This window comes from Salmo trutta, chromosome 20 (genome assembly GCF_901001165.1).
Source record: "Salmo trutta chromosome 20, fSalTru1.1, whole genome shotgun sequence".
Lineage (NCBI taxonomy): Eukaryota > Metazoa > Chordata > Actinopteri > Salmoniformes > Salmonidae > Salmo > Salmo trutta.
The window spans coordinates 17,645,392-17,717,480 of NC_042976.1; the positions used below are offsets into that span (position 1 = coordinate 17,645,392).

Below are 72,089 nucleotides of genomic sequence, written 5' to 3' on the forward strand. Positions count from 1 at the left end.
TCAATCAGATTCCAAACTCTCCACCATGGCCAAGACCAAAGAGCTCTCCAAGGATGTCAGGGGCAAGATTGTAGACCTACACAAGGCTGGAATGGGCTACAAGACCATCGCCAAGCAGCTTGGTGAGAAGGTGACAACAGTTGGTGCGATTATTCACAAATGGAAGAAACAAAAAAGAACTGTCAATCTCCCTCGGCCTTGGGCTCCATGCAAGAAGTCACCTCGTGGAGTTGCAATGATCATGAGAACGGTGAGGAATCAGCCCAGAACTACACGGGAGGATCTTGTCAATGATCTCAAGGCAGCTGGGACCATAGTCACCAAGAAAACAATTGGTAACACACTACGCCGTGAAAGACTGAAATCCTGCAGCGCCCGCAAGATCCCCCTGCTCAAGAAAGCACATATACATGCCCGTCTGAAGTTTGCCAATGAACATCTGAATGATTCAGAGGACAACTGGGTGAAAGTGTTGTGGTCAGATGAGACCAAAATGGAGCTCTTTGGCATCAACTCAACTCGCCATGTTTGGAGGAGGAGGAATGCTGCCTATGACCTCAAGAATACCATCCCCACCGTCAAACATGGAGGTGGAAACATTATGCTTTGGGGGTGTTTTTCTGCTAAGGGGACAGGACAACTTCACCGCATCAAAGGGACGATGGACGGGGGGGTCATGTACCGTCAAACCTTGGGTGAGAACCGCCTTCCCTCAGTCAGGGCATTGAAAATGGGTCGTGGATGGGTATTCCAGCAATGACCCAAAACACATGGCCAAGGCAACAAAGGAGTGGCTCAAGAAGAAGCACATTAAGGTCCTGGAGTGGCCTAGCCAGTCTCCAGACCTTAATCCCATAGAAAATTTGTGGATGGAGCTGAAGGTTCGAGTTCCCAAACGTCATAATCGAAACCTTAATGACTTGGAGAAGATCTGCAAAGAGTAGTGGTACAAAATCCCTCCTGAGATGTGTGCAAACCTGGTGGCCAACTACAAGAAACGTCTGACCTCTGTGATTGCCAACAAGGGTTTTGCCACCAAGTACTAAGTCATGTTTTGCAGAGGGGTCAAATACTTATTTCCCTCATTAAAATGCAAATCAATTTATAACATTGTTGACATGCGTTTTTCTGGATTTTTTGTTGTTGTTATTCTCTCACTGTTCAAATAAACCTACCATTAAAATTATAGACTGATCATTTCTTTGTCAGTGGGCAAACGTACAAAATCAGCAGGGTATCAAATAATTTTCTCCCTCACTGTAACAATAAAATAAATCACTTACCTTTGAAGATCTTCCTCTGGTGGCAATGCCAAGTTTCCTAGCTACACAGTGAATGTTCATTGTGTTTGATAAAATCCATTTTTATAGCCTAACACGAAACATTTGTAAACCGCTTGCGTCGTGATTTCCGTCTCATTCAACTTTGGACGAAACATTTGTGGTAATTACACACACTAAACAAATGTTTATCAAGTCTTGGTTGGTTTGATTGCAATCCTCTGGGTGTTAATAACACAACCAAATGTCATGGTTTTTTTCCCAGGACGTATTGACCGAAACAAACCGATTTGAAGACACCAATCAATGACCTCATTGAGCACCAATGGTAGGACTGGTCTATCGTTGATTCACTGTATTTTTGCCCAATGACCACTGATCATCTTGAAATCTAGCTTGAAAGATAGCCAATGAGTTGAGGTAAACGGCAATATGTAATGGTTATACGTTCGAAGACCAGCCTTTGTTGTAAACTCTGGCGTAAAAGAGGTTAATTCGCCATTGCAAATCCTACTTGACGGAGCCACGAGTGTTACGCATAGCAGTACATAGTCAAGAGCATTTTCAGCAATTTTATATATTTAAATTATGGCGAATAAATCAGGAAAAGCTAAAACAAAGTCTAGGTATACAGATTTAACCCAAATTATAGAGGAAATTGATAGAGAAAGTGAGACCGAGTTGCTTCAGGAAGATGAATCTTTCAGCGAGAGTAGTTTTGACTCACAGGCGGAAGACATGTTTCTCCACGGAGAGGATGCTATTTTGGACTGATAAGAGTTATTCTCATGTTAATGTCGTTGTTTGAAATTAATATCATCAAATATTTTTGTTGTTGTTGAGATTTTCTTATTTTATTTGCAATATATACAAATATCATCAGTAATGAAATGTGTAAAGTACACATTGGCTAGACATTGTGGATGTGTGTGTGTGTGTGTGTGTTTTATATAAACATGGAATGGAACAGCACTTCACCATAGTGATTATGTTTCCTGTACTCTATATATAATACATATCTGTTTATTTTACGTGTTGATACAGGGCTCATACGTGAAAGTATTCTCACTGATTTTTTTCTTTCTTTCACAGTGGCAGTGACTCTGATTACGAGCCCCCAATGTCTAGGTGTCCATCCCCCTCTGAAGCTGGTTCATCCAGCCGGACACCTGCTGTCTCCGGCTCCACACCTACCCGGCCATCTAGAGGTGTGAAGACTGTGACCAAGAAGCGGAGGTGGGGAAGAGAGAAACCTGCAGACAGAGGGGCAGAGGGTTGTTGGCACTCTGTGCTCGAAGATGATGTGGAACCAATTCCACCAGTATTTAGACCAAAAAGGCAGCCAGGACCTCAACTAGACATGACTGCAAAGTACAGCCCCCTTCAACTTTTTCAACTGTTTTTCAGCTTGTCTGTTATTGATTCCCTGGTGTCTAACACGAATAAGTATGGTGCTAAGAAGCAGGCAGGAAAGAAAGAGGTATGGAAGACCGTTTCCATGTCAGACCTTTTCTGCTACCTTTCACTGGTCATTTACATGGGGCTGGTGAAGTTGAAAACTGAGGGACTACTGGAAAACGTCAGCTCTCTATCAACTGCCTTTCCCCATCACTGTCATGTCTTGTAAAATATTTCTGGCTATCTCACGGGCGCTTCACATCAGTGACCCAGAAGTTGATGGGGAGAATGACAAGAAGAGAGGCACACCAAGTTTTGATAGGCTCTGCAAAATCAAACCTCTCTACACCAACATCGTTGAGGCCCGCAAGACCTATTTTCAGCCTGCCCAGAACATGTCCATAGATGAGAGGATGGTAGCCTCAAAGGCCAGAATTAGCCTCAAACAATACATGCGTAACAAACCAACAAAATGGGGTTACAAACTGTTTGTTTTGGCTGATTCTGTGTGTGCCTACACTTGCAATTTTTTTGTTTATGCGGGGAAGAACAGTTTTGCTACCGGTAATGGACTTAGTTATGATTCCGTTATGGAGTTATTGGATTTTCAAGTGTTAGAGAAGGGCTACAAACTGTTTGTGGACAACTTCTACACAAGCCCTACCCTGTTCACAGACCTGAGGAAGCGGGATGTGTGGGCTTGTGGCACCATTCGGACCAACAGAGTGGGCTTTCCAAAAACAAAGGTGAACGACATGCCTAAGCGAGCTGAGCGGGGTACCATGCGATGGATTCGTGAAGATGGCCTGCTCTTTGTAAAGTGGATGGATACCAGAGAGGTGGTCATGTGCACAACTATCCACAAGTCCTTCAGTGGCAATCACATCGGCAGGCGTGTGAAGGACGGTACCGAGGCATGGACCACAAAAAATGTCCCCATTCCAGCTGCTGTAAAGGACTACAACAAGGGCATGGGAGGTGTGGACCTGTCAGACACACTGATAGGATACTACAATGTTCTCCACAAGACAATTAAATGGTACAAGACATTTTTCTATCATTTCATCGACATTGCTGTGGTGAATTCCTTCATCCTCCAGAAGGAAATGGATAAGAGCTGTGGACAGCCCCCCATGTCACAGCTTGCCTTCAGGGAGCTGCTCATCCAGGAGCTTGCTAGCTACAGCAAGTCCACTGCATCACCTTCTGTCCCCTCTACCTCTGTCCCTTCTGCTCTTTCAACCAGTGGTGTTCACCTGCCCAAAGTCATCTCTGCAAGCATGAATGTGCCTCAGGGCAAAAAGGGCACAGTAGGGAGGCGTCGTTGTGCACTTTGTCACAGGAAATGCCCCATCACCTGCACCATTTGTTCAGTAACCCTCTGCTTTACAGCAGAAAGAGACTGCTATGGGCCGTGGCATTAGCAGCACAATTTTGTGTAGAGGACTGAGGGTCTTCACAATATTGTAAATAGAAAGTGTGTAAATAGTTACCCTTGTTATTTTTTTAATTTATATATATATATATATATATATATATATATATATATATATATATATATATACTGTATATATATATATATACTGTATATACTGTATATATATATATTTTTTTGTTTTTTTTTGGGGGGGGGTGTGTTAGAATAGCATTTATGTATTTTGTGTATAGTTATTTGCTTCAAAATGCATCACTGTACAAATTCAGCCACTTGGGTACACCTGGATGACTTCATGCTCAATGTCATGTAGCGCGCTCATTCTTGAAGTTATCTGTCTGAAACTTGCTCAACTATTGTTACCCTCTTATGTTCTTCATTCAAATTGTCCCCAGCATCCTATCTGAATGTTTGGCTGTTCTTGTTCATTTGAAAGATGATGCAACAACAATAAAAAACAGAAAACGTATGTTTTTTTCTTGTATTATCTTCTACCAGATCTATTGTGTTATATTCTCCTACATTCAATTCACATTTCCACAAAATTCAGCATGTTTCCTTTCAAATGATGCCAAGAATATACATATCCTAGCTTCTGGGCCTGAGTAACAGGCAGTTTACTTTGGGCAAGCTTTTCATCCGGAGGTGAAAATAGTGCCCCCCCCCATAGAGGTTAAACAAATCAATATATATTTTATATTTGAGATTATTCTAAGTAGCCACCCTTTGCCTTGATGACACCTTTGCACACGCTTGGCATTCTCTCAACCAGCTTCATGAGGTAGTCACCTGGAATGCATTTCAATTAACAGGTGTGCCTTGTTAAAAGTTAATTTGTGGAATTAATTTCCAAGACCAAGTCCATATTATGGCAAGAATACGGTAGCTCAAATAAGCAAAGAGAAACGACAGTCCGTCATTACTTTAAGACATGAAGACCAGTCAATTTTTAAAATTTTGAACGTTTCTTCAAGTGCCATCGCAAAAACCATCAAGCGGTATGATGAAACTGGCTGTCATGAGGACTGCCACAGGAAAGGAAGACCCAGTTACCTCTGCAGGCTTTGTAAGGGCTATTTGACCAAGAAGGAGAGTGAGGGAGTGCTGCATCAGATGACCTGGCCTCCACAACCACCTGGCCTCAACAAAATTGAGTTGGTTGGGGATGAGTTGGACTGCAGAGTGAAGGAAAAGAAACAAACAAGTGCTCAGCATATGTGGGAACTTCTTCAAGAAAAGCATTCCAGGTGAAGCTGGTTGAGAGAATGCCAAGAGTGTGCAAAGATGTCATCAAGGCAAAGGGTGTCTACTTTGAAGAATCTAAAATCTAAAATAAATTTTGATTAGTTTAACACTTTTTTCATTACTACATGATTCCATGTGTTATTTCATATTTTTGATGTCTTTACTATTATTTTACAATGTAGAAAATAATCAAAATAAAGAAAAACCCTTGATTGAGTAGATGTGTCCAAACTTTTGACTGGTACTGTATATTAGATAAAACTGGCCTCCAATCTCTCCATGCAGAGAAGAGCACCTCGAAGACAGTCTCATCAAGAATATTGTGTGTAGTAAAAACAGTAACTGAGGGGATTGTTTGTGGCCATGCATCTTTTGTCAGCCCAGATGAGTGTAACTAACAGCACATCAGAATGCTGACATTTTATGTCAATAATTAATTTCATTGACCCCAACACCAGGAGTGAACTCTGGCTGTTGACTCATAGAAGGATTGTACATTTAGTGAGAAGCCAACAGCTGTGAGTGATATTTTTAGGTGACCATTGTATTTCCCATAGCGAAGCGGTGTGGTGAAGACATCTCAAAGAGAGAGAGAGCTACAGCAAGCAGATGACAGAACACTACTGACCATGTTTAACAGTGCTAATGGTTAGGTGGAAATGACTTCATGAAATATAGAAACATTATGTTTATAAGCAGCATAAGCAATAAGTAGTTATCAGAAAATATAAATAGACAGTCAAAACAGAAGACGAAAAAATAGTCTCAAGAAAAGTTCCTCCTGCTCTCTCCGCTCCTCTGTGGTTAAAGTTGTGGTAGTGGTGGTGTGTAGGTACTGTGTATGAGAGCTTTTCATTTCAGCTTGTTATGCAGTCTCCTAGTCAATGTTGCCAAGGAATTGTGCTCCTCTCCTGTCCATCATATCAATCATACAAGATGAGCGTTTTGTTTGTTTGTTTGCCTTTGCAGCAGGTAGGACCGCTCCCTGGCTGCACATCACCGACATCGTCCCCACCGGGGTTTCTATGACAACGTCTGGCTGTTGAGGCACTCCCGGCGCAGGCACTGTGCTGGCTTCCACCAGTCCCCATTGTGACAGCGGCAAATGGTGCAGTCATCCACCTTCACTTCAATGCCGGCTGGGATGATCGTCGTTCCGGCAAAGCAATTTGGACCTGCCTCATGGGAGTAGAGGAAGAGAGTGAAGAGAGATAGAGAGAAAGAAGGAGAGTGACAGAGAGGGAAGGAGGGAGGGGAGAGAGAAGGAGAAATGAGTGTGGTGGTAGTTTTCTCGGGAGGCTCTGTAAGAAGAGGATGGCAGAGTGATGCCTGCTTGGGGAGTTTCGAAGTCAGAACAGACACACAGATCCTTTCACGGGCATGCACAGATGGGCTTGTTTTTGCAACATTAAAGCGCTTTTCTTAGCCTGGCTCTCCCTCGACATAGAACGCTTTGCATTCCAATGTGCCGCAAGCAGAGAGGAGGAGAGAAGAGGAAGGAGAGGGCTTGACAGCACAGAGAGGGCTGGAGTACAAACACACACGCAAATGCACACATGTACACATGTACTCCCGCACACACAAAACAAATGCACACCGACACACAGAGAGAGAGAGAGAGAAAGAGAAAGTCACTCCTAGATTCCTAATCTGCATGGAAAGGCCTCCTCAGCCTCTGTGGAAGTTTATTTGGTAGATCATTGCGCTAGCAACGGGCAAGATAGAGGGTTCGATTCCCATGACCACCCATACGTAAAATGCACACATGACAGTAAGTCGCTTTGAATAATGTTATAATGTATTACATTATCTTCCTACAAGACTTAACAATGAATGTTTCCTAGCATGCACGTGCGATTTGGTTCTGGGTGCTGAGATTAGGAAAGCCTAGCAGCCTATTTAATTTCTTTGGAAAAGATAATCATGTCAAGATTGTGTCCCTGCTCCCTGGCTGCATATGATCTTGATTCAAAAGTAATGTAAAGTAAGTAGCTAGCCTTGTCTGAACTGGAATGGCCTATAGGGCAGGAGCCTATCTCCTGTTTTTGAAGTGTGAGGTAGCTTGCTGTACAAGTACACCGCCTGGACAGGACACAAGTCTATTGCAGGGCCTAAATTATACATCAGTAAAAAGTCAAAGTAAATGCTCTACATCAAACAGGCAAAGCGTCAATACAGGATCAATAATGAATCCTACTACACCAGCTCTGATGCTTGTAGAATGTGGCAGGTTTGCAAACTATCACAAATTACAAAGGGAAAACCAGCCACGAGCTTTCCAGTGACGCAAGCCTACCAAACAAGATAAATACCTTCTATGCGCTCTTCGAGTCTAGCAACACTGATCTATGCATGAGAGCATCAGCTGTTCTGGACGACTGTGTGATCACGCTCTCCATAGCCGATGTGAGTAAGACCTTTTAAATAGGTTAACATTCACAAGGCGGATTACCATAAAGCGTACTGAGAGCATACGTTGACCAGCTGGTAAGTGTCTTCACTGACATTTTCAACCTCTCCCTGACCCAGTCTGTAATACCTAAATGTTTCAAGCAGACCACCATAGTCCCTGTGCCTATGAATGCCAAGGTAACCTGTCTAACTGACTACCGCATCGTAGCACTAATATCTGTAGCCATGAAATGCTTTGAAAGGTTGGTCATGGCTCACATCAACACCATCATCAGACACCCTGGACCCACTCCAATTTGCATACCGCCCCAAAATATTCACAGATGACGCAATCTATATTGCATTCTACACTGCCCTTTCCCACCTGGACAAAAGGAACACCTATGCGAGAATGCTGTTCATTGACTACAGCTCAGTGTTCAACACCATTGTGCCCTCCAAGCTCATCACTAAGCTAAGGACCCTGGGATTAAACACCTCCCGCTGTAACTGGATCCTGGACTTGGTGACGGTTCGTCCCCAGGTGATGAGAGTAGGCAACAACACATCTTCCATGCTGACCCTCAACATACAGTAGGGGCCCCTTAGTGGTGCGTGCTTAGTCCCCTCCTGTGCTCCCTGTTCACCCACGACTGCGCGGCCCTGCACAACTCCAACAAGATCATTAAGTTTGCTAATGACACAACGGTGGTAGGACTGATCACCGACGATGATAAGACAGCCTACAGCAGGGGTGTCAAACTCATTCCACGGAGGGCCTAGTGTCTGCATGTTTTTGGTTTTCTCTTTCAATTAAGCCCTGGACAACCAGCTGAGGGGAGTTCCTTAGTAATTAGTGACCTTAATTCATCAATAATGTACAAAAACCAGCAGACACTTGGCCCTCCGTGGAACGAGTTTGACACCTGTGGCCCTCTGTGGAATGAGTCGGGTCAGAGACCTGGCAGTGTGGTACCAAGACAACATCCCCTCCCTCAACGTCAGCAAGACAAAGGAGCTGATTGTGGATTACAGGAAATGCGGGTCGAACACGCCCCAATCCACATCAACAGGGCTGTTGTGGAACAGGTCGAGAGCTTCAAGTTCCTCTGTGTCCACATCACTAACGAACTATCATGGTTCACACACATCAGCAAGTTGTGAAAAGGGCACGACAACACCTCTTCCCCCTCAGGAGGCTGAAAAGATTTGGCATGGGCCCTCAGATCCTCAAAAAGTTCTACAGCTGCACCATTGAGAGCATCTTGACTGGCTGCATCACTGCTTGGTTATTTTTACATTTCTAAAAATGTTCCTCTCTGGATTGTTGTGAAGGGCCCGTAAGTAAGCATTTCACTGTTAGTCTACACCTGTTGTTTATGAAACATGTGACAAATAACATTTGATTTATATTAAGAAAATCAGACGGCATGATTTTCTTGTGTTTATTTTATTTACGGACTGACAGGGGCCCACTCCAACACTCAGACATAATTTACAAACACAGTACTTGTGTTTAGTAAGTGCTTCAGATCAGAGGCATTAGGGATGACAACACGGTTGTAAGGTTCTGTATTTATTTTCTTAGTCAACCTTGTGTTCTGTTTCGTTGTGTTCTTGAACGTAGCTCTGTCTTTCATTTTTGTTCATTGATTTGTCCTGTGTTAGTTACTCACCTGGTCTCATCAGCTCCTTATTTAGTTCAGTTCATTCTGGTTGTGCCTTTGTGAAGTATGGTTCGTTTTGACTCCTAAGCCTTTTTCTAGCTCGTTTGTGAGAACCAGTTATAGCCTTCAGCGCTAGTTTTGATTCACCTGCCTGTTTGCCTACCTGTGTATGACCATTGCCTGCCTGTGACCACGATTCCTGTCTTCTACGAAGGCGAAATAAACACCTGCCACGCTCTGCGCATGAATCTGTCAGAGAAAATGTATGGGAGTAAAAGTACATATTTTCTTTAGGATTGTAGTCAAAACTATGTAGGGAATAGGGTGCCATTTCAGACGCTTATTTAACTCAACCTTGTCTGTTTAACCCACATAGGGGAAATACATGTCAGGAATAATCATATGTAAAAACATCTCTAACTATAGTAATAATAGACCACTAGCTACACCTCATAATAATAAGACACTGTCCACATCCCCACATGGGGAATATAACCCAGCAGAATCTAAAATATGCAATCACTATCAGTTTTCTCTTTCTGATTTTGAATGCATTAAAATAGCTTGTCTCAAGGCCTACTGTAAGCAGTCCTCAATGATCTGCAATACTGTCTCTTACTCAAAGTATACTACTGACTCCATCCAGGAGTTTAGTGTTTTAACAGATACCCAGGCATTTGGAAACACCCTTCAGCTGCTCTGGAACAAACTTCGGTTTCCGGATTTCTTGCGTAATAGCTGAGTGAACACACTCGACTTGGTAGTGTAGCAGTGCAAGACTGCTCTGAACCAAATCAGAACCCGTGTCTGATGGACCAAACAGATCTAATGGTATCAAATATACTGTATAATACATCAAACACTATCTAGCCTAGCACTACCTCCTTCCGGCACCTTAGGCTACCCATACCCCTCTCTTCCGTGCCCGGGTCGATTCTCCTCTAAGTAGTCTACTAAGATATGATAAATGCCCATCAATCAACCTGTACCTCAATGGAGACATCGTGAGCGGCCTGATGCCAAGTCCTAATTCTCATTGATCCACCACCCACCTTCAGTACAGCTGGCACAAGTCATAGACAAACTGGGCAGAGGTTGATAAGAGAAGTGGGCATCAAGCAGCCCTGCCAAGCGTGGGTGTTTACGATGGGAAATGGCACTTCTGAGTCACATCAGGAGGAAGGCACAATATGGGTCCCAAATGGCACCCTATTCCCTTTGCAGTGCAGTACCCTTTCTCCCCAATTTCGATCTTGTCTCATCACTGCAACTCCCCAACGGGCTCGGGAGGCGAAGGTCGAGTCATGCGTCCTCCGAAACATGACCCGCCAAACCGCACTTCTTAACACCCGCCCACTTAACCCAGACGCCAGCCACTCCAATGTGTCGGAGGAAACACCATTCAACTGACGACCGAGTCATGCGTCCTCCGAAACATGACCCGCCAAACCGCACTTCTTAACACCAGCCCGCTTAACTGAGATGCCAGCCACTCCAATGTGTCAGAGGAAACACAATTCAACTGCCACAAGGATTCGCTAGAGCGCGATGAGCCGAGTAAAGCCCTCCCTGGCCAAACCGCCCCCTAACCCGGACTACGCTGGGCCAATTGTGCGTCGCCCTATTGAGCTCCCGATAACGGCACTGTAAAGAGAATACGGTGCCATTTGGGATGCAGTCACATGCAAGGACACAGTATCCACTGCCTGTCACCACTGCCTGTCACTACTGCCTGTCACTGCAGATTATGGAAAAGACAAGGCTCTGAGACCTTGGGACATTGCTCCATTCAAAGCCAGTGCTTGTCTGTTAGTACTGTCAACAGGGATACATGTTACCTGTGTCTCTGTGTTGTCACATGACTGTCGATCAGGAATACAGTGACTGACAGGTCAGATGAAAAGGAATAGATAGACGCTGAAAAGACTAGTTCCCATGTGTATTTTCCCTGCAAAACTGTAAAATAACTTTATGTAAGCTACATTTACTTGTGAATAATTTAAATGTATCTTACATAAAGTAAATTCATATTTAAATCAAATTCATAAGTTAATTTATATCCCTTTAGGATAGAGCTAGGTTGTTCAAGGCAAAACATAGCTACATTTGCATAGTCCTTAGGGATTCTCAGCTTAATATGCCTAAGGAAACCTTGAAGAAAGCCTGATGAAGCCCTCTACAAGTCAGAGTACTTTAGTCAAAGTATGTGTCTGCTGATGCAATGTGAGTGTCCCATATGTCACCCGATGGGCCCTGCAATGTTAGCCGTTTTTGTCATTTTATTAGTAATATACTGTATTAATCAACAGTAGGATACTGTGTAAACTGAATATAGTAAATTACCGTACGATGCACAGTAAAATACTGTACATTTATTTTACAGTACACCGTTATTTCAACAGTAAAACACTGTGAAATGCAGAGCAAAATAACATAAATGTGTTTTACTGTATTAATTATGGTGCATTTTGGGAAAATTGTGTGGGCAGGGAAAGAGTCTCTGACTTATTAACATATTTTAAGGTATGGCTTGTAAGTGTCAGAGTTGCAAAGAAAAAGCCATATCTCTCTCCAGTGTCTGTGTTCTTTTGCCCATCTTAATCTTTTCTTTTTATTGGCCAGTCTGAGATATGGGTTTTTCTTTGCAACTCTGCCTAGAAGGCTGGCATCCCGGAGTTGCCTCTTCACTGTTGACGATGAGACTGGTGTTTTGCGTGTACTATTTAATGAAGCTACCAGTTGAGGACTTGTGAGGCGTCTGTTTCTCAAACTAGACACTCTAATGTACTTGTCCTCTTGCTCAGTTGTGCACCCGGGCCCCCCACTCCTCTTTCTATTCTGTTTAGAGCCAGTTTGCGCTGTTCTGTGAAGGGAGTAGTACACAGCGTGGTAGGCTTGATTACCAACAACGACGAGACGGCCTACAGGGAGGAGGTGAGGGCCCTTGGAGTGTGGTGTCAGGAAAATAACCTCACACTCAACGTCAACAAAACAAAGGAGATGATCGTGGACTTCAGGAAACAGCAGAGGGAGCACCCCCCATCCACATCGATGGGACAGTAGTGGAGAGGGTAGAAAGTTTTAAGTTCCTCGGTGTACACATCACGGACAAACTAAAATGGTCCAACCACACAGACAGCGTGGTGAAGAAGGCGCAGCAGCGCCTCTTCAACCTCAGGAAACTGAAGAAATTCGGCTTGTCACCAAAAACACTCACAAACTTTTACAGATGCACAATCGAGAGCATCCTGTCGGGCTGTATCACCGGCTGGTACGGCAACTGCTCCGCCCATATCCGTAAGGCTCTCCAGAGGGTAGTGAGGTCTGCACAACGCATCACCGGGGGCAAACTACCTGCCCTCCAGGACACCTACACCACCCGATGTCACAGGAAGGCCAATAAGATCATCAAGGACAACAACCACCCGAGCCACTGCCTGTTCACCCCGCTATCATCCAGAAGCTGTGGTAAGTACAGGTGCATCAAAGCAGGGACCGAGAGACTGAAAAAAAAAAATCAGACTGTTAAACAGCCACCACTAACATTGAGAGGCTGCTGCCAACATACTGACTCAACTCCAGCCACTTTAATAATGAAAAAAATGTATTAATAAATGTAGCACTAGCCACTTTAAACAATGCCACTTCATATAATGTTTACATACCCTACATTACTCATCTCATATGTATATACTGTACTCTATACTATCTACTGCATCTTGCCATCTTGATGTAATGTATCACTAGCCACTTTAAACAATGACACTTTTATATGTTTACATATCCTACATTACTCATCTCATATGTATACACTGTACTCTATACCATCCACTGCATCTTGCCTATGCCGTTCTATAGCATCACACATTCATATATATATATATATATATATATATATATATATATATATATATATATATATATATATATATATAAAATGTATGTACATATTCTTATTCATTCCTTTACACTTGTGTGTATAAGGTAATTGTGAAATTGTTAGGTTAGATTACTCGTTGGATATTACTGCATTGTCGGAACTAGAAGCACAAGCATTTCGCTACACTCGCATTAACATCTGCTAACCATGTGTATGTGACAAATAAAATCTGATTGGATGATTTGTACGAGATCTTCAGTTTCTTAGCAATTTCTCACATGGAATAGCCTTAATTCCTCAGAACAAGAATAGACTGACGAGTTTCAGAAGAAAGTTCTTTGTTTCTGGCCATTTTGAGCCAGTAATCAAACCCACAAATGCTGATGCTCCAGATACTCAACTAAATGTGTAAATGAAAACTTGCAAACGACGCTGGGATATAATGTCGCTGCATGGGTAATTCTAATAATATACTGTAAATTTGGTACTGTAAAATGGATTAACATAAAATGGATTACATTAGCTGTATTGTAAAATAAATTACAGTAACTTACTGGCCAATTGCTTTCAGTAAGTTACTGTAAATTTCACAGGAAATGTTTACAGTGTCGTCAGAAATAGTCCACCAGGGAATAGGGTGTCATTTGGGATGCATACTATCTGCTCAATGCTTCCAGGCATGAAGCTCTGCCTATCATCTCAAGAGCAGGTGAAGTGAAAAAGCATATCTCCTGCAGGTTGGAACAGGCTACAAGAATGGATCTCTCCTCTATCCTCTATCCTCCCACAGACATACACTAGGAATGAGCATTACAGTAAACACTCCTCCTGCACACACACAATGCATGCACGCTTGTGGGTGCACACACATGCACACACAAAATCAAACGCACACACGCGTGCACACACACACACACACGCGCACACACACACACACGCACGCACGCACGCACGCACGCACGCACACACACACACACACACACACACACACACACACACACACACACACACACACACACACACACACTCTCTCTCTCTACAACAGAGATGAATCTTGCCAGAGCTGACTTTGGTTCCCTATGGGGCTGGAGATGGCAGGCAGGCTCCCTGAAATGCCACCACCACGAGGGTGTCACTGTATCCTGTCTGTGTGGATTAGTGCTTCCTCCAGCTGCAGGCCCAATGTGTGCGTGCGCGCGCGCGCACCTGTGGGAGTGTATGTCTGTGTGTACAAGCATCTTCCTTGTACACCTTACAGCTCCAGTACCCTCTGTCAGAGAGCTTAGCCTATATAGGACAAACTGCGCTACAAACGAAGATACAGTCATTTTAGTGAACATAGGAATTTGATTGAAGTCTAAATTGGGACATTTGTTTATTCTTTATATATACTGCTATGAGCCCATATCCCAAGTGAAAGCTCTTGTGTGGAATTCCTTTTCCTTAAGGATGCACCGAAATGTTCTTTCCTGTCTCTTGCATGTGAGAAGCCTTTCATTAGTTTGTTCTTCATTGTTTACGTGGAGCTAGTTTAATCAACTGTCAGTTTAGTCCCTTTTGCATTTTCCTTTGAGAGAGTTAGCCTATACAATGGCAAAATCATCATCATGACGTCTGACCAGCAAGACTATACCCTCATATTGGCTTTTTGGCTCAGGTAACAAAATGCCCTATCTGGATGCCCTGTAATCAATGGGACAATCTAAGCTACACGGCAAATTATTCAGTGTAAAAAAATGTATATATTAAACACTGAAAATGTTGAGTCTGTGGACCAATATATACACATGAACCATGTTAAATTAACACAGGACTTAGTAGAGTTACCACCCATGACTGTATTTGTTAGTGACAGAGACAATGTTGTTGTATTCATCCATTTTCGGTCATATGGTCTTCACCATGTGAGATCTTCAGTGAATATGTTATAAATAAAATGTTTTATTATTTAACACAATACCATTAGTGATGGGAAAACTGAGCTTCCTGAAGCATTGATGTTTCCTAGCCAATTGCATCAAAAATAGGTTCATTACTTCAAGCTTTGATCAACACAGCGTACATTGGTGGCCCCTGCTGGTCAAAATAATTTAGAGCTGCCAAATTATTATAGACGACGTCCCACACCCCATATCGCGTTTGCAATGTAGCCTTTTTGTTTCCTACCAAACCAATACCAAACCAATCAGGTGGTTGTTTGACAAAACAAAGCTTCAGACGTCATTGATCATGTGCTTCTGAAAAAGTGATAGACATAGACACACTGCTTCGAAGTACACTGCTTAGCGATTTCGACACATGCCTTGGAGCTCCTGTATCAAACGTAACATCACTAAATATCATACATATTTCATTAAGCCTTGTTTTGAGGGCCTAGTTTTACAGTAATACAGGGCCTGAGACTCATACACATTTGATGTGTTAATTCTGCTTAGTGTGTTGTATTTAATTAAAGCAGTTGGTAGTGTCTTCATTAGCGCTCGGGCAACCCCCCAAAATAACAATTGAATATACAGTAAAACATAAAAGATGCACGTCCTCGATTAAAGAGACTGAAGACTCGATTCATGAAAATATAGAAGTAGAGAAAGAGATAATCGTTTGGTTGGTTTCAACGTGATAAAAGTGTAATTATTCTGTAGTGTGTTTGTGTGTGTGTGTGGGTTGAGGTTCAAACAGTTACGTTTCAAGTTTATTTGTGTAATGAATGTGTAATGACTACTTTAGAAATGTAACTCTCCAGTGTGCTCACTATAAAAACACAAGATCAGCAAGAAATATACAAACACACCAGCCTGGTTAACCAGACAAATAGCTATGTTCATCATTCTGTTTTGAGAAACAATGGTGAGCACAGCGTCAGTCTGGCTTACCAGCGTACATGTACACAACAACTAGCAATGCAATCGTAAGGTTGATATACATCAAGTATTTCAGTAAAACGTATGTGCGTTCGTGTCAGAAACACACGACAGTAAGTGCCCTTACCGTTTTTACAGATGGGACAGCACTGTTCTGGCTCGTAGACTGGGTTGACACACTCTGGGACGGCACAGTCAGAGACCACACAGTGCACCTCGTTATTTGGTTCGCAGCGACACCACTCACAAGGCGAAGGCTGGAGGGAGAGAGGGGGGAGGGAGAAAATGGAGAGAGAGAGAGGGAGGAGAAAGAGAGACAGAGGGGAGGGATGGAGGGAGGGAGAAAGAGAGGCAGAGGGAAGGGGGAAAGATTTGAATTGCATTTGAATACCAATCATATAACTATTGTAACAACATGGTGGCAAGATTACTGTTAATATCAAGTTATAAGCCTCGAAAAAATACAAGGTTTATTTGACTGAACATTTAAAAGATCAACCCATGTTCACAGTAGGATGTCTGTACACTATTAGAAAAAAGGTTCCAAAAGAGTTCTTTGGCTGTCCCCATAGGATAACCTTTTTTGGTTCCACGTAGAAACCTTTTGGGTTTAAGGTAGAACCCCATGTGGAAAGGGTTCTACATTGAATCAAAAAAGGTTATATCTGAAACCAAAGGGTTCTGCTATGGAGACAGCCGAATAACCCTTTTAGGTTCTAGATAACACATTTTTTCTAAGAGTGTAGGGTTACTTTTTACAAATCTACTGAAACTCCACTTGTAAACGGACAACTATGATATGATCTAGCAGTGTTCCTAAGCAACAGTGCTTAGCCTACTCAACCTTGGGGGCCATGCTGGAAACAGAGTGATTGAATTGGAACATCTCAATCAAGCCACATCAACCTGGGTATGCTTCCATTTGTCCCTCTCTACCGACTGAGATCCAACTGGTACCTAATGTCATGGCCGGTCTCCTATTGGAAAAAAGTTACTGTATCTCCATGGGACTTAAAGTAAGTCCAAGGTAAAATAAAAGAGAAAAATGTCTGTCTGTAGCAAAAGGTAAATATTAAGCTCACGTAAAGAATATACTCCGTGGGAGAACTCAACTCAATTGAAACAGAATGAACTCCAACAGTAGTTATCATGCCATGTCTGCATAAGCAGAAACCTTTAGTTTTCCCACTGACCACATTTCGATTATAGTTTGTACACTCTTAAAAAAAGGGTTCCAAAAGAGTTATTTGGCTGTCCCCATAGGAAAACCCTTTTTGGAGAACCCTTTTTGGTTCCAGGCAGAACCCTCTGTAGAAAGGTTTCTACCTGGAACCAAAAGGGTTCAACCAGCAACCAAAAAGGATTATTCAAAGCGTTATCCTTTGGGGACCGCCAAAGAACCCTTTAAGGTTCTAGATAGCACTTATTTTTCCTTAGAGTGTACTACATGCCTTTTGTAGTATAGAATGTATGCCATCATGTTGTAAGCTACATTGAAAGCAATTCACTGGCTCTAGAGAATGACAAAACCACTATCTTTCATTTTCACATTCAACCACTGCAAAGGGTATCCTTTTAGCAATGTTAAAAGTCCCTGCAGCCCCAATGGCCTTTTCTCTGCCCCAACTTAACAGAGAGTGTGTACTAAATGTCACCCTATTTCCTATATAGTGTACTACTTTTGACCAAAGGCCTATGGGCCCCGGTCAAAAATAGCGCACTATAAAGGGAGTGGGGAGCCATTTGAGACGAAGCCAGAGAGATGTTGACTCATACATTTGGAGCGGTGCCTCCGCCTGGCTGGCGGAGCGTGTGTGTGTGTGTGTGTGTGTGTGTGTGTGTGTGTGTGTGTGTGTGTGTGTGTGTGTGTGTGTGTGTGTGTGTGTGTGTGTGTGTGTGTGTGTGTGTGTGTGTGTGTGTGTGGGAGTCAATAGGGTGATGAGAGACAGAGGAGAAGCCTGAGCCCTCTCAGTAGCCAGGGTGTTTAAACTTTGTACATAGGTAATTGCCAAACTGAGACTGTCCCACACACTAATGATCCCCTGTCTATGCCTTCAGTAACACTGTTTGGCCTCAGAGCCAAGGGCTCTTATCCATGGAAACACTCCCTAATTGTACTGAGCTCAATGGTAAACAAGAACAAACAAACAAGTTTGTGCCTGAGGATGAAATGGCAGTCTTTTCGACTGAAACTGCATGACTTTTACTGTGAAACCTCACTGTTAGTGATACAGTTGAAGTCGGAAGTTTACATACACTTAGGTTGGAGTCATTAAAACTCGTTTTTCAACCACTCCACAAATGTCTTGTTAACAAACTATAGTTTTGGCAAGTTGGTTAGGACATCTACTTTGTGGATGACACAAGTAATTTTTCAACAATTGTTTACAGACAGATTATTTCAATAATAATTCACTGTATCACAATTCCAGTGGGTCAGAAGTTTACATACACTAAGTTGACTGTGCCTTTAAACAGCTTGGAAAATTCCAGAAAATGATGTCATGGCTTTAGAAGCTTCTGATAGGCTATTTGACATAATTTGAGTCAATTGGAGGTGCACCTGTGGATGTATTTCAAGGCCCACCTTCTAACTCAGTGCCTCTTTGCTTGACTTCATGGGAAAATTTAAAGAAATCAGCCAAGACCTCAGAAAAACAATTGTAGACCTCCACAAGTCTGGTTCATCGTTGAGAGCAATTTCCAAACGCCTGAAGGTACCACGTTCATCTGTACAAACAAAAGTACGCAAGTATAAACACCATGGGACCACGCGGCCGTCATACCGCTCAGGAAGAAGAAGCATTCTGTCTCCTAGAGATGGACATACTTTGGTGCGAAAAGTGCAAATCAATCCCAGAACAACAGCAAATGACCTTGTGAAGATGCTGGAGGAAACAGGTACAAAAGTATCTATATCCACAGTAAAACGAGTCCTATATCGACATAACCTGAAAGGACGCTCAGCAAGGAAGAAGCCACTGCTCCAAAACCGCCATAAAAAAGCCAGACTACGGTTTGCAACTGCACATGGGGACAAAGATCGTACTTTTTGGAGAAATGTCCTCTGGTCTGATGAAACAAAAATAGAACTGTTTGGCCATAATGATCATCGTTATGTTTGGAGGAAAAAGGAGGACGCTTGCAAGCCGAGGAACACCATCCCAAACGTGAAGCACTGGGGTGGCAGCATGTTGTGGGGGTGCTTTGCTGCAGGAGGGACTGGTGCACTTCACAAAGTAGATGGCATTATGAGGAAGGAAAGTTATGTGGATATATTGAGTCAACATCTCAAGACATCAGTCAGGAAGTTAAAGCTTGGTCGCAAATGGGTCTTCCAAATGGACAATGACCCCAAGCATACTTCCAAAGTTGTGGCAAAATGGATTAAGGACAACAAGGTCAAGGTATTGGAGTGGCCATCACAGAGTCCTGACCTCAATTCCTATAATTACACCAGCTCTGTCAGGAGGAATGGGTCAAAATTTACCCAACTTATTGTGGGAAGCTTGTGGAAGGCTACCCGAAAACATTTGACCCAAGTTAAAACCTCTCTGGGGTAGCTAGCGTCCCACCTGCGGGACACACTATTCAACAGTCAGTGAAATAGCAGAGCGCCAAATTCAAAACAACAAAAGTCTCATAATTTAAATTTCTCAAACATAGAACTATTATACACCATTTTAAAGATAAAATTATCCTTAATCTAATCACAGTGTCCGATTTCAAAAAGGCTTTACGGCAAAAGCATAATATTAGATTATGTTAGGACAGCACGCAAACAAGAAAAACCACACAGCCATTTTCCAAGCAAGGAGAGGCATCACAAAAAAACAGAAATACAGCTAAAATGAATCACTAACTTTGATGATCTTCATCATATGGCACTCATAGGACTTCATGTTACACAATACATGTATGTTTTGCTCGATAAAGTTCATATTTATATCCAAAAACCCTATTTTACATTGACGTGTAATGTTCAGAAATGTTTTGCCTCCCAAAACTTCCGGTGAATGAGAACATCAATTTACAGAAATACTCATCATAAACGTTGATAAAATATAGAACAGTTATTGAAAGAATTATAGATACACCTCTCCTTAATGCAACTGCTGTGTCAGATGTCAAAAAAGCTTAATGGAGAAAGCACACTTTGCAATAATCTGAGTACGGCGCTCAGAAAACAGCACCACCATTATAGAAAGCCGCCATGTTGGAGTCAAGAAAAGTCAGAAATAGTGTTATAAATATTCACTTACCTTTGATGATCTTCGTCGGAATGCACTCCCAGGAATCCCAGTTTCACAATAAATGTTCATTTTGTTTCGATAATGTCCATATTAATATCCAAATACCTCAGTTTTTTTCGCGTGTTCAGACGAGTTATCCAGATGCGCCATGCTCGCGCATTTTGTTGAGACGAAAAGTCCAAAAAGTTATACTACAGTTTGTAGAAACATGTCAAACGATGTATAGCATCAATCTTTAGGATGTTTTCATCATACATCTTCGATTATATTCCAACCGGACAAATCTTTTTTCTTCAGAAAGGAAAAAGAAAGCACCTTGTGCTGACAGCCACGCGCATGAAATATCTAATGGCATTCAGCCAGACACCTGATACAAATGTATCTCATTCCCTTCCAGGTCACAGTAGAAGCCTGTAACAATGTTCTAAAGACTGTTGACATCTAGTGGAAGCCTTAGGAACTGCAAAATGACACCCAAGTCACTGTAGTTTGAATAGAGAATTAATTTAAAAAACTACAAGCCTCAGATTTTCAACTTCCTGGTTGGATTTTTCTCAGGGTTTTGCCTGCCATATGAGTTCTGTTATACTCACAGACATCATTCAAACAGTTTTAGAACGTTTAGAGTGTTTTCTATCCAAATGCACTAATAATATGCATATCCTACCTTCTGGGTCTGGGTAGCAGGCAGTTTACTACGGGCACACTTTTCATCCGGATGTCAAAATACTGCCCCCTACCCTAGATTAAACAATTTAAGGCAATGCTACCAAATACTAATTGAGTGTATGTAAACTTCTGACCCACTGGGAATGTGATTAAAGAAATAAAAGCTGGAATAAATATTTCTCTCTACTATTATTCTGACATTTCACATTCTTAAAATAAAGACCTAAGACAGGGAATTTTTACTCTGATTAAATGTCAGGAACTGTGAAAAACTGAGTTTAAATGTATTTGGCTAAGGTGTACGTAAACTTCCGACTTCAACTGTACATACTCAGAAAAAAAGGTTTATAAACAGGTTCTTTGTAAGGCAAAGGGTTCTACCTAGAACGTTAACGTCTTAAGAACTGTTTTTGGAAGAAAGGGTTATTTGATTATTCTATGGAAGGCAAGAATGACTCTTTGGAAGACAAGAAGGATTCTTTGGAAGGCAAGAAGGGTTCTACATAGAACAATATCTAATATTTCCGAGCATGTCTGTTATTTTGCGTGTGCATTATTTGGTTGATTCATTTTATGCTACACAAAAATAAAGAACATACAGTTTTCGAAACTAATCCTATATCTATTGGATGTATTGCACCCATTACTGAGATGGTTGTTCCAGTTTAAATGACTGACATAGTTTCAGTATTCAAGTTGCCTTACTCTGGCAGTCAGTCTGAATGCAGGTGATTAACAATGCCATTTGTTGCATATCTTAACTCTGGCTTGATTCCAATAGGAGTTGCATGTCACTTTGTAAGCCAGCATGTGACTTGCAGGCTTGATGTGACTTGTAAACCAGGAGATTCTTAACCCTGTGTTAGGGTATAATTAGTGATGGTGAAACAAAGCTCTATGAAGCATTGTGGTTTTCCAATAGTCTTGAAAACAGGTTCATTAATCGAGGCATTGATTAACACAGTGTACATTAGTGGCACCTGCTGGTCAAAAGAATTTAGAGCTGCCAAATTATTATAGATAACGTCCCATACCCCGTTTCGCGTGCGCAACATAGCCTTTTTGTCTTCTACCAAACGAATTCCAAACCAATCAGGTGGTTGTTCGATGAAACTAAACTTCTGACGTCATTGATCACATGCTTCTTATAAAGTGATACAGGCATCAGCACACTGCTTTGAAGTATATTGCTTAGAGATTTTGATGCATGCCTCAGAGCTCCAATATCAAACATCACTAGACATAACTAGGCCCCCAAAGAAATGCCTTATCATATATGTAATTTATTGTCATAAATAATACAAAAAAACACTTTATATACACAGACTGGCAGCAACATTTTTATGAAGGCATTTAAAGGTCTATGGAATCATTATAAAACTGCAGCTCTGGGATAATGCTCTTATAGAACCTTTAGTAAACATGAGCTGTCAGACTCAAGCATCTTCAGTTTGTAACTAGTAACATGCAATTTCATGATACAGACTTTCATGAAACCTGTCATATTCAGAGCTTCCTCTGTTTTTCAGACAACACCAGACTCCTCAAACTATGATATCTATCTATCTATCTATCTATCTATCTATCTATCTATCTATCTATCTATCTATCTATCTATCTATCTATCTATCTATCTATCTATCTATCTATCTATCTATCTAATTTACATATTTTCCTGCAGCTGATCTTTCCACATACCTGTAACTTTCTCTATCCCCTTTCCTTTGGAATATTTTTACCAGCATTAAAATACCGTAATTTGTAAGAGACCTTGAACATATATTTTCAGCACTAGATGTACAGTAAAATGCCTCCAGTTTTCTTGAACATGTAAATGTACGGATAGATCTCGCTGAATTTGCTTGATCTGGTGCGACTGCCAAATCTATGGGGGAGGTGATGAAGTAAAAACACTGACAAGCCTTTACTGCACTCTATATTTACCATCATATAACAAACATTTGCTTCTTCATGGCATAGATAGAAGATGAAACAAAATAAGAAATTGCACACTACTCATCGAGGGATACATTAGATATGGATGGTTGAATTCAACTGTAGCTATTATTTATTTCCTTTGTATAAGTTGTTACTTCCCTATGGTACATGTTCATGTGCTGTCACAGTGTCTCTTACAAAGACTGTAAGATTAATTTATTCGACATGATCACCCGGAATAATTACATATTTCTCTGTAATCATGACAAGAAAAACACATTGAATAAAATTTCTTGACTGGATGCACTGTTATACATTTGATACATCTGAAATTAAATTATATTTAAAATTAACAGGAAGTATACACTGTATACTGTACTTCCTGCATCTCAATAATACATTGCAGGCCAGTGCACGCGTCCATCTATGTATTTACTGAAACAGTGCTAGAGTGCTTTGAATGCAACCTTTTGTGTGAGATTTACTGTACGGTGAAGTCGATTAATCATGCCACGGTCTGTAAGTTCGACAGTAACTCACAAAAAAAAGAAAAACACCAAGACCATGTTTTGCCATGCCGAGGGGTGTGTTAGTGTGTTTGTGGATCAAACTATATGGTGATTTGTGAGCCCATTCAGGTTCACATAAGAGTGAACTGACTGTCGAAGCTGCATTAGAGACTGTAGTGGTTGTACTCTGAGGCTATTCTATGGGATCAGGGAGATGAGCAAGAAGTCCCTGGGGTGTAGATTAGGATGTAGTTTGGGGAGAGGGGACAAAGGAGAGGAGAGGTGGAGTGGAGTGTAGATGGGAGATGAAGAGATGGAAGAGGAGAGGTGGAGTGGAAATGGGAGATGAAGGAATGGTAGAGGAGAGGTGGATTGGAGATGAAGGAATGGGAGAGGAGAAGTGGATTGGAGATGGGAGATGAAGGGATGAGAGAGGAAGGGATGAGAGAGGACAGGTGGAGATGAAAATGAGAGAGGAGAGATGGAGATGGGAGATGAAAGAATGGGAGAGGAGAGGTGGAGATGGGAGTTGGATGGAGAGGAGAGGTGGAGATGAGAGTTGGATGGGAGAGGTGAGGTAGAGATGAAAGATGGGAGATGGGAGATGAAGGGATGAGAGATGAAGGAATGGGAGAGGAGAGGTGGAGATGGGAGATGAACAGATGGGAGAGGAGAGGTGGAGATGGGAGATGAGCAGATGGGAGATGAGAGTTGGAGATGGGAGATGAAGGAATGGGAGATGAGAGGTGGAGATGGGAGATGAACAGATGGGAGAGGAGAGTTGGAGATGGGAGATGAAGGGATGGGAGAGGAGAGGTAGAGATAGGAGATGGGACATGAAGGGATGGGAGAGGAGAGGAGAGGTGGAGATGGGAGATGAAGCGATGGGGTGTATAAGGGGTATCCAAAGTCAGATAAAGACACAAGGCAACCTTTTTTAGCTTTCATTTACCTCACTCAGTTAACTCATTTAAAGTAAGTTATGCGGGGAACTAGCTCAAACTAGTTCAATGCTCCAGTTATCTCTGGCCTACTTGTTTGCTTCTCTTAATCAGCTTTTCAAATTAAAACAATGCTTTTTTCTTTAGGCAAATTGGATAGCAAAATCAATTTGAGCAACTCATTTTAAATGCTTTTCATAGGTTTCCTTTCATAGGTGTCAGTGCTGAAGAGCACAGTAACTAATTAGTGTAGGATGTGTAGTGTGGGCTTGTGAAGTTCTTTTATGTGTGTATGTGTGTGCACACGCGTGTGTAAGAGCATGTGCTCTGTCCTTCATTCTATAATTTTCTGCTGTGCAAAGGGTGATATATTGGTTCATTACTTTGTAAATTGGTTTTCCTGTAATATTTGTGATCGTGATCTTGAAAGGCACTGCATTTTGTTGCAGAACTTTTACTGCAGTCAGACACTACTCTTATGAGCCTGATCAGTGTTTAAAAAGCTGTTGCAATGTCATTAGACTGGGCAGTTGAGATAACTGAGAGTTATAAAACCCTCAGAATGTAACCTTAACCTTGCCATTTTGTCCAAAAGTGTCATTAGTAAATAACTGCATTTTATTTAGAAACTTCCACTGCAGTCACTTCTGTTATGATTCTGATGAGTCCAAATCCAAGATGGTCCGAATCCAAGATGGCGTAGCAGTCAGACGTCTTTGTCTTTGTCCTGTCGTGTCCCTTGCATATATCTTTTTCTTCACATATCTTTTGAAAATATTTTACAAAACCTCAACTTATAAATACCCTCCTGCAACCCGCCTCACCCAATGTGGCATGGATCTGTTATTTTTTTTTCTAAAGAATTTCTATTTACTTCGGATCTGGAATCCCTCAACTGAAGCTAGCCAGCTAACTACCTACCAGCTATCAGTCAGCAAACCATTGCTAGCGGGTCATCAGCTAACCTGTAGCTCGGAAAGCTCTCGCCAGTTCGAACAACGTGACTCAAACCAGAGCATAACGGACCTATTATTATTATTTTTTTCTCCCCATATCCCCGGATTCCTACCGCAAACTCTGAACATTTTCATCTGGATCTTCGCAACTAGCTAAACACAATCTCGGGTGACTACTCCTGGCTAGCGTTTCCATCCCGGAGCAAGCACCAATTAGCCTGAAGCTAGCCTGGCCAGGGCTCCTGTGCTACCACCGAAGCCCACTCCTGGGCTACAATATCCGGACCCCTTCTACTGCCGGTATGGGGCACGGAACCCCGCCGATCCTCTACGACTGAAATACCGACAAAATATGCCAGAGGATTCCAACAGGCCCTGTAGGCGCGACGTCCGCTGAAGGCCCATTCTGATAACCGCGGCCTACTAGCTACCTAGAGCTACTTGGAACCCTACTAATTCCCCGACTGGTCTATCGACGTCACCGCATGAAGAGGCAAAAACAGACTTACCCCCATCGCGATGTCCCCCAAAGGCTAACTTGCTAGCTCCGGTCTGTTAACTGCTAGCTTGCTTGCCCCGGTCTGCTAACTGCTAGCTTGCCTGCCCCGGTCTGCTAACTGCTAGCTTGTTTAGCCCCGGCCTACTAACTGTTAGGTTGTTAGCATCGGCCTGCTAACTGTCTGAATCACCGTGTCCCCAGTCAGCCCAACCACTTACTGGACCCATATGTTCACTTGCCTACGCATGCTTCTCTCTAATATCAATATGCCTCATCCATTACTGTCCTGGTTAGTGATTACTGTCAAATTTCACTGTAGAGCCTCTAGCCCTACTCAATATGCCTTAACCAACCATGTTGTTCCACCTCCTACATATGCGATGACATCACCCGGTTTAAATGTCTCTAGAGACTATATCTCTCTCATCATTACTCAATGCCTAGGTTTACCTCCAATGTACTCACATCCTACCTTACTTTTGTCTGTACACTATGCCTTGAATCCATGCTATCGTGCCCAGAAACCTGCTCCTTTTACTCTCTGTTCCGAACGTGCTAGACGGCCAGTTCGTATAGCCTTTAGCCGTACCCTTATCCTACTTCTCCTCTGTTCCTCTGGTGATGTGGAGGTTAATCCAGGTCCTGCAGTGCCTAGCTCCAGTCCCACTCCCCAGGTGCTCTCGTTTGTTGACTTCTGTAACCGTAAAAGCCTTGATTTCATGCATGTTAACATTAGAAGCCTACTCCCTAAGTTTGTTTTACTCACTGCTTTAGCACACTCTGCCAACCCGGATGTCTTAGCCGTGTCTGAATCCTGGCTTAGGAAAACCACCAAAAACCCTGACATCTCCATCGCTAACTATAACATTTTCTGCCAAGATAGAACTGCCAAAGGGGGCGGTGTTGCAATCTACTGCAAAGATAGCCTGCAGAGTTCTGTATTACAAGCCAAGTCTGTACCCAAACAATTCGAGCTTCTACTTCTAAAAATTCACCTTTCCAGAAACAAGTCTCTCACTGTTGTCACTTGCTATAGACCTCGCGCTGTGCCCTCGATACCATATGTGAATTGATAGCACCCATCTATCTTCTGAGCTCGTGCTACTAGGTGACCTAAACTGGGACATGCTTAACACCCCGGCCATCCTACAAGCTAAGCTTGATGCCCTCAATCGCACACAAATTATTAATGAACCTACCAGGTACAACCCCAAATCCGTAAACACGGGCACCCTCATAGATGTCATCCTAACTAACTCGCCCTCCAAATACACCTCTGCTGTTTTCAATCAAGATCTCAACGATCACTGCCTCAATGCCTGCATCCGTAATTGTTCTGTGACCAAACGACCACCCCTCATCACTGTCAAATGCTCCCTAAAACACTTCTGCGAGCAGGCCTTTCTAATCAACCTGGCCGGGGTATCCTGGAATGACATTGACCTCATCCCGTCAGTAGACAATGCCTGGCTATTCTTTAAAAGTGCTTTCCTCACCATCTTAAATAAGCATAACCCACTCCAATTTTTTTTAACTAGGAATAGATATAGTCCTTGGTTCACTCCAGACCTGTCTGCCCTTGACCAGCACAAAAACATCCTGTGGCGTTCTGCACTAGCATCGAATAGCCCCCGTGATATGCAACTTTTCAGGGAAGTTAGGAACAAAGATACACAGGCAGTTAGAAAAGCTAAGGCTAGCTTGTTCAAACAGAAATTTGCATCTTGTAGTACTGACTCAAAAAAGTTCTGGGACACTGTAAAGTCCATGGAGAATAAGAGCACCTCCTCCCAGCTGCCCACTGCTCTGAGGCTAGGAAACACTGTTACCACCGATAAATCCACTATAATTGAGAATTTCAATAAGCATTTCTCTACGGCTGGCCATGCTTTCCACCTGGCTACCCCTACCCCGGTCAACTGCCCGGAACCCTCCACAGCAACCCGCCAAAGCCCCCACCATTTCTCCTTCACCCAAATCCAGATAGCTGATGTTCTGAAAGAGCTGCAAAATCTGGACCTATACAAATCAGCCGGGCAAGACAATCTAGACCCTATTCTTCTACAATTATCTGCCGAAATTGTTGCAACCCCTATTACTGGCCTGTTCAACCTCTCTTTCATATCGTCTGAGATTCCCAAAGATTGGAAAGCTGCTGTGGTCATCCCCCTCTTCAAAGGGGGTGATACTCTAGACCCAAACTTCTACAGACCTATATCTATCCTACCCTGTCTTTCCAAGGTCTTCGAAAGCCAAGTTAACAAACAGATTACCAACCATTTCGAATCCCACTGTACCTTCTCCGCTATGCAATCTGGTTTCAGAGCTGGTCATGGGTGCACCTCAGCCACGCTCAAGGTCCTAAACGATATCATAATCGCCATCGATAAGAGACATTACTCTGCGGCCGTATTCATCGACCTGGCCAAGGCTTTCGACTCTGTCAATCACAACATTCTTATTGGCAGACTCGATAGCCTTGGTTTCTCAAATGATTGCCTCGCCTGGTTTACCAACTACTTCTCTGATAGAGTTCAGTGTGTCAAATCGGAGGGCCTGTTGTCCAGACCTCTGTCAGTCTCTATGGTTGTGCCACATGGTTCAATTCTTGGACCGACTTTTCTCTGTGAACATCAATGATGTTGCTCTTGCTGTTGGTGATTCTCTGATCCACCTCTACGCAGACGACACCATTCTGTATACTTCTGGCCCCTCTTTGGACACTGTGATAACTAACTTCCAGACGAGCTTCAATGCCATTACAACTCTCCTTCCGTGGCCTCCAACTGCTCTTAAACGCAAGTAAAACTAAATGCATGCTATTCAATCGATCACTGCCCGCACCTGCTCGCCTGTCCTGCATCACTACTCTGGACGGCTCTGACTTAGAATACGTGGACAACTACAAATACCTGGGTGTCTGGTTAGACTGTAAACTCTCCTTCCAGACTCACATTAAGCATCTCCGATCCAAAATTAAATCTAGAATTGGCTTCCTATATCGCAACAAAGCATCCTTCACTCATGCTGCCAAACATACCCTCGTAAAACTGACCATCCTACCGATCCTCGACTTCGGTGATGTCATCTATAAAATAGCCTCCAACACTCTACTCAACAAACTGGATGCAGTCTATCACAGTGCCATCCGTTTTGTCACCAAAGCCCCATACACTACCCACCATTGCGACCTGTTCGCTCTCGTTGGTTGGCCCTCGCTTCATACTCGTCGCCAAACCCACTGGCTACAGGTTATCTACAAGTCTCTGCTAGGTAAAGCCCCGCCTTATCTCAGCTCACTGTTTACCATAGCAGCACCCACTCATAGCACGCGCTCCAGCAGGTATATCTCACTGGTCAACCCCAAAGCCAATTCCTCCTTTGGTCATCTTTCCTTCCAGTTTTCTGCTGCCAATAACTGGAACGAACTGCAAAAATCTCTGAAGCTGGAGCCTCATATCTCCCTCACTTGCTTTAAGCACCAGCTGTCAGAGCAGCTCACAGATCACTGCACCTGTACATAGCCCATCTGTAAACAGCCCATCTATCTACCTACCTCATCCCCATACTGTATTTATTTATTTATCTTGATCCTTTGCACCCCATTATCTCTACTTGCACATTCATCTTCTGCACATCTACCATTCCAGTGTTTAATTGCTATATTGTAATTACTTTGCCACCATGGCCTATTTATTGCCTTAACTTACCTCATTTGCACTCACTGTATATAGACTTTTTGTTTTATTTTGTTCTACTGTATTATTGACTGTATATGCTGTTTATTCCATGTGTAACTCTTTGTTGTTGTATGTGTCGAATTGCTACGCTTTATCTTGGCCAGGTCGCAGTTGCAAATTAGAACTTGTTCCCAACTAGCCTACCTGATTAAATAACGGTGAAATAAATAAAAATAAACAAATGAGTGCTTTAATATTCAGTAGATTCAGAGCTGGATCTCTTGGGTTCCCATGTCATTGAACTGTGTCCAATCTGTCTCTTATATCAATGTGGGTAATATAGCTCACCAGCTTGTATTCCTAAAAAACGGAAATGAGTTACCTCTGGTTCGTCAGCCATTCCTATGGGAAAAATAGTGGGGAAAGAATAGAGTTTTGGTATAAACGCCAAAAATATGGTCTGAGGTTAACACAGGCTTAGGAGATCTAATACATTTTGTTCTATGAGATAATATCAGTCATTTAACATGAATAATAAAGCCTTGATGTGCTTTATGTGCTTTTTTTTACATAAATGCTTAAAAATTCACAAGAAGTGACGTTAGCTGATGAGTTGTACCCACTCCCACCCTTTTGCCCTTAGAACAACCTTAATTCATCGGGGCATGGACTCTACAAGGAGTCGAAAGCATTCCACAGGGATGCTGGCCCATGTTGACTCCAGTGCTTCCCATAGTTGTGTCAAGTTGGCTGGATGTCTTTTTGGTGATGGTCCATTCTTGATACAGACGGGAAATTGTTGAGCGCCAAAAACCCAGCAGCGTTGCAGTTCTTGACACGAACTGGTCCGCCTGTCCCCTACTAACATACCCGTTCAAAGGCACATAAATCTTGTGTCTTGCCCATTCACCCTCTTTAACCTGTCTCCTTTAACCTCACTCCTCCCCGTTATCTACATGGATTGAAGTGGATTTAACAATTTACATCAATAAGGGATCATAGCTTTCACCTGGATTTAGCTGGTCAGTCTATGTCATGGAAAGAGCAGGTGTTCATAATATTTTTTACACTCAGCATATATTTAAGAGCATCAACATTATGTAGAAACAAAATAAATCAGTGTAAAGACTACAGTTGCTTTTTGTGTCACTTTTGAATGGATGGGGACCCAACAACAAATGTCTTTAAGGTCTTTCTCAGCCCATCTCTCACCCCTCTCCCCTAGAGATCTCAGTCAGGAGCACGGATGGGATGGGGATTGATCGGATTTCAGCCCTACAGCCTGTCTAGTCCTGTTCTTCTCACCTGGGACATAGATATAGAACAGTTGTTTTATATCTACAGCCTGGGATCTGAACTCACCCTATATCTCCTGGTTCTTGATTGGAGCTGCGCTGCAGAGGCTTGGGGTAGGACCGGGGGTAGTACGGGCGCGACGGCGGGCGGACTGGTCCCTTCCTCGTCGGACGGGGAACCCTGTAGGTGAAACACCTACCGAGGTTGAGTGGCACAACTCTCTCATACTCTCTTATACTGTCTTATATATATATACTGTATACTATCTCTCTAGCTTCTAAATATAGTGCATATATATATATTTATATATATATCTGTGTTATATACTACATTACATGCATCTGAAATGAAACTGTACTTAGAGTGTGCTATAGTACTGAATACCACACAGCAGCAATAACCCACCCATAGTAATATGATTCTATTTCTACAGAGACAAAAATATGATTATTTTTCTATGGAACTACTATTCTTTTCACTCTACCGTCCCCATCACCAAACCACATAACTGTCCATCAGGCCAATAAAGTAGCTCCACATCAACTACATTACATCCATATTAAAAATGGACCACTGCCCAATAGAGACTGACTCAGCATTCTGTGGATGGAAGGATTCACTTTCTGATGAATGAGGTCTTTAAGGCTGGATCATATTTCTTAACAGATTACAGTGCATCGTCCATGATCAATCAATGGTTAGAGAGTCCTTACTTATCAAAGGGTTTTATTACTGACAACGTATCTACAGATGTAGTATCTTAATTTGAGACAGTTTTCTCCAGCAGGAAAATAATACAGCAACCGTAAATGTGAATTATTATGTGGATTATAATTAATGGACATTTTTTGTAGGAGTTGATACATTTTACGTTAGGGCAAATTAAGTATGACATTTTAAAGTGGCTTTGTAGTGTATTCAAGCCACTTTCCCTGTGCAGGGAAATTCTCATCAACAAAATAGTGATCAAATGAAGATCCTACATCTATACAGAATGTAACCCTGAGATATTTGCACAAAAGATTGATCACATTCCCTATTCCATGATCAGTGAATTAGTAACTATGAGACACAAAATGTTGGACAAGGTGGTGATACAGTCTGATCTGTGAGATTAAAACTTTAGTGTTTCTCTCTTGGCCGGTGTTTAGGAGAAATATAATACCCTTTTCACATCCTGGCTCCGATACATCCTTCCTACATTGTCCTTTCCAGCACGGTTCCAGCAACTATGTTGAATGCCTAACCAGGCTAGTGCATCATGGCTCAGCTTGGCCTGGCACTTGGCACATTAGTGTGAATCAACCCTCAGAGATATCTCCAACCTTACAGAGATGAAACCTGACTTGTGGGTCTTAGATATACTGCTTGTGTTCCAAAACCCCAGTGTTTCTCTCATGGTCCCTATGTCTGCATGCCTCTTTGTTTAGAAGAGATATCAGAGAGATCTCCTACCTTAAAGAGATCGAACCTGCCTTGTGGGTCCAACAGAGATATAGACCTCTGTTGGACCCTTCCGCGCCTGCTGTGTTCAGTAAATGCGGAGCTATGCATAAAGAGCCAGGACGACGGCCAAGGAAATGCCACCGCAGCCCACGCCAAAGGTTAACCAGCCAGCCCTGTCAGCATCCTCTTAATTGGGGCTTTGATCAGAAGCTACCGACACCCTTCAATTTTTTGTTTACTCCGCTGGACACTATGCTGTCATCGTTTTATACAGTAATTCAAAGAGAAATGATACTTTCATGTCTTTAATACTTTCATAAATAGGCACTTTCATTCTGGCACAACCGTGGTGATTATGACTTTAGCTTCCTCAAGTCATCAGATGCCTGTCACGGATCAGCAACCCCACAACAGTGATCTGATCAAAACTTCAAAGCTGTGGTCAATGGGAATTCTTTGCTATATCAATTATTTATCTAAACTATCTGAAAATGGCGATTTTCATTGACCATCCAGTTTCTCCTCTGTGGTCTGCCTCCCCCTGTAATTTCTCTGTTCAGTTGAGAAAATCGATAGGAACAAATGAATGGTTTTTCAACAGGTGTGAAATGTCCTTCCCTCTCGCCGGGCCCTGCCACTCAAGGTTAGTGGGGATGTGAGGGTGAGCTGCACTGTTGATGGACTTGATCTCACATCAAACCACCAGGCTTTACTTACAGGCCTCTCTCTCTCCCTGAGGGGAGCATGGATCTGCATCCCAATACAGGCCTAAGTGGCTTTGTCCGCTCAACAGCATTCCAGCCAGGCTTGAGTTCCAAATGTCACCCCATTCCCTTTATAGTGCACTACCCTATGGGCCCTGGTCAAAAGTAGTGCACTATAAAGGGAATAAGGTGCCATGGGACGCGCCCCCAGTCACTGATCACAATGGATTAAGTACACAAGTTTAAAGGGCTGATCTCTCACAACCTTATTAGCAACACACTGCTTTACTTAAGTCTCCCATACTAATTAGCTAATGCCATGCTCTTTTTGGAGATCTAAAAGCCTTGTAAATGATATGGAGTCTAAAATTAGTGGCAGGTGTTTCACTGCGGTGAGCAGTCACATTGTGATTTTGTTGAATTGAGTTAAATAATGTGATCAAGGACAAAGGTGGAACATGGACAATAGGATAATCAAATCAATGAACTGAGCTATTCGAGAGATGAGATTTCTTACAAACAAAAATTACAAAGTTTGCTTGTCAGACTAAAACTGACACAGTTTGGTACCCACTAACCACATTTCCATTCGCAGTTTTTATGCAAGTAAAGTCATATCGTATATATAAAGAAAACCTGTGATGGAAACAGGAAGTTCCGGTGTAATTTTATAAATGCTGACAGATAATTTGTTCGTTCGACATGGTGGGATCTTTTTGTGTTAGTAAAATTAATTATGCGGGAAATGGCGGTGTAAACGAAGTAAATTTGAAGTCACGCAACAATATGGTGTGTGGTCCTCCCACTACTTGGGAAACCATGCTGTTTATTAGGCTACAGATAAAATAAGTTATGATGAACTTCACAGGGTGGTGAAAGTACACGGTGATGAGCTTCATGCTGCTTTCCAATAACTATTGAGGGTCTTATTCTGGTGACATGATGAGCGATGGTTGACTGCTATTTCACAAATAAAAATATTCTCGCTCTCATCCATAATAATCTCATTTTGTAGACTAGCTAACCCGCACGGCCTACCCGCACTGTATCTGCTAGCTGTTGGCTAGTGCGCAGGTGCCAAGACCAGAGCCAGAGTAGGCACATTTGCTATTTAACGCAACAGTTTTGTGAAAAAACTATCGGTAGAGTTGAAAAAGTGATGGAAACACATTGAACTTTAGATTTTTATTTGGTACATCATTTTTGGGGTGTGTGCACTATGTCATCACGCACTGATTTTTATCCACAACAAGTCCATTTGGTGGAAACACAACTTTGGTTGGAAAATGCACATATTTTCTTTGTGCAGATTGTAGAATATTTGCATGAAAATATTTTGCCAATTGGATTGAAACCTAGCTACTGTCTAACTTTTATATCAAACTTTAGGGACAATGGTTTGCTGGGGAATGGAAATGGAACATTTGCATAATTTAATTTAATGCTAACCATCACACAAGTTGATGATTGGGGACACATTACATGTAAAGGAAATTAATGCGATTGGCAACCTCATGCACAATGAATACTAAAGTATAATGGAAACTACCCAAAACTCAAAGAAAAAAAAGTTGCAAAAGGGTTATTCGGTTGTACCCATAGGATAACCCTTTTTAGTTCCATGTAAAACCCTCTGTGGAAAACCAAAAGGGATCTTCCTGGAACCAGATTTCACATTCTTAAAATAAAGTGGTGATCCTAACTGACCTAAGACAGGGAATTTTTACTGGGATTAAATGTCAGGAATTGTGAAAAACTGAGTTTAAATGTATTTGGCTAAGGTGTATGTAAACTTCCGACTTCAACTGTAAACATTGTAAATGTAAACAAACACTGTATAGCCTCAATACATGGTTAAAACAATACGTTTAATATCATGGACTGTCTTTCCTTGCATCGATAGCTCTGTCTATTAATCTGAGAGTGGTTCATTTCTCGTGGCCCATCCCTCAGCTTTTTACCAAAAACAGAGGCAGGGCAATCATTTTGTTATTTTTTCATCTGTGGATTTGCCCTCTAAACGAGATAAAAGTGTCACCAACAAAAAGGTAAACAATAGGCCTATAGCAAATGCAGCATATGACATTCATTTTTCACATATTAATACCACTTTTAAGTAGCGCTCAAAGCATGCCATTCCATGAGCGCAGCATTTATTTTTCAACTTGAATCATTGAGCCCAATCAGTCCTCCATGACAACATAATCATAAACAACAGAGTAGGGCTGGCTAATAAGTCCTTAGCTTTGGGGTTATGCTCAGGTAAAACAATTTGACTAATCTAGACTTCCATATTTCAAAGTCCTATTCTTGAAGACCAAGGGGTACAACATTTATTGGAATGACTGGAATTCAGATTTTAATGTAAAGATATAATTTAATCATATCATTATATGTGGTAGAAAGTGATGGGTTAGAAGAAGCCTACATAACCAAACAATAAATAAATATTTAACATCCATATATTTTGGGCTCCCGCAGTGGTTTAAGGCATTGCATCTCATTGTTAGAGGCATCACTACAGACCATGGTTTGATTCCAGGCTGTATCACAACCAGCCGTGATTGGGATTCCCATAGGGCGGTGCAGAATTGGCCTAGCGTCATCCAGGCAAGGGTTTGGCCGGGGTAGGCCGTCATTGTAAATAAGAATATGTTCTTAAAGGATCGGTGTTCCCCCCATGGGACAGTTGAACAAACGTAGGCTAATGTGATTAGCATGAGGTTGTAAGAAACAAAAAAAAGCCCGGGACATAGACATGTCTGATATGGTCAAAATCTTGTTAATCTAACTACACTGTCCAATTTACAGTTAGACTTGCCTAGTTAATAAAGGTTAAATAAAAAATATATATGGCCAGCAATATAAACTTTAACATAGATTTATCTTGCAAAATATGTTGTTCAATTGGTAACATACATGGTTGTCTTCTTCTAATGCCTCTTAAGGTAAAAGTAATCTAAAAGTAACTGAATGTAATCAGATTACGTTACTGAGTTTGGGTAATCTGAAAGTTACGTTACTGATTACAATTTTGGACAGGTAACTGTAATGGATTCCATGTAGAAAGTAACCTACCCAACCCTGGACAGCCTATAGGGAGGAGGTCAGAGACCTGGCAGTGTGGTGCCACAACAACAACCTCTCCCTCAACGTAAGCAAGACACAGGAGATTATCGTGGACTACAGGAAAAGGAAGGCTGAACACGCTCCCATTCACATCGATGGAGCTAAAATGGAGCAGGGCAGGAGTTTCAAGTTCCTTGGTTTCCACATCACCACCAAACTATCATGGTCCAAACACACCAAGAAAGTCGTGTAGAGGCCACAACAACACCTTTTCCCCATCAGGAGACTGTAAAGATTTGACATGGGTACTCAGATCCTCAAAAAGTTCTACAGCTGCACCCTTGACAGCATCCTGACCGGTTGCATCACCACCTGGTATGGCAACTGCTTGGCGCTGCAGAGGGTAGTGCGTATGGCCTAGTTCATCATCCAGGACCTATATACTACGTGTTGTCAGAGGGAGGCCAGTCACCTAGTCATAGACTGTTCTCTCTGATGCCGCACGGCAAGTGGTACCTGAGTGCCAAGTCTAGGTCCAAAAGGCTCCTTAACAGCATCTAACCCCAAACAATAAGACCGCTGAACAATTAATCAAATGGCCACCTGCACTATTTGCATTGACACCCCCTTTGTTTATACACCTCTACTGGCTGTTTATTATCTATTCATAGTCACTTTACCTCGACTAACCTGTAAGCCCACAAATTGACTCAGTACCAGTACCCCCTGTATATAGCCTCATTATTTTCTTTAAACTGCATTGTTGGTTACAGGCTTGTAAGTGAGCATTTCACAGAAAGGTCTACACCTGTTGTATTCGGCGCATGTGACAAATAAAATTGGATTTGATCTATACACATCTTCACTGGAGGAATTTACACAAGATATACTAGGAATGATATGATACTGCATAAGGGTTGATATGTTTCTTGACACTATAATTAAGAAATAAGTCTTGAGGGGGTGTGGTATATGACCAATGTACCAGGGCTAAGGGCTGTTCTTATGTACAACGCAACCCTTAGCTGTGGCATATTGACCATATGCCACAACCTCCTGAGGTGCCTTATTGCTATTATAGACTGGTTACCAATGTAATTAGAGCAGTGAAAACACATGTTTTGTCATACCGGTGGTATAGGGTCTGATATACCACGGCTGTCAGCCAGTCAGCATTCAGGGCTGACTGAATGCTGAACCCTGTAAATAGTGTATATTGTTTTTTATTGACAGGGAGAGAAAAACAATGCTCTAACAGCAGATTAGGGAGGCACCATGGTACTAAGCTGCTCATCTAGCTAGCCTACTGTTTCTAATATAACATTTCCTATTTTACATCAGTAAAAAAAGGCATTACAGTCCCAATATGCATTACTATTTAGGGCATATCTCTGCATGATTTTGTTTATGTTTGTCATGTCAGAGCTACTGTACTATATTCAGCTCATTGTGTATCCCCCAGGTGTTCCTCCTGTCACAGGTCTAAAAGATATGTTCTGAGATAAAAGTTGGTACAATTCCTTCTCATGCTTAGAATGATTGCTACATTATCCGGCAGAGTTCTATTAAACACTGCTGGGGGATATAGGCAACAGTATGTGAGTGAAACATGGGTCTATCTATGCAAGTGAAAATCGACTTATTCTTGACTCAATCCTACTCTTCCAATCTGTAGGTTCAATTTACTGATAGCAAAATAAAATGAGCAGCGCTATAGTATACTGTAGGTAATGTTTACAAGCCACTGATAAGAATCACTATTGGTCAGTATAGACAAGACATGCCCATACCAACACTAAATAATAATTATAATTTATCACATTTCTACAGCACTTTTCATAACAATCTTAATGTGATTTAAAAGCAAAAAATAAACAAGCAATACATCATCATGAGTAGTTTAGCTATAGTTAGGTAACCAATAGGCCATGTCTTTGAGTCCATGCATCCTCCAAAGATAGAGATGGGAAGTTCATGGCTTGATCAGAGGAAGTATGGTCAGGGAGATGGTTGATGAAGAGTCTGGTGACGATCATGTAGAAGGCTACTCTGTGAACCAGCATGAGTCGCGTAGCTACTGGACATATGTATGGCACCCAGTTGGGTGACGCATCAGCAGCTCTTGGTGCCAGAAAGCTCACCACACACAGTTCAGAGTACTAGCCAGTCGTCCCAACCACAAGCCCTCTGCCTCAGCACTCCATTAATTTACTGCATCTCCCATTCTTCTCAGGCTTCAGGTGACTCTTAAATTGATGTTTTCAAAAGATCAGGAACCAGCAGCCAGGTGAAACAAAAAAGCTGGTACAATGTCCAGATGCATCATTCGAACAAAAACAATTGGCTAGCTAACCAAGCCAAAAATAGTTGACCTGCCAGTCTATCTGCAAATCTGTGGGTAAAAACCACCAGAAATATGCACTAAAACTGTCACAGGCGTCGATGAAAGGGGACCAAAACGCAGCGGGTATAGTGCTCATCTTCATGTATTTATTTAAAATGAACACTTAAACAAAATTAGCAAAACGACAAAACGACAGTTCTGCAAGGTACACAGACAATACAGATAGCAACCACCCACAAACCCAAAGGAAAAAACAGGCTGCCTGAATATGGCTTCCAGTCACAGACAACGAAAAACATCTGCCTCTGATTGGAAACCATACTCGGCCAAACATGGGAAAAGAAACATAGAAATAGAAAACTAGAACCAAAATCCCCTAGAACCAAAAAACCCCAAAACACACAAAACAAACACCCCCTGCCACGCCCTGACCATACTACAATTACAAATGACCCCTTTACTGGTCAGGACGTGACAGTACCCTCCCCGAAAGTGCAGACCCCGACTGCACCTCCAAAACAAAAAACCCCACAAAACCAAGGGGTACAACATTTATTGGAATTACTGGAATTCAGATTTAATGTAAAGACATAATTTAATCATATCATTATATGTGGTAGAAAGTGATGGGTTAGAAGAAGCCTACATAACCAAACCATAAAGAAATATTTAACATCCATATATTTTGGGCTCTCACAGTGGTTTAAGGCATTGCATCTCATTGTTAGAGGCATCACTACAGACCATGGTTTGATTCCAGGCTGTATCACAACCAGCCGTGATTGGGAGTCCCATAGGGCGGTGCACAATTGGCCTAGCGTCATCCAGGCAAGGGTTTGGCCGGGGTAGGCCGTCATTGTAAACAAGAATATGTTCTTAAAGGATCGGTGTTGCCCCCATGGGACAGTTGAGCAAACGTAGGCTAATGTGATTAGCATGAGGTTGTAAGAAACAAAAAAAAAGCCCAAGGAAATTGAACCAACCCCAAACCTAAAGGGAGGGAAGGGAGGGTGGCCACCGTCAATGACGGTTCCTGTGCTACACCCCCCCTTCGCCAATCCTCCCACTACGGAGGTGGCTCTGGCTCTGGGCGTAGCTCCCGTTCAGAAGACTCTGGGCTGAGAGGCGTTGCTGGAGGCATCGGGCTGAGGGGCGTCGCTGGAGGCCTCTGGCTGGGGAGCGTCGCTGGAGGCCCCTGGCTGGGGAGCATCGCTGGAGGCCCCGGGCTGAGGAACGTCGCTGGAGGCTCCTGATTGGGGAGCGTCGCTGGAGGCTCCTGACTGGGGAGCGTCGCTGGAGGCTCCTGACTGGGGAGCGTCGCTGGACGGAGAGTGCGCGGAGCAGGCACAGGACATATTGGGCCTTGGAGGCGCACTGGATGTCTATTGCTCAGGGCTGGCACAACCCGTCCTTGCCCGGTGCTGACTATAGCCCGACAAGGGCGGAGCGCTGGCACAGGACGAACTGGGCTGTGCTGGGGAATGCGGGGCGCCGTACATGGAACAGGCATAGGATATCCTGGGCCCAGGATTCTCACTGGAGATCTGCCACTTACAGCTAGCATGACCCGTCCTGGCTCAATGCTCACACTAGCCCGGCAAGGGTGAAGCGCTGGCACAGGGCGAACTGGGCTGTGCTGGAGAATGCAGGGTATCGTGCGTGGAGCAGGCGTAGGATATCCTGGGCCGAGGAGCCGCACTGGAGGCCAGATACGCTGAGCCGGCGCACTTTTTCCTGGCTGCTGGCTAGCTGTCGCACGACACCGTTGAGGAGACTGTATCGACCGCACCGGGCTCTGAGTGCGTATGGGCGACATAGTGCGCATTCCTCCATACTGCCTAGCTCCTCCCTCTGTGCGTCTGCTCCATCGTGCGCTTTCCACCAGTCCCTTTCTCCAGAATCCAGCGTCGTCATCCACTCTTGACTCCTCGACCGGCTCTGGTTTCCTCCATGGCTCCCTCCGAAATGCCCGGGAAGTTAGGTCAGGGTTCCCCCCTGACCTAGCAAAACTCCCCTTATGCCCCCCCAATATTTTTTGGGGGGGGCTGCCTCTTCACCTCCTGAATAGGAGGATACAACGCCTCGTACCTTTGTCGTTCCCTCTTCATTTCCTCCAACTCCTCCTTCGAACCTTTCCATCGAGGATCTCTCCCACGTCCATGACTCGAGATACCTCCTCTCCAGCTCCTTACCCCACTGCTTGGTCTTCTTTTGGTGGGTGGTTCTGTCACAGCCGTCGATGAAAGGGGACCAAAGCGCAGCGGGTAAAGTGCTCATCTTCTTTTATTATTTTAATAAAGTGAACACTTAAACAAAAATAACAAACCGACAATCAACAGTTCCGCAAGGTACACAGACTATACAGAAAGCAACCACCCACAAACCCAAAGGAAAAAACAGGCTGCCTAAGTATGGCTTCCAGTCACAGACAACGAAAAACACCTGCCTCTGATTGGAAACCATACTCGGCCAAACATGGGAAAAGAAACATAGAAATAGAAAACTAGAACCAAAATCCCCTAGAACCAAAAAAAAACAAAACACACAAAACAAACACCCCCTGCCACGCCTTGACCATTCTACAATTACAAATGACCCCTTTACTGGTCAGGACGTGACAAAAACTCAATGTTATCAAAACAAAACAGCTGATAAAAAACAAATAACAAATAATTAAATATGTACACATTTACAGGAGTTCTCTGTTTAAGCTCTCTGTTTAGGCTGGCGCCATGTCAACTACAGAACAATAAATATATGACTCTGCCATCTTCTCTGGCTCTCACCCGACTGACACATACCCCTCCAACACTGACAATGTGCTTCAGCCTCTTCCATCATGTAATGTCTGACCAACACGACTAATTGCCATGATTAATCATTATATAAATATATCAGCCCAGTTCGGGCCTTAGGGTAGGCCTGGGTATGCATTGATTTTATCCAGTATAACAGGCCAGTATAGTAGGCCAGCCTACCTCTGTCGTGGTACAGCTCTAACCACGGCTCAAAGCATTCAGTTGCCATTGATGAATGTGCTTGGGGAATCTCCAAGCCCATTGATAAAGTGTGAGGTGCCTGTAGTTGTGCAGCACAAAGTGTCATTACTAATCAGCCATATCCGTTACGCCCCCCACTGTCACAGCCAAGATGCTTGAGACGCTTGAGAATCTTGGCCTGGATGATGGATAAATACATTGGCTAGACGCCGACCACATTATCTAATATAATCCCATTTTGTCCATTTCTAATCCACAGAGTAGGCGTAGGCCTGAATACAAGATACCATGATTTGCTGCGTCATATGACGTGCACATTTACATCTTTCCCTCTGCCACCAGGTTCAGGCCCAGCCTCTCCTCTAACCTTAACCCCAACCTTAACCTCCCCTCTGCAGATTCAACACCAGTTCCAGCACCAGACCCAGTTCCAGCACCAGACCGAGTCACAGCACCAGAATACTAGAAGAGGTGCAGAGGAGGGACCCAACATCTAACATTCACCCGGAGCGAGCGGACCAGGGGAGTGCCACCATTGATATCTGGGTCTAGGGCTCCCTTGTGTGTCTACTTCCTCCTAAGGTTATCCTTTCTCCCCTCTGCAGGCCCAGTTACAGCACCAACCCAGTACCCGGTTTCCAGCACCAGACCACCAGACGAAGTGCAGAGGAGAGACCAAAGATCAAATCTTCACCTGGTGATCAGGCTACAGGAAAGTAACACCATGGGCCTCTGGGTCTAAGGCACCTTTGTGTTTTTGCTTTCTCCTCAGGTTGTCCTTCCTCCCCTCTACAGACCCAGATCCCAATCCAGCACCTGAACCAGCCCCAGTTCCTTGTTCCCGGTTCCTGTTTTTTCCTGGTCTCCAGTTTTCCACCCTGGTCCCAGCACCAACATGACTTCCAGTCCAGTCCTGGCCCCAACACCAGCAACAACCCTGGATACAGCACTGACCAACCACAACTGCCACCTCCATCCAGCAACTGCCAGCCCCCGCCCACAACACAAAGACAAAGACACAGACACATTGTGGACTGACTGATGGACAGATTGCTTTTGTTTTTGCTTTTGTTTGATTAGATGACCATTTGGTTTGCCTAATTTGACTTGATAGCTTATTGTTATAAATAATTATCATTTTGAATTTTGAAAAACCAAATAAAAGGATTTTAACCTTTTCAGGGTTCTTACCTAACCTTAACATTTCAAGGTTCTTGCTATGTAAACAGTTTGGGGATATTATGGCATAATTTTGAGTGGCAAATGACTCCAAATCCCAATTTGAAGTTTCTGCTGAAGTCAAAATCTGGCTTACTAGGTAAATAGGACAGATGTCAAATAATGCAATAAGTTAATGAGTTCATGATGCACTATGACTATCAAATCAAATCAAAATGTATTTGTCACATGCACCGAATACAACCTTACAGTGAAATGCTTACTTACAAGCCCTTAACCAACAATGCAGTTCAAGAAATAAAGTTAAGAAAATATTTACTAAATAAACTAAAGCAAAATAAAAAATAAAAAGTAAGACAAGGAAATTACATAACAATAACGAGGTTATATACAGGGGGTACCGGTACCGAGTCAACGTGCAGGGGTACAGGTTAGTCGAGGTAATTGTAATTGTAAAGTGACTATGCATAAATTATAGACAGCGAGTAGCAGCAGTGTAAAAACAAAGGGGGTGGTCAATGGAAATAGTCCGGGTGGCTATTTGATTAATTGTTCAGTAGTCTTATGGCTTGGGGGTAGAAGCTGTTAAGGAGCCTTTTGGTCCTTGACTTGGTGCTCCGGTATCGCTTGCCATGCGGTAGAGGAGAGAACAATCTATGACTTGGGTGACTGGAGTCTTTGACAATTTTGGGGGCCTTCCTCTGACTACACCTAGTATATAGGTCCTGGATGTCAGGAAGCTTGGCCCCAGTGATGTCCTAGGCTGTACGCACTACCCTCTGTAGTGCCTTATGGTCAGATGCCGAGCAGTTGCTATACCAGGCGGTGATGCAACCGGTCAGGATGCTCTTGATGGTGCAGCTGCAGAACATTTTGAGGATCTGGAGACCCATGCCAAATCTTTTCAGACTCCTGAGGGGGAAAAGGTGTTGTTGTGCTCTTTTCACAACTGTCTTGGTGTGTTTGGACCATGAAAGTTTGTTGGTGATGTGGACACAGTCAATTAACAGCAACACTATGGTGTTGAATGCTGTAGTCAATGAATAGCATTCTCACGTAGGTGTTCCTTTTGTCCAGGTGGGAAAGGGCAGTGTGGAGTGCGATTGAGATGGATCTGTGGATCTGTTGGGGCGGTATGCGAATTGGAGTAGGTTTAGGGTTTACGGCATGATGGTGTTGATGTGAGCCATGACCAGCCTTTCAAAGCATTTCATGGCTACCGACGTGAGTGCTACGGGGCGGTAATCATTTAGGCAGGTTACCTTTGCTTTCTTGGGCACCGTGATTATGGTGATCTGTTTGAAACATGTAGGTATTACAGACTCAGTCAGGGACAGGTTGAAAATGTCAATGAAGACACTTGCCAGTTGGTCTCGGTTCTCTGTTTGTGCCAGTTCGTCTTGTTCGTTCAAGCTTACCAGCGTTTTTCCTGTCAGCTCCTATCGTTTCCCAGCCTCTCTTTGCTAGTCCTCACGGTTTTTACCTTTGCCTGTCCTGACCCTGTACCCGCCTGTCGTCCTTTACCTTACCCTGGATTTTCGACCTCTGCCTGCATTGACCTGTCTTTGCCTGCCCTCGTTGCTACAATAAACAGTGTTACTTCGACAGTCTGCATCTGGGTCTTACCTTGATCCCTGATAGTCCTGGTAATCCATCTGGCCCTGTGGCTTTGTGAATGTTGAACTGTTTAAAGGTCTTACTCACATCCGCTCCGGAGAGCGTGATCACACGGTCAGCCGGAACAGCTGGTGCTCTCATGCATTCTTCAGTGTTGCTTGCTCCCGAAGCGAGCATAAAAAGCATTTAGCATGTCTGGTGGGCGTGTTTCATTGGGCAGCTTGTGTCTGGGTTTCCCTTTGTAGTGCGTAATATTTTTCAAGTCCTGCCACATCTGACAAGCATCAGAGCCGGTGTAGTAGGATTCAATCTTAGTCCTGTATTGACGCTTTGCCTGTTTGATGGTTCGCTCCTTTAGCTCGGTGAGGATGTTGCCTGTAATCCATGGCTTCTGGTTGGGAAATGTACGTACGGTCACTGTGGGGACGATGTTGTCAATGCACTTATTGATGAAGCCGGTGACTGAGGTGGTATACTCCACAATGCCATTGGATGAATCCCGGAACATATTCCAGTCTGTGCTAGCAAAACAGTCCTGTAGCATCCGCATCATCTGACCACTTCCGTATTGCGTGAGTCACTGGTACTTCCTGCTTTAGTTTTTGCTTGTAAGCAGTAATCAGGATGATATAATTATGGTCAGATTTGCAAAAATGGAGGGTGAGGGAGAGCTTTGTATGCTTAATATGTGTGTGGAGTAAAGGTGGGGCCTTGTCTTGACAAAGCAGTATATAGTTTGCGTCGGACTCATTAAAGAAAAAATCTTTGTCCAGTTCTAGGTGAGTAATTGCTGTTTTGATGTCCAGAATCTTTTTTCGGTCATAAGAGACGGTAGCAGCAACATTATGTACAAAATGATTTACAAACAATGCGAAAAAAAATAAATAAATAGCACAGTTGTTTAGGAGCCCGTAAAACGGCAGCCGTCCCCTCTGGCGCCATTATTATCAGTTTTATACACTGTAAAAATTGTAACTTGTTTTTAAGGTAACTTATGTTACTGTAAATTCCAATAAACTTTGGTTTAACTCTACATTACTGTAAAGAAAGCACTTCTTTACAATGATGTACAGTAACATGCTGTACTTCTTTTTACAGTAACTTACAGGTAACTGTTTGTCAGTAATTTACCATTAAAACAAGTTGTGTTTTTTACAGTGTAATATAATGAATTAAGACTAAGAGTGTTGAATCAACAATTAAAATGTTGAGTCTGTGGACCCATATTTACACCGAAACAGTATTAAATGTTAACTCTGCTTAGTGTAAAGTCTTATTTAAATATTTCCCAGAGTGCTTTGCCTTTCGAGTAAATTGTTACCACCCATGACTGTATTTGTTAGTGACAGAGACATGGTTCCAAAGCTAATGAAATAATTTTGTTTTTTATAAATGTTTGCAATATTGAATGCTGGGTAATATGATAATGACTTTCAGGCCATTGTACTAGGGTGAAGCTAGGCCCTCAAAATAAGGTCTAAAGAAATATGTATGGTATTGTGTTAAATATATATTTTCAAAGATAACATAGCCACTTAGGATGTCACTTGGTTAAGTCCATAGGCCTGGAAATGGATGAATACAACAAATATGCATCTGTCACTAATAAATACAGTAACTCTACAATTTACTCAAAAGGCAAGGCAATATGGGAAATATTTGAATAAGACTTTCCACTAAGGAGTGTGTTAATTTAACACTGTCGCGGTGTCTATATAGGTCCACAGACTCAATACTTTCATGGTTGATTGAAGACTGTTAATTTAGACTTTCTTTAACAATGGAGAATTTGCTGTGTCGATTCTCTGACGAGCAGAGAACATTGGGAGAAAACTAAATCATGATGTTTTGAGTGGAATGACTATCCAGTCAACACTGCTGCATTGTTTTGATCTCATTCAATTGTCACACTTAGCTCATTCAGCCTACCTAATTAAGCAACACTGCTAATAGTGTGTATTGTGGTACAAATGCAATTGCATCCAAATGAGAATTGAACATTTAAAATGATTACAAACGACTGATCAATAGACCATGCAAATTAAAACAATGAACACCAAACATCCCTACCTTAAATTCCTCCAGAATCTTGTAAGTTTTCCCCCTGTATTCACAAAAGTTTTTAACCTCCTTGCATTCAGGACAGCATCCATTGTGCTCCACTTTTGTGCACTTAGGGTGTATCTTGGGGCACTCCGGCTGGTCGCACACTGGCCCATCCTCAGTGCACACGCATGGGCAGTTCGAGTGTCCCGGGAAGAAACGCTCCCCCAGTTTGTAAACAAAGCCACTGTCGTCCACGCAAACTTTCCCCCGGTAATCGTCGAAAATTATGTTGTCGCTGTTGGCAGTTCGCTCTGCCTCGTCCGCGGCGTAATCCTCGGGACTGGGGGAGGCTGGTGACAAGGTGGTGTGGAGGACGAGGAGGACAATGCAGGTCGTTGGAAAGAGAGGGCCCATCCTTCGCCGCGGTATTCCTATTGTAGTCAAGGGAAGGGTCGAAGTTGCATTTACTTTGCCCATTCCATTCCCAGTCTGTGCAGCACGAAGGCCAAATTAACATGCTGATGATATCATGCAAATACAGTGGGATATTTTCATTTAGAATTATCAACAACAACGGACACAATCACAGAAAAGATTTACAATCTAACAGCAAATTCTCAAGAGTTAATTCAACACTTAGTGTTAAATTTAAATTGGGTCCAGTGTGTTGATCCAGGTGTTAATTTAACACTAACATAATTCATTTAAAACTCACTGATGTAAATGAACCCCAGTGTTGATGTTAATAATCAGTGTTAAATTAAAACCATGCTCACCTTTATCATATTTCCCAGCATGCTCTATTGCAGGTGGCTTTTTAGAATTGTTTGTTTCAATATCTATGTTTTTGCATGTATATTGATTGGTTAATTAATATTATGCTACTCAAAAATAAATAACAAACATTTTTCTAATCTAATCCAATCTGTTAGCTGGATGTATTGCACCATAAAGCCGGACTACCGCATTTGGGGCCCCGGGGCGCCAACCTCCAGGGGCCCACCCACCGTTTTTTGGGGGAAATAAGCTAACTTACTGCATTTCAACACATTTTGCCATGCTGCAGAGAGAAAAATGTGCATTTCTACACTTTTTGTCATGAGGTTAAGAGAAAATGTTGAAATTTTAAAGCTAATTTCCTGCAATTCCACAGTTTTTGCCATGGGGCAGAGAAAAAATATGTTACCCGTTACTGAAATGGTTGTTCCAGTTTAGATGGTTTAGCTCAGGGGTTTCAAATACATTTTTTTCCCTGGGTGCTGCATTTGATCTTCAGTGAGGTCCAGAGGGCCCCACTGAAACTGTATGTCCATTATACTTTCTACACAGTTTTGATTTGGTTTTAGTCATTTTAAATGGGCCGGATTGGACCGTATGTTTGACACCCATGGTGTGGTCTCCTATCTTAGTCTTCCCAGCCCTGGCAGTCTTTCTATATGCAGGTTGTGGGTGAATAAAGATTCAAAATGTTGAATATCCCCACTCTGGCTGTATTCCAATAGGAATTACACATCACTTTCCAAGCCAGCATAATATGATTTGCAGGCCTGATGCAGCATGGAAACCATGAATTTCAGGACACTGTATTAGGTAAAAATGAGGCCCTCAAAATAAGATCTTATGAAAAAAGCATTTCAGTGTATTAATTACGTTTTATGATAACATATTGGCCTTCATCTCACTTGATGAAGGCCAGGAAATGTTATTTGATGAATGCAACAATCATGTCTCTGTCATTAACAAATACAGTCAAGGTTGGTAGCTTTACAATTCGCTGAAAGGCAAGGCACTCTGGGAAATATGCAAATAATGCTTAACACACTGTTAATTTAACACTAAAAAGTGTGGACCCATATAGACAATGGACTAGTGTTGATTTAACACTGGATAATGTTCTGTCTATTATTACATTTCTTACATACATTGCAGAATGTCAGTATTTTAAGCTAGAGAAACCCCCAATAAAAACAAGATGTGTTTACAATGAAAAAAAGACATGAGGTTTTAGGATGAGTTTTACAGTGAATGGGAAGGTGGATACATTTGGGCATTATAGACTCACCGCGTTGAAATGTTCGGTTCCACTAGTTGGAGTCGGGATCAACAGAGATCCAAACCCAGTAGAATGGATTAAACACCGGATCCAATAACTTCCAGATTGACCATTGGATAAAACCAACAGGCTCCAGATAAAAATACAATCCCTCTTCAGTTGCTGTTGTGCGTAAAAGCAGTTAGAAACGAGACCATTTTCGGACTTCGGAGCAGCACGAGCGATGTGATATGCACACACAAATCAATCTGATACATGACTCAGACTATCCCTTATTTCCCGTAGATAAAGATAACAATAGGTAGCCGATGTGTGAAAAAGAAGCCTTGAAAAAAAATGTACGAAATTATATTGCCTTCTATTGTTGCCAATAGGCTACTCATAGTCGTCCACGGCAGTGAGAGTCATTTCAATCAACTTCCAAATGCTGCAGGTAGATCAAAAACATAATTATGTATTGTAACATACATCCAGCAGCGAGTGCAATTAGAATAATAGACCCAAACTCCGGAAGATACACCTTTAAGAAGAGAAAAAATAACTAAAATAAAATAAGTTTAAACACAGCATCTCCAGTAAAAGTTAAATGTTTAGCCTACTAAAGATATTGTATTTGTCCACACTTTTCCGTGGGCACTCTCCGGGAAGAAGCAAAGAACATGGTAGCCTACCAATCATAGCTTGATGCTCGTTAGTTGAATAAACTGAAGCGAAAAAGCCCCGATTCAAGTCCTCCGCCTATACCGCCAATTTTGTGAAGAGGAGCGTGCAGAACAGCGGCGCTTTACATCGCCCTTGTGAGTGAGAGGGGACGCACTTGACTTCAGGACCACGGACAGTGGCAGAGGGCACAGCGGCAGACAGCGCTATCTTCAGCACTGTCGCTGTTCAGTCGAGCGTCCCACTGAGCACGCGGAGATTGGAGAGCTTTCCCATCTTGTGTTGCTCCCCAGACCAGCAAGGAAAAAGCGAAAGGTTTGGCACAGCTAGATCACTCTTCAAAGAACTTGAAGTGGCATTTTATTCTATCGATATCCGCCCAAAATGCACTGAATCAATCGAAATAGCTGGATGGGGTTTGCTCTCTTAAATATCACTTGGAGCACTTTTTATTGAAAGCTTAAAAAACAGATAGCACAGTTTCTGTGCGCAGACGTTATTCATGCCACTGTAGCCTATGCTCTAGATCACACATACTTTACCATTCTTGCAGCAAATAACTGAAATAGACTTAGAGAAAAGATGCTGTACAATGTGGCATTATGTTCATTTCAGAATAGACTACACAGTAATTTCTGAGGATTGAAGATCAGCACAATTCCACATTATACTGTATCTGCTACAGAGAACCTAAAGAGGTGCAACATTTTCGAGTGGAGGGTAGAAATAAGAAACTACAGAGCTCAGCTCCCAAGGCATTTGCTTGTACAGTACAGGGGTATGGTTCATGTCTATAATGGATATAACTAAAGGCTCTCTTCTCAGGCTGTCCCTGGGGATCTCTGGCTAACATGGTGTAAAATGTCAAGGGTGGATTAGTCTCTGAGTGAAAACATACTCATAATACTTCACTGGACAAAGTAGCCATGCAGAGGCATGTAGCATGTTCATTATTGTAGGATGTTGTGTGTATGTGTGTGTGTGTGCGTGTGCATGTGTGAGAGTACCATGCATCGGTGTGTGTGTGAGAGTACATGAGTAAGTCCATCTGTGTGTGTGCGTATGCTTGTATGCGTGTGGTGTAATGTCTCTGTGTGTGCCTAGCCTTGTCTCCGTCCTCTCTGTCAGAGTCAGTGCTATGCTTCTTTAAATGGAGCATAAACAACACCTATCAGGGCTAATCAGGATGAATCGTGTCAGAGCCCTAGATGACGTCTTACAGTGATGAATCATTGGCGAACGAACAGCTCTTTTTGACCAGATCTTTTTTGGAGAACATAGGGAACCGAATCGAGAGAGACGTTCAATTGAGTCCCTGATTTGTATGCTACTGCTACTGATTTTTGAGCACCAGAAAATTATGATCTGTAGAAACATTATAAAAACATTATCTGGAGATGGTAATTCCTCACTGCAGGAACAATAGGTAGTTGGGAGAGTGCCTCATTCTGGTCCACGCAATATTTAGTCAGGTGAAATGTAGTATTTGAACTCAAATTTCATGATCTGACATAATGGTAGGCAACCCTTTAGGCTTTACATTAGAAATGTGCTATTTTTCATGTCTTTTCATCACATTTTAAGCACCACTGAACCAAGAACCGTTTGGGAGTTAACGCCTCATTTAGGTGAGCTGAGCCAAAAGATCTGGCTCACTGAAAAGACTCGGAATACCCATCACTAATGTCAAATCCCTACTCCTTAGTAATTGAAGCATGTTTTCTCACATTTTTAATAGCAACGTGTTAGCTGTCTCCCTATGTTAGATCACCAACACAATGTATTCTCTAATTGGCTCCTCACGCACCCCCTCACCCATCACACAAACATGCACACACACATATGTAGGCAGGCACACAGGCACAAACACATTCACGTACGCTCACACACACACATGGACACAGCATACACAGGCACAAACTTACAAATGCATGCATGCACACACACACAGGCATGAACACACACACACACACACACAGACTTTGAAAGGTTTCACTATAGCAACATATAGATAGGTCATCCTTCTCATTACTGGAGTATCATAGGCACAGCATGTTCCATAAGACGATCAGCAGCCTCAGAGGATCACAAACAAACACACACACACACACACACACACACACACACACACACACACACACACACACACACACACACACACACACACACACACACACACACTCCGAGCTAAGGCGCTGCTGCTGAAATTCTACATGGGTAATTTCTCGTATTGAATGATTAGTGAGATTCAGATGCAGTCACATTGGAAGCTGTGGCCACTTGGTGAAGTGGGTGTTTGACGTCGTCGTGCATGACGTGACATGCATCTATATTATATTACAGTGTCAGCTGAAACGTTAACAAGCAAGGACAAGGTTGCACTTGCACTGATGATAAGAACAATTATCTATTCTGAATGTACAGTATGAAATGTGCTGACCCTGTCTCTCACTAAAATACATCGTTGGCAATATTATCGTATTCTTCTTCATGCATATTGATGCTATCGCACATGTCTTCATATTCGTCTACACCCGCAAAGCTTATGGACCGGTTTACCGGACACAGTTTACTAAGCCTAGTTCTGATCATAAAAAGTTGAATGGGTAATCTCTACTGAAAATCCCTCTTTAGTCTACTGGGAAACCTGCCCTTACTTACCTTCCTCGTGCCTTTTTGAGTCATGGTTGCCCTCTGTGTTAGCCTCTGAAGATGTTAACGAGACCGGCTCGTGTGACTTCTGAATGAGAGCTCGCTCCTCATGACCATGGGCAGGGGCTAGACGTGCAGCCACAGTCACAGGCTGTGCCATGCTAAGTTCTTAGCTCTGAATCACATCATCTCCCATCTCTAACACTACAGTATTTGCTTGTCTGTGACCTGGTTGTATGATTGTATAAAGACTAGAAACACTGATGGTTTCAATCTGGAGAAAAACAATTCAGCGCCATAGTAGCCAAGTCACTTTCCTTTTTATTTTTGTACTTTATTTTTTCACACCAAATACAAACTTACACATACGAACAACAACTTGCAGACACACACAAACAACTACATCTCCTCTGACCAGATCCGCATGCTCATCCCAGATCCCATTCCTAGAGCCTGCATTATTGTTTGCCCATGCTAATTCAATATTTCAATAACAATTCATTATATTTTTCCATTGTGTTAATGATGGCGGATTGATTGATTTCCAAGTTTTAGTATACGTTTTTTTCAAGATGAGTGATGAGAAGAGAATCATCCAGTCAGTTGGGTATTTCACTACACCCCCATATGCCATGTCTTGAAATATGCAGACTGTTACGTTCATCGGAAGAAGGAGACCAAGGTGCAGCGTGGTAAGCGTACATCTTTCACTTTATTAGATGAATACCGACAAAACAAAGAAAATACAAACACGAACGTAAAGTTCTGCAGGCTTCAAAGCAGCTATACAAAAAGATCCCACAAAAACCCAGTGGGAAAAGGCTGCCTAAATATGATCCCCAATCAGAGACAACGAATGACAGCTGCCTCTGATTGGGAACCATATCAGGCCAACATAGAAATACAAAAACATAGATATACATAATCTAGAATGCCCACCCAAATCACACCTTGACCTAACCAAATAGAGAAATAAAAAGGCTCTCTATGGTCAGGGCGTGACACAGACAGACAAATTTAAAGTAAGTTGCAGTAATACTTCTGACAGACAACGTTCTAGCTCTGCCCATAACTTTTGGACTTTATAGCATTCCCAGAAAGCATGGATTATTGCATCATTGTTCGTTTTACACTTAAGACATGACTCTGCTGTTGTGCTGTAAAATTTGTGAATTCTGTCTCTTGTATAATAAATTACATACATTAGTTTTTACTGGATTAAGCGTACATTTCTGTTCATTCATTAGTTACGCTCCAACTTTCCTTCCATCTTGTGCCAACATCAGTTCTTTTTAAGTCTTGGTTCCAATAGTTAATATTTTTTTCTAAGAGATTGTCAGTTGGATAGGCTCTTTGCAAGGTTTGTATATCTTACCTATCACTTTCCTTTTTAATTGACCATTGAACAGATTCCCAGATTGCACATTTAAGGCAGGACTCCAGTTGGGAAGGCATCATGGCATCAAGCCAGAACAAGGTGGATCAATTATTTAGTGACACTGCTGCACACTGGTCCTTATAGGGTTAGAAGGTAGGCTAGGTACTGTAGGGTGTGTTGTTTCAGACAACTAACCACTACTACAGCAAGCCTTGGTCCATTAGCCCTTCACTTTGGCTTGTGGAAACCATGCAACGGATAATACTGTTGTTTACAGCTGAGCAGAAACAAGTGAAATAGTACCTAAAATAGCTCCATCTCACAGGTTAGCATTTATTTTCTCACTGCTGACTTTTCCTTTCTCTAGCTACTTCCAAAAGTGTAATTATTTGCTGCTCCTAAAGCTGCACTTGCTTGACATACTGTAAAAAACAAGAGGAGAAAATCACAGACGTCAGTATACTGATGTAGGGGTTGATAATTTTTTGTTTTGGCAAATTAAGTCTGCAATTTTAAAGTGGAAATTACAAACTTTAGAAGCCTTTTTAAACCTTGAATACAGTAAAGTTTGCATTTTCTACTGTGGATAAAAATTCTCAGCAACAAGAGTGATCAAATTAAGAGATCTGTAGGAGCGATTCAAATTCAATTAGCTAATGGAAGAAGCAGCATGCTTCCTCCTCCTCCTTTTCCATTCCCAGGGCTTCATTCACAAACTGCAACCAGGCAGGGACAGTAACAATGTTATAATGGTTTAGCCATTAGGGTTACATTTATAGACTGCTATCAGATTTTCTCAGTATTATATTCGGTCACGGCTGTTCACGCTGACTGAATAAACTGAATGCCAGAGTGGCAGTAAAGGCCTGAGTTGAGGCCTGCCTCTACAGCCTTGAGGTATCTATTATGTCAGTCACTGTACAAAGATGTTCTCTTGCATGACATGACAGCCAAAGTGCTGTATGTACAGTTGAAGTTGGAAGTTTACATACACTTACGTTGGAGTCATTAAAACTCATTCTTCAACCACTCCACAAATTTCTTGTTAACGAACTATAGTTTTGGCAAGTCGTTTAGGACATCTACTTTGTGCATGACACAAGTCATTTTTAACAACAATTGTTTACAGACAGATTATTTCACTTATAATTCACTGTATCACAATTCCAGTGGGTCAGAAGTTTACATACACTAAGTTGACTGTGCTTTTAAACAGCTTGGAAAATTCCAGAAAATGATGTCATGGCTTTAGAAGCTTCTGATAGGCTAATTGACATAATTTGAGTCAAATGGAGGTGTACCTGTGGATGTATTTCAAGGCCCACCTTCAAACTCAGTGCCTCTTTGCTTGACATCATGGGAAAATCAAAAGACATCACCCGAGACCTCAGAGTCTGGTTCATCCTTGGGAGCAATTTCCAAATGCCTGAAGGTGCCACATTCATCTGTACAAACAGTAGTACACAAGTATATACACCATGGGACCACGCAGCCGTCATACCGCTCTGGAAGGAGATGCGTACTTTCTCCTAGAGATGAACATATGAAAAATACAAATCAATCCCAGAACAACAGCAAAGGACCTTGTGAAGATACTGGAGGAAACAGGTACAGAAGTATCTATATCCACAGTAAAATGAGTCCTATATCGACATAACCTGAAAGGCCACTCAACAAGGAAGAAGCCACTGCTCCAAAACCGCCATAAAAAAGCCAGACTCTGCTTTGCAACTGCACATAGGGACAAAGATCGTACTTTTTGGAGAAATGTCCTCTTGTCTGATGAAACAAAAATAGAACTGTTTGGCAAATAATGACCATCGTTATGTTTGAGGAAAAAGGGGGATGCTTGCAAGCCGAAGAACACCATCCCAACTGTGAAGCACGGGGGTGGCAGCATCATGTTGTGGAGGTGCTTTGCTGCAGGAGGGACTGGTGCACTTCACAAAATAGATGGCATCATGAGGAAGTAAAATTATGTGGATATATTGAAGCAACATCTTAAGACATCAGTCAGGAAGTTAAAGCTTGGTCGCAAATGGGTCTTCCAAATGGACAATAACGACCCCAAGCATACTTCCAAAGTTGTGGCAAAATGGCTTAAGGAAAACAAAGTCCAAGCTTTGGAGAGGCCATCACAAAGCCCTGATCTCAGTCCTTTAGAACATTTGTGGGCAGAACTGAAAAAGTATGTGCGAGCAAGGAGGCCGATAAACCTGACTCAGTTACACCAGCTCTGTCAGGAGGAATGGGCCAAAATTCATCCAACTTATTGTGGGAAGCTTGAGGAAGGCCACCTAAAATGTTTGACCCAAGTTAAACAATTTAAAGGCAATGCTACCAAATACTAATTGAGTGTATGTAAACTTCTGACCCACTGGAAATGTGATGAAAGAAATAAAAGCTGAAATAAATCATTGTCTCTACCATTATTCTGACATTTCACATTCTTAAAATAAGGTGGTGATCCTAACTGACCTAAGACAGGGAATTTTTACTCGGATTAAATGACAGGAATTGTGAAAAACTGAGTTTAAATGTATTTGGCTAAGGTGTATGTAAACTTCCGACTTCAACTGTAAGTCTTTCTTGGGGAAAGGTGTGCTTTACAAAGCAAAATCAATGGTGTACTTTTAACTCTAAAAGTGTTAAATGTACATTATTTTCAGTGAACATATGATTCCTACAGATTTGGTGTTAAAATAACTTAAATAAAGTGTTAAAGATTTAACTCTGTTGCAGTGTTCCCCATTCACCTCTTAAAGTGTTCAAATGAACTTGATTGTTGTGTTTGCATAGCTCTGCTCTAGAGTAATATGCAACACCTACAGTGTAAAACATAACACTTGATTTAGAGTGAACTGGATTTACTTTGCTTAGTGCTGAAACTCTTACACTTTCTCAGTGTAAGAAATGAACACCTGTAGTATTACAGTAAATCCTTTGTGCGCGTTGTGGACAGCCAAATGTGCATTTTTCCCATGGTGCCTTCTCTTTTTGAATGAATTGTAGAGTTACCACCCATGACTGTATTTGTTAGTGACAGATACATAGTTATTGAAATCTATAATATGTAGACTTGTGGCTTTCACCAAGTGAATACTTAGGTGAATACCATCATAAAAATGTAACGCTAAGACAATACAGATCTCAAAAGGCCTTACTTTGTTGACCTAGTTTTACCCTATCACAGTGGTGTTAGGAACCTCCTGGTTTTCAGGCCTGCAAGTCACATTATGCTGGCTTGCAAAGTGATGTCTAATTCCTATTGGATTCCCAGCCAGGTCACCTGTGACGCAAGTCAGTACGTGATTGGCTGTTATAGACCCCCCTCTGCTCTCGGTGATGCATTTTCTTCTCTGATGCACCTCATGTCTAAACTTCATTACAGCGAAATTATCTTGATTGGTGATCTCAACCTTTGTTGGTTAAAGTCGGTGTCTGATGATTTTAAAATGTATTGTAATTCTATGAATCTTACCCAGTTGATTATCTCACCCAGCCGCCCAAATCTCAAATGTCCAGAGAAATCTACCTTGATTGAGTTGATATTGACAAATGTTCCACATGATTTAACCATTGTGCTGTTGTTGCTGTTGGAAATACTAAGGTTCCTAAGACAAACCCACGCTTTATTCGTAAGAGAAATGTTAAGAGTTTTAATAAGCAGGCTATCATTCATCAAATCAAATCAAATCAAATGTATTTATATAGCCCTTCGTACATCAGCTGAAATCTCAAAGTGCTGTACAGAAACCCAGCCTAAAACCCCAAACAGCAAGCAATGCATGTGAAAGAAGCACGGTGGCTAGGAAAAACTACCTAGGAAAAACTCCCTAGAGAGGCCAAAAACCTAGGAAGAAACCTAGAGAGGAACCAGGCTATGAGGGGTGGCCAGTCCTCTTCTGGCTGTGCCGGGTGGATATTATAACAGAACATGGTCAAGATGTTAAAATGTTCATAAATGACCAGCATGGCCAAATAATAATAATCATAGTAGTTGTCGAGGGTGCAACAAGCATGTCCGGTGAACAGGTCAGGGTTCCGTAGCCGCAGGCAGAACAGTTGAAACTGGAGCAGCAGCAAGGCCAGGTGGACTGGGGACAGCAAGGAGTCATCATGCCAGGTAGTCCTGAGGCATGGTCCTAGGGCTCAGGTCCTCCAAGAGAAAGAAAGAAAGAGAGAAAGAGAGAATTAGAGAGAGCATATTTAAATTCACACAGGACACCGGATAAGACAAGAGAAATACTCCAGATGTAACAGACTGACCCTAGCCCCCGACACATAAACTACTGCAGCATAAATACTGGAGGCTGAGACAGGAGGGATCAGAAAACACTGTGGCCCCATCTGATGATACCCCCGGACAGGGCCAAACAGGCAGGATATAACCCCACCCACTTTGCCAAAGCACAGCCCCCACACCACTAGAGGGATGTCTACAACCACCAACTTACCATCCTAAGACAAGGCCAAGTATAGCCTTGTGATTTTTTTCATGATTTGTTTTATTTTGACTGGAGCAAGATTGAGCTTATTCCTGATGTGGAAACTGCCTGGAAATGATTTCATTATGTTTTTCCCCCAAATAGTAAACACTGATAACCTGAATGACCCTAGGCAGTTTTGGAAGAAGATTAAGTCTATGTCTGGTAAAAGTAATGTTAATGAATTACCGTCATGTGTATTGAAGGACTGTTGTATATGACAAAACTGAAATGCTGAATTGTTTCAATGAGCACTTTGCATCATCTGGTAGGCTGTTTGATTCAGTATCCTCTGTCTCTGTACAACCCTGTGTGGATGAACTGTTGAGAGCTGGTCAAACTTTGAGCTTTTTGCCATTCTCAGTGCAGGAGGTATATAAAGCCCTGAAATCCTTAGATCAGAGAAAGCCTGCAGGTCCTGATCATCTTGATCCCCGCTTTTTAAACTAGCAGCTGATTTCATAGCTGAACCACTTACATATCTGTTCAATCTAACCCTGGAATGTAATGGAATTCCAAAGATCTGGAAATCAGCATTTGTCCTACCACTATTAAAAGGGGAGATCCAACTCTTTTAAATAATTATAATCCAATCTCAAAGCTGTCACCCCTTGCAAAACATACTTGAAACCTGTGTTAGTAAAAAGCTAAAATAGTTTTTATATACTAACTATTTTATCTATATACCAATCAGGCTTCAGGAAGAAGCATAGCACAATTACAGCAGCCATGAATGTTTTAAATGATATCACTGAAGCGCTTGACAAAAACAGCAGTGTCTCACTTTTTATTGGTCTCTCTAAGGCTTTTGATACAGTTGATCATCCTATACTGAGGCAGAGATTGTTGAGCGTAGGCGTCTTTCGGAGCTTGCAGTTGCATGATTTGCTAACTATCTGTCTGATAGAACTCAGTGCACTCAATTTGATGGGCTTATGTCTGCTAAATTGTCTATCTGTAATGGTGTGCCCCAGGACTCTGTTCTTGGTCCCCTTATTTAGTGTTTATAAAAATAATTTTGACAAAAAATGTGCAAAATGCACAACTTCACTTTTATGCTCATGATACTGTTATTGTTGTGCCTCGTCTCACAAAAGCTTTCCAGAACTTGCAAACTGCTTTTTATACTGTTCAACATACCTTGTGTCAATTGAAGCTTATCCTCAATGCTGACAAAACTACACTAATGGCGTTTTCTAAAGCAAGAAATAGACCTCTGAACCTTTAACCTATTACTACCTGTCAGGGCAATGAGATTGAGGTTGTAACCTCATATAAACATTTGAATTGATGACAGCCTCTTTTTTAAATTGCATATTCAACAACTTACAAAAAAATGGAAGCTGAAGATTTTATTTTTTGAATTTTTCTTTTGAAGCCAGAAGGAGGCTAGTATCAGCTACATTTATACCTATACTAGACTATGGTGAAATTTGATATATGAATGCTTCTGCTCAGTGTTTGAGATCAATTGACACCCTTTACCATGGAGCATTGAGATTTATTTTAAACTGCAAAACCCTTACGCACCACTGCACTTTATATACCAGGGTTGGCTGGCCTTCTCTAGTCACTCGTAGGCTCAGTCACTGGTATACTTTTATTTACAAAGCCATTTTGGGTTTATTACCATTTTATTTGGGCATTTTTATTCTTCAGAAATGTGGTGGGTACTCTCTTCGTCCACAAGACTTGATCCTGCTAATTGTTCCAAATGGCTGAACTGAATTTGGAAAAATGGCTTTTATGTACTCTGCACCATCGGCTTGGAACGCCTTACAAAATACTTTTAAACTGGAAGAACTTGTCTTTATTGGTGTTTTTAAATAATTTATGAAGGATTTTGAGACTTATTCCTTGACCTGTAAATGTTTTTAATTTGCTGTTTTATGATTTCGTTATACTCCTGTGATTTCTATGGTTTTTACTAGATTACTTGTCGTTTTTCATGTTGTCTGTCTGTACTTAGGTATTGAATTGGTGCTGCCTATCTTGGCCAGGACGCTATTGAAGAAGAGATTTCAAATCTCAATGAGCCCTTTCTGGTTAAATAAAGGTTAAATAAAAATAAAATAAACATTTGATGTGAATCCATTTCTAAGGATGTTGGGAGATGACGTGGAAACCGGCAACTACGGGCAAGAGTGAGCGCTGTTACCTTCAAGTAGGTTTCGTTTTGCTAAGGTGTTGTAGATGGGTGTAAGCATCTGCCTCTAATTCCAAAGGTTGCATGTTCAAATCCAGCAATGAAAAATTAATTTTTGTTTTAAGCCTTTCCCATGCCTCATCCCGTACCTTAACCATTCAAAGTTAATGCCTAACCTTAAAAATGAAGAATGAATGCCTAAACTTAATCTTAAACACTTCGAAATTTGAACTTTAGAATATCTTAAAATTTGACGTTTGAGAAACATGGATAAACGTCTATTTCAAAGTGATGTTACGCTTAAAACCAGAGCTCCAAGGCATGCGTCAAAATTGCTAGGCAGTCTGCTTCGAAACAGTGTGCCGATGCTTGTATAATTTATTAGAAGCACGTGATCAATGACGTCCGAAGGTTCGTTTTGTCGAACAACCACCTGATTGGTTTGGTATTGGTTTGATAGAAGACAAAAGGCTACACTGCACTCGCACTACAGCCTGCATGATGCAATCTATAATAATTTGTCTGCTCTAAATTCTTTTGACCAACAGGTACCACTAGTGTAAACTGTGTTGATCAATCCCCGAGTAATTAACAATTTTTTTTACACAATTGTCTTGAAATTCTCAATGCTTCTTGGAAGCTTGGTTTTCCCATCACAAATATATAGTTCTGACATGAGACTGAGAGAGCAGGTAGTGGAATCCATCCAGTTGGAAATTTTATTCACCCGCAACCAGCATTCAGAATGACTGTCAGGGTTAGCAACGTGATTTGAAGACTACCTAAACCATTTCAACTGGAACAACCATTTCATTAGCAGGTGTAATAAATCTGGATTAGTTTAGAAAAATGTGTAGAATAATATTACAAAATGTATCAATATAAATACAAAACACAGATATTAAAAACAATCACAAAAAAATCAACCTGCAGGAGACCATGCTGGGAAATATGATAATGATGTGTGTTGTTTTGATGGGACTGTTTTACTCCCCACAGTGTAAAACAACAACTCTGGTTATTAAGGTGAACAATAAGGGTTATTTTACACCACTGAGTGTTAATTTCACTTGTACAGAGTGAATTCAACTCCTGAATCAACACTCGAAATGTTACACTGAAAAATAACCACTGACCAATTTTCTGTTTAGGTATGTCTTTCTTGGGGAAAGGTGAACTGTAGCACAGGTGGCCGGTGGCACCTTAATTGGGGAGGACGGGCTCAGAGTAATCACTGGTTTTCATGTGTTTGATACAATTCCAGTCACGCCATTCCAGTCATTATTATGAACTGTCATCCACTCAGCAGCCTCCTGTGTATTGTAGGAATGTCTTTCTTTCTTGATGAGTCCTCCTATTTACAATGTGTCTTTGAGGAGGGAATATCACATGAGAGTAGAACTCCAGTAAAGTAGACAGTGTTCTTCTTACCGACAAATTTGTCCCATTAGACACCGTCTGTGTCTGAAATGGCATCCTATTCCCTAGGGGCCCTGGTCAAAAGTGGTTCATTAGATAGGGAGTAGGGTACCTTTTGGTATAGACTTTATTGCTGTCATATCCTTCCCTTCCAGTATAGTAGACTGTGTCATATCCTTCCCTTCCAGTATAGTAGACTGTGTCATTATCCTTCCCTTCCAGTATAGTAGACTGTGTCATATCCTTCCCTTCCAGTATAGTAGACTGTGTAATTATCCTTCCCTTCCAGTATAGTAGACTGTGTAATTATCCTTCCCTTCCAGTATAGTAGACTGTGTCATATTACCTTCCAGTATAGTAGACTGTGTCATTATCCTTACCTTCCAGTATAGTAGACTGTGTCATATCCTTCCCTTCCAGTACAGTAGACTGTGTCATTATCCTTACCTTCCAGTACAGTAGACTGTATAATTATCCTTCCCTTCCAGTATAGTAGACTGTGTCATTATCCTTCCCTTCCAGTATAGTAGACTGTGTCATTATCCTTCCCTTCCAGTATAGTAGACTGTGTCATTATCCTTCCCTTCCAGTATAGTAGACTGTGTCATTATCCTTCCCTTCCAGTATAGTAGACTGTGTCATTATCCTTCCCTTCCAGTATAGTAGACTGTGTCATTATCCTTACCTTCCAGTATAGTAGACTGTGTCATTATCCTTACCTTCCAGTATAGTAGACTGTGTCATTATCCTTCCCTTCCAGTATAGTAGACTGTGTCATTATCCTTCCCTTCCAGTATAGTAGACTGTGTCATTATCCTTCCCTTCCAGTATAGCAGACTGTGTCATTATCCTTCCCTTCCAGTATAGTAGACTGTGTCATTATCCTTCCCTTCCAGTATAGTAGACTGTGTCATTATCCTTACCTTCCAGTATAGTAGACTGTGTCATTATCCTTCCCTTCCAGTACAGTAGACTGCGTCATATTACCTTCCAGTATAGTAGACTGTGTCATTATCCTTACCTTCCAGTATAGTAGACTGTGTCATATCCTTCCCTTCCAGTACAGTAGACTGTGTCATTATCCTTACCTTCCAGTACAGTAGACTGTATAATTATCCTTCCCTTCCAGTATAGTAGACTGTGTCATTATCCTTCCCTTCCAGTATAGTAGACTGTGTCATTATCCTTCCCTTCCAGTATAGTAGACTGTGTCATTATCCTTCCCTTCCAGTATAGTAGACTGTGTCATTATCCTTACCTTCCAGTATAGTAGACTGTGTCATTATCCTTCCCTTCCAGTATAGTAGACTGTGTCATTATCCTTCCCTTCCAGTATAGTAGACTGTGTCATTATCCTTACCTTCCAGTATAGTAGACTGTGTCATTATCCTTACCTTCCAGTATAGTAGACTGTGTCATTATCCTTCCCTTCCAGTATAGTAGACTGTGTCATTATCCTTCCCTTCCAGTATAGTAGACTGTGTCATTATCCTTCCCTTCCAGTATAGTAGACTGTGTCATTATCCTTACCTTCCAGTATAGTAGACTGTGTCATTATCCTTCCCTTCCAGTATAGTAGACTGTGTCATTATCCTTCCCTTCCAGTATAGCAGACTGTGTCATTATCCTTCCCTTCCAGTATAGCAGACTGTGTCATATCCTTCCCTTCTAGTAATGACGCCTGACTGGAACGAACTGCAAAGATCTCTGAAGCTGGAGACTCATATCTCCCTCACTAGCTTTAAGCACCAGCTGTCAGAGCAGCTCACAGATCACTGCACCTGTACATAGCCCATCTGTAAACAGCCCATCTATCTACCTACCTCATCCCCATACTGTATTTATTTATTTAGCTTGCTCCTTTGCACCCCAGTATCTTTACTTGCACATTCATCCTCTGCACATCTACCATTCCAGTGTTTAATTGCTATATTGTAATTACTTCGCCACCATGGCCTATTTATTGCCTTAACTTACCTCATTTGCACTCACTGTATATCAATTTTTTGTTTTCTTTTGTTCTACTGTATTATTGACTGTATGTTTTGTTTATTCCATGTGTAACTCTGTGTTGTTGTATGTGTCGAATTGCTACGCTTTATCTTGGCCAGGTCGCAGTTGCAATTGAGAACTTGTTCTCAACTAGCCTACCTGGTTAAATAACGGTGAAATAAAAAATAAAAAAATAAAATAGTATAGTAGACTGTGTCATATTACCTTCCCTTCCAGTATAGTAAACTGTGTCATATTCTTCCCTTCCAGTACAGTAGACTGTGTCATATTAACTTCCCTTCCAGTATAGTAGACTGTGTCATATTACCTTCCCTTCCAGTACAGTAGACTGTGTCATATTACCTTCCCTTCCAGTATAGTAGACTGTGTCATATTAACTTCCCTTCCAGTATAGTAGACTGTGTCATATTACCTTCCCTTCCAGTACAGTAGACTGTGTCATATTACCTTCCCTTCCAGTATAGTAGACTGTGTCATATTAACTTCCCTTCCAGTATAGTAGACTGTGTCATATTACCTTCCCTTCCAGTACAGTAGACTGTGTCATATTAACTTCCCTTCCAGTACAGTAGACTGTGTCATATTACCTTCCCTTCCAGTACAGTAGACTGTGTCATATTAACTTCCCTTCCAGTATAGTAGACTGTGTCATATTACATATTACCTTCCCTTCCAGTACAGTAGACTGTGTCATTATCCTTCCCTTCCAGTATAGTAAACTATGTCATATTCTTCCCTTCCAGTATAGTAGACTGTGTCATTATTCTTCCCTTCCAGAATAGTAGACTGTATCATTATCCTTCCCTTCCAGTATAGTAGACTGTGTCATATTACCTTCCCTTTCAGTATAGTAGACAGTGTCATATCCTTCCCTTCCAGTATAGTAGACTGTGTCATATTACCTTCCCTTTCAGTATAGTAGACTGTGCCACAACCTTCCCTTCCAGTATAGTAGACTGTGTCATATTACCTTCCCTTCCAGTATAGTAGACTGTGTCATATTACCTTCCCTTCCAGTATAGTAGACTGTGCCACAACCTTCCCTTCCAGTATAGTAGACTGTGTCATATCCTTCCCTTCCAGTACAGTAGACTGTATAATTATCCTTCCCTTCCAGTACAATAGACTGTCATTTACCTCCCCATCCAGTACAGTAGACTGTGTCATTATCTTTCCCTTCCAGTACAGTAGACTGTGTCATTATCCTTCCCTTCCAGTATAGTAGACTGTGTCATATTAACTTCCCTTCCAGTATATAGTAGACTGTGTCATTATCCTTCCCTTCCAGTACAGTAGACTGTGCCATATTCTTGCCTTCATATTCTTGCCTATAGGCTGTCATTCTTGACATCGTTGTAATCTTCCTTTGCACTTCAATTGATCCCAGCATAATTTCACTGTGACAAATCTACTCCTTGGCAGAGCTGCTGGAATCCCCTTGCTATTAAGAAAAGCTGAGCAAAAATAAATGAATCTCTATAGATTATCCAAATATTTCAGATAAAAAAATGCTTCTGTCAGTTAAGCAACCTCATTATGGTAAATATATAAATGTCAAATCAAATCCAAGTGTATTTGTCACGTGCGCTGAATACAACAGGTGTAGACCTTACAGTGAAATGCTTACTTACAGGCCCTAACCAACAGTGCAATCTTTAAGTAAAAAATAGGTATTAGGTGAACAATAGATAAGGAAATAAAAAACAACAGTAAAAAGACAGTGAATAATAACAGTAGCGAGGCTATATACAGTAGCAAGGCTATAACAGTAGCGAGGCTATATAAAGGCACCGGTTAGTCGGGCTAATTGAGGTAGTATGTACATGTAGATATGCTTAAAGTGACTATGCATATATGATAAAAAGAGAATAGCAGCAGCGTAAAAGATGGGTTGGGGACGGGGGGACGGGGGGACACAATGCAAATAGTCCAGGTAGCCATTTGATTAGCTGTTCAGGAGTCTTATGGCTTGGGGGTAAAAGCTGTTGAGAAGCCTTTTGGTCCTAGACTTGGCGCTCCGGTACCGCTTGCCATGCGGTAATAGAGAGAATAGTCCATGACTGGGGTGGGTGGGGTCTTTGACAATTATTAGGGCCTTCCTCTGACACCGCCTGGTGTTGAGGTCCTGGATGGCAGGCACCTTAGCCCCAGTGATGTACTGCTCCGTACGCACTACCCTCTGTAGTGCCTTGTGGTCGGAGGCCGAGCAGTTGCCGTACCAGGCAGTGATCCAACCAGTCAGGAGGCTCTCGATGGTGCAGCTGTAAAACCTTTTCAGGATCTGAGGACCCATGCCAAATCCTTTTTGTTTCCTGAGGGGGAATAGGCTTTGTCGTGCCCTCTTCATGACTGTCTTGGTGTGTTTGGACCATTCTAGTTTGTTGGTGATGTGGACACCAAGGAACTTGTAGCTCTCAACCTGCTCCACTACAGCCCCATCGATGAGAATGGGGGTGTGCTCGGTCCTCCTTTTCTTGTAGTCCACAATCATCTCCTTTGTCTTGGTTACGTTGAGGGATAGGTTGTTATTCTGGCAACACCAGGCCAGGTCTCTGACCTCCTCCCTATAGGCTGTCTCGTTGTTGTCGATGATCAGGCCTACCACTGTTGTGTTGTCTGCAAACTTAATGATGGTGTTGGAGTCGTACCTGGCCACGCAGTCGTGGGTGAACAGGGAGTACAGGAGGGGACTGAGCACGCACCCCTGAGGGGCTCCAGTGTTGAGGATCAACATGACAGATGTGTTGCTACCTACCCTCACCACCTGTGGGTGGCCTGTCAGGAAGTCCAGGATCCAGTTGCAGAGGGAGGTGTTTAGTCCCAGGATCCTTGGCTTAGTGATGAGCTTTGAGGGTACTATGATGTTGAACACTGTGGTTAATGAATAGCATTCTCACGTAGGTGTTCCTTTTGTCCAGGTGGGAAAGGGCACGGTGGAGCGCAATAGAGATTGCATCATCTGTGGATCTGTTTGGGCGGTATGCAAATTGGAGTGGGTTTAGGGTTTCTGGGATAATGGTGTTGATGTGAGCCATTAACAGCCTTTCAAAGCACTTCATGGCTACGGACGTGAGTGCTACGGGTCTGTAGTCATTTAGGCAGGTTGCCTTAGCATTCTTGGGCACAGGGACTATGGTGGTCTGCTTGAAACATGTTGGAATTACAGACTCAATCAGGGACATGTTTAAAATGTCAGTGAAGACAGCTGCCAGTTGGTCAGCACATGCCCGGAGCACACGTCCTGGTAATCCATCTGGCCCTGCGGCCTTGTGAATGTTGACCTGTTTAAAGATCTTACTCACGTCGGCTACAGAGAGCGTGATCACACAGTCGTCCGGAACAGCTGATGCTCTCATACATGCCTCAGTGTTGCTTGCCTCAAAGCGAGCATAGAAGTGATTTAGCGTGTCTGGTAGGCTCGTGTCACTTGGCAGCTCGCGGCTGTGCTTCCCTTTGTAGTCTGTAATAGTTTGCAATCCCTGCCACATAAGACTAGCATCAGAGCCAGTGTAGTACGATTCAATCTTAGCCCTGTATTGGTGCTTTGCCTGTTTGATGGTTTGTCGGAGGGCATAGCAGGATTTCTTATAAGCTTCCGGGTTAGTCCCGCACCTTGAAAGCGGCAGCTCTACCTTTTAGCTCAGTGCGAATGTTTCCTGTAATCCATGGCTTCTGGTTGGGGTATGTACGTTCAGTCACTGTGGGGACGACGTCCTCAATGCAATCGGAAGAATCCCGGAACATGTTCCAGTCTGTGATAGCAAATCAGTCCTATAGTTTAGCATCTGCTTTATCTGACCACTTTTTTATAGACCGAGTCACTGGTGCTTCCTGCTTTAGTTTTTGCTTGTACGCAGGAATCACGAGGATAGAATTGTGTTCAAATTTACCAAATGGAGGGCGAGGGAGAGCTTTGTATGCGTCTCTGTGTGTGGAGTACAGGGGATCTAGAATTTTTTCCCTCTGGTTGCGCATTTAACATGTTGATAGAAATTAGTTAATACTGATTTAAGTTTCCCTGCATTAAAGTCTCCGGCCACTAGGAGCGCCGCCTCTTGGTGAGCGGTTTCCTGTTTGCTTATTTCCTTATACAGCTGACTGAGTGCAGTCTTAGTGCCAGCGTCTGTCTATGGTGGTAAATAAAATAATGTGTGCACATTATTAATTCATGGAATTAATCCAACTGTTCAATACCTTAGCTTACAATGTCTTGTCTTTATGCTGGATAGTAATACAATTGATTATCATTATTGTATTCAGTAAATGACGAATGTACTTTGTGATAAGTGACTTTAATTTCAATTTTACTGCAATCATATAGACCTGGCCATTTATTAATTATCATATATGGAAGATATTCCATTTGAATAAATTAAACAATCATGGATGGCTCTGAATTAGAATAGTAATTCAACATCACCCCCATCTCCCATAGCCTGCTACATTAAAACCTCCCATCCCCTCTCCCCCCTATCCATTTTCCTATGGTCCTGCTGTAGCAGACATATTAAATGGGAGACTGAGTCAGCAATTAAAGAGCTGCTCTCTAGCAAGAGGGAAAGTGGCATGGCATAGTATATGTTGCTTCCCAAATAGCACCCTATTCCCTACATAGTGCACTGGTCAAAAGCTGTGCACTATATAGGGAATAGGGTGCCATTTGGGACACAGACAGAGAATGAACAGGATTTGGGATGACTTAGCTCCAGTGTAGTATATGAGAGACTGGGGGGGAGGGGGTTCGAGATAAATCCATGTTCTGGTATCAGTGTGGATCTGTGTGTGTGTGTGTGTGTGTGTGTGTGTGTGTGTGTGTGTGTGTGTGTGTGTGTGTGTGTGTGTGTGTGTGTGTGTGTGGACGTGTTTAACTATTAAACAAACATTTGACCTAATGGAGACATTTTGTTTGTCCCCACGATGTTTTAAATGCAATTTTAAATGCAATTTCTAGGAATTTAGGGTTAAGGTTAGAATTTGGTTTAAGGTTAGGGATAGGAGCTAGGGTTAGTTTTACGGTTAGGGTTAGAAGCTAGGGTTAGGTTTAGGGTTAGGTTTAGGGGTTCGCGAAAATAGGATTTTGAGTGGCACTGAATTGTGTGTCCCCATAAGGTAAGTTATACAAGAATGTGTGTGTGTGTGTGTGTGTGTGTGTGTGTGTGTGTGTGTGTGTGTGTGTGTGTGTGTGTGTGTGTGTGTGTGTGTGTGTGTGTGTAGGTGTGTTCAGCTGTAGTGGATCAGAGCCTCCCTCTCTTTAATACTTATTAGTCAGACTAAACTATGTGTAACGGCCCACTGTGGGTGATGGCATTTCTATGTGATGGCATTTCTATTTCTATTCTGCCTCCTTATATCCCAAAGAGCTGTTTCAATCCTTTGTTTTTCTCTGTTTGTTCTGTACCTCCCTCCTTCTCGCAAAGAGCTGTGGCAGTCCTCTGTTTTGCTCTGTTCGTTCCGTAACCTCGCTCCTTCTCGCAAAGAGCTGTGGCAGTCCTCTGTTTTGCTCTGTTCGTTCCAGAACCTCGCTGCTTCTCGCAAAGAGCTGTGGCAGTCCTCTGTTTTTCTCTGTTCGTTCCAGAACCTCGCTGCTTCTCGCAAAGAGCTGTGGCAGTCCTCTGTTTTGCTCTGTTCATTCCGTAACCTCCATCCTTCTCGCAAAGAACTGTGGCTAGTAATCTTCAGCTCTGCTCCATCTCTGAAGATTGATGCACTGCTCCATCAGACCTGGCTTCAAATACTGCTTGAAATAGTTTAAAATATAGCTGTGCTCGATTTAGCTTGCCTCGCACAATAGAACCAACAGAATAGTCGTAAGAGTACAAACCATAACCATCTAAAACTCCAGTTAGGCTAAAAGTACAGTATTTGAAAGATTTTAAAAGCCACTGAACAAAAATATAAATGCAACATGTAAAGTGTTGGTCCCATGTTTCATAAGCTGAAATAAAATATCCCAGAAATGTTCCATATGCACAAAAAGCTTATTTCTGTGCACAAATGTGTTTACATCCCTGTTAGTGAAAATTTCTGATTTGCAAAGATAATCCATCCACCTGACAGGTGTGGCATATCAAGAAGTTGATTAACCTGTTAGGGCTAGGGGGCAGTATTTACACGGCCGGATAAAAAACGTACCCAATTTAATCTGGTTATTACTACTGCCCAGAAACTAGAATATGCATATAATTATTGGCTTTGGATAGAAAACACCCTAAAGTTTCTAAAACTGTTTGAATGGTGTCTGTGAGTATAACAGAACTCATATGGCAGGCAAAAACCTGAGAAGATTCTGTACAGGAAGTGCCCTCTCTGACCATTCCTTGGGCTTCTTGACTCTCTTTATTGAAAATGTAGGATCTTTGCTGTAACATGACACTTCCTACAGCTCCCATAGGCTCTCAGAACCCGGGAAAAAGCTGAATGACGTCTTTGCAGCCCCTGGCTGAAAAACATTAGCGCCTTTGGTAAGTGGTCTATCAGAGGACAATGAGACTGAGGCGCGTGCACGAGGCGACCCCATGGTTTTATTTTCTCTCTCTTTTGAACTAAAACACAGATTCCCGGTCGGAATGTTATCGCTTTTTTACGAGAAAAATGGCATAAAAATTGATTTTAAACAGCGGTTGACATGCTTCGAAGTACGGTAATGGAATATTTAGATTTTTTTTGTCACGAAACGCTTCGGGCGCGTCACCCTTCTTTACACTTCGGATAGTGTCTTGAACGCACGAACAAAACAGAGGATATTTGAACATAACTATGGATTATTGTTACTCTAACTTCCGCGACGCATACAAAGCCATCCCTCGCCCTCCTTTTGGCATATCTGACCATGACTCCATTTTGTTGCTCCCAGCCTATAGACAGAAACTAAAGCAGGAAACACCCGTGCTCAGGTCTGTTCAACGCTGTTCCGACCAATGTGATTCCACGCTTCAAGATTGCTTCGATCACGTGGACTGGGAAATGTTCCACATAGCATTGAACAACAACATTAATGTATACGCTGATTTGGTGAGCGAGTTTATTAGCATCGGTGATGTTGCACCAACAGCGACTATTAAAACCTTCCGCAACCAGTGTCGTGTCTTTGGCTATGCCGGATTAAGTGATATGACATGCTAACTTATAAAATGATTTCTCTGTAATTAATATTACCTGATTAAGCTAATCATGTAAATGTAATTAACTAGAACGTCGGGGCACCACAGAAGAACGTTTATAGAGCTGTTATCTTCCGAATAAACTCTTAAAATACTTAGTAATATTTTACATCGATAGCAGTCAATATTAACCCTTATCTTATTTTCAGTCTCATAATGAAAGTTGTAAATTCTTGGTTATCTTCACGAACCCTGGCTAACAAGTTGAATCAGCAATACAATATTGGGTTTAATTATTTATTTACTAAATACCTAAACTAATCACACAGAATTACAAATACACAGAATACAATGATGTCATACAGAATTCACCCCTGGTGAACGGAACCTGTATGAAAGCTGGTTACACAAAGGAAAGGGGGTTGGTCTTGAATGAAAGAGCGGGAAGATTTAGGAACACAGAAACAGCAGCTATGCTATCGTAAATATATTATCTTATGCATTCTAAATTACCGGCCATTTGGAAAAGGAAAATGCAATAAATATTTACTCTGAGCTGCACTTCGGTAGATTGGTCGTAGATGCTGGCCGGGTTGGCCAACAGATCTTCCTGTAGTGGAAGAATGTCTCTGGTGGTAAATTGGATACGTGGTGGTATCTTCGTCTGGTTGTTAGACTGGATCCGTCGTGCGTCCTTTCCTAGCCCACATTAGCAGCGGCTAACTCAACGGCTAGGAAGTATCACTTCTGTAGTGAATAAGCTCAAAGTTCATACCATTCGCCATCAAAGCTCACGCCAAGGTTGGCTTAGTTCTGTCCTTGATATGGTTTAGTTAACATGTGTGTCCTTCTGACGTAGAGGCTGCAGACCTCCCGTACTGGAACATACTGGTTATCTTTTCGTCAAAGGCTTATATAGTGGAGAGGGGGTAAGGAGGTGTTTCATCGTTTATAACCCCATGTCTCTTCACAGGGTTGGGCCACTGATCGGGCAGGGCACTTTCCTTATGAAAACCCAATTCTCTCATTTGGAAGCTAAAATTACATTTAATCTCCTAACAAACAATTTCAATATCAAACATTTCAATTGCATAACAATTCCATGTGACTCTGATAACTAGAGGGTGTATACTTTCTCAGGTACAGTTTATGTCGTCCTGTCATCAATCATAATGTCCCAGATAACAATGAACTGACCTCCATACTCATTACGTTATCAAGCATATTTCCAACTGGTTTTATTATGTAAATATGGTTCCTTTCCCCATTTGTTTGATGTTCCCAGACTCTCTATATTTAACAGGACAGCAGTCCTTCAGTAGGGTCAGTAAGAGAGGGGAAGGGAGAAAGGTATTTATGGGGGGGGTCATAAACCTTACCCACAGGCCAACGTCATGACAGTCCCCCCATGTTGGGTTCAATCTTGCGATTAAACTGCATGTTGTAAACCAACATAAAAATGAACGTGGGTTGTCCTGGTTGTGGATCATCGTTGTGGTCCCCATCTGGCGGTCGACCCGGGTAGGGTGTCTGCAAATGAAGAAGTCCGCTCCAAGGCTGGGCAGCAGATGTCCAGTTGGTGGTTGCTATTGCAGTCCCCCCTCTGGTGGTCGACCCGGGTAGGGTCTCTGCAAATGAAGATGTCCGTTCCATGACTCGGCAGCGGATGTACGGATTGGGATCGCCGTTCCGGACCCGTCGTCTGGTCGTCCAGACTGGAATATCTGGGCAGTAACTTAGGCAGAGGTTAACAACGCACACACACTCATGAAATATATCATTACATTTCCTCCCAAATGAGCGGCGTTGTGGCACTAACTGATGGTTGTATGGGGGAGTTGTTTATGGCTCTATCACTTTCTATGTGCCAAAGAAAATG

General features: G+C 42.2%; 1 protein-coding gene across 2 annotated transcripts; it reads right to left on the reverse strand.

The window, feature by feature from the left end:
• Nucleotides 1–5,881: 5,881 nt before the first annotated feature.
• LOC115155634 (von Willebrand factor C domain-containing protein 2-like) lies at nt 5,882–48,623 on the reverse strand. 2 transcript variants are annotated; one of them, XM_029702443.1, is made up of 4 exons: nt 48,365–48,623; nt 46,327–46,733; nt 16,285–16,414; nt 5,882–6,533 (listed from the first exon to the last, which is right to left on the reverse strand). In XM_029702443.1, exons 2-4 carry the CDS (start codon nt 46,714–46,716, stop codon nt 6,382–6,384), a joined length of 672 nt encoding a protein of 223 aa, XP_029558303.1. In that variant the 5' UTR covers nt 46,717–46,733; nt 48,365–48,623; the 3' UTR covers nt 5,882–6,381. The 2 variants fall into 2 exon arrangements, with proteins under 2 accessions (XP_029558303.1, XP_029558302.1); XM_029702442.1 differs by lacking the exon at nt 48,365–48,623 and having other exon boundaries at nt 46,327–46,895.
• Nucleotides 48,624–72,089: the final 23,466 nt, after the last annotated feature.

Excerpts from the sequence above, each read along its gene's own strand:
- LOC115155634 (XM_029702442.1), bottom strand. The coding sequence starts at position 46,779 with ATGGGCAAAGTAAATGCAACTTCGACCCTTCCCTTGACTACAATAGGA. Across the intron at positions 16,415-46,326 it reads AGATTCTGGAGGAATTTAAG|CCTTCGCCTTGTGAGTGGTG; the intron begins GTAGGGATGTTT and ends CTCTCCCTCCAG. Across the intron at positions 6,534-16,284 it reads CTGTCCCATCTGTAAAAACG|GTCCAAATTGCTTTGCCGGA; the intron begins GTAAGGGCACTT and ends CCCATGAGGCAG.